The sequence below is a fragment of the Hypomesus transpacificus genome, unplaced genomic scaffold (genome assembly GCF_021917145.1).
Source record: "Hypomesus transpacificus isolate Combined female unplaced genomic scaffold, fHypTra1 scaffold_129, whole genome shotgun sequence".
Classification (NCBI taxonomy): Eukaryota; Metazoa; Chordata; class Actinopteri; order Osmeriformes; family Osmeridae; genus Hypomesus; species Hypomesus transpacificus.
In genome coordinates, this window is record NW_025813705.1 from 10,359 (window position 1) to 82,447 (window position 72,089).

At 46.6% G+C, this 72,089-nt stretch overlaps 2 protein-coding genes across 2 annotated transcripts in view; both read left to right on the forward strand.

Annotated features, from left to right (window-relative positions):
• The first annotated feature begins 26,589 nt into the window (after positions 1-26,589).
• spon1b (spondin 1b) lies at positions 26,590-59,360 on the forward strand. The gene is made up of 16 exons (XM_047050814.1): positions 26,590-27,211; positions 27,867-27,973; positions 32,403-32,536; positions 35,460-35,533; positions 35,850-35,972; positions 36,684-36,832; positions 48,981-49,045; positions 50,369-50,570; positions 51,942-52,082; positions 52,384-52,459; positions 53,284-53,466; positions 55,750-55,920; positions 56,270-56,437; positions 56,893-57,051; positions 57,193-57,528; positions 57,665-59,360. Exons 1-16 carry the CDS (start codon positions 26,983-26,985, stop codon positions 57,826-57,828), a joined length of 2,481 nt encoding a protein of 826 aa, XP_046906770.1. The 5' UTR covers positions 26,590-26,982; the 3' UTR covers positions 57,829-59,360.
• Positions 59,361-67,817: 8,457 nt separating this feature from the next.
• Positions 67,818-72,089, forward strand: part of syt9b (synaptotagmin IXb) — a 20,677-nt gene continuing 16,405 nt past the window's right edge. Inside the window, exon 1 of the mRNA XM_047050838.1 lies at positions 67,818-68,364. Coding sequence (XP_046906794.1) covers positions 68,217-68,364 — 148 coding nt within the window. The 5' untranslated portion in view covers positions 67,818-68,216. The remainder of the gene's footprint in view (positions 68,365-72,089) is intronic.

The following is a 72,089-nucleotide window of genomic DNA, read 5'->3' on the forward strand; positions in this document are numbered from 1 at the left end:
TTCAACCCTAGTCCTGACACATCTAGCCTAGCCTAGCCCAGAGACATCCAGCTTAATCCTGCCAGATGAGTCAGTGCTGAAGTCATTCACTGACAGTCCGCCTTGTTACACCCAAAACCCCTGTCGGAGACATAACTTTTATCTCAGAGAATGTGTGTGTGTGCATGTGTGTGTGTGTGGTTGCATCTGTATCTCTGTGTGTGTTTGTGTGCACGTGCATGTGTTTCTGCGTGAGTGTGTACTTGCGGGAGTGTGTGTCTGAATATGTGTGTGTGCAAGACTGTGTACGTGTGTGTGCATGTGTGCATGTGTGCGTGTGTGTGTGAGTGGGCTCAGCTCAAGATAATGAACAGGCAGTGGGTTGTCCTCTCCAGATCTGACAGCACCAGAGCGAACCACAGCTGGAGGAACAAGGATTAGAAGGATGAGAACATACACCACTCACTTCCTCTGTGGCGTGGGAGGTGGAGGAGATAGAGAGAGATGTGTGAGAGAGAAAGAGAGAGAGAGAGAGAGAGAGAGAGAGAGAGAGAGAGAGAAAGAGAGAGAAAGGGGGGAGGGAGAGAAAGAGAGAGGGAGAAATGTGAGAGGGAGAGAGAGACAGAGAGAGAAAGAGAGCAAAAGGGGAGAAGGAGGGAAAGAGAGAGAAAAAGAAACTAACAGGAAAGAGAGAAAGTGTGTGTGAGACAGAGAGACCTTGTTAGGCCTGAATTAAATAGGTTTGGCTTCTCCCAGAGGAGACATTATCCAAGCTTTGTCTGCTAATAGGAAACAGAGACAGACTGTACAGTAATTACATCTACCAGTACCTGAAACGAGAAAAGGAGAGAAGAGGAGGAGACAGAGAGGAGTGGAGAGGAGCGGAGAGGAGCGGAGAGGAGAAGAAAGGAGAGGAGAGCAGAGGAGAGATGTAGGGTGAGAGAGTGGGAGGTAGAAGCATAATACATGGCTTATCTCAACCACATCTGTTGAGTAGCTCTATGTGCAACTGTATCAGATGGCAGAACTCGGGCTTTGCGCTAGGAGTTATGTTAATGAACCCGGTTAAGAAACAGCTTAATCCTGCCCTTCAGATCAGATAGCTGGTACAAAATCAGTCCAGTGAAAGGCTCTCTCTGTCAGCATATCTCTCTTTGCCTTGTTCTCCCTCTCTCTTTCTCTCTCCGCCTTTCTCTCTCTCCCTATTCCTCTCTCTGCCTCCCTCCCTTCTCCGCCTGCTTGCCGACAGCTTGAGCACCTCAACTTCTGTCATGCTGTTTGGATTGACACGCCTCCTGCAATGGTCGAGCCAGTCTTGCGAGTCTGTTGCTGGAGATACTGATGAGGAGCAAGCTCTGTGGGTGTAGTTCAAGATAGGCTTCAAACTGAAACTTCTTCTTTTTGTTTCATTCAACGAAGATTCTCTCCCGACACTATCGATTTTCAGCTACAGCGTTTTCTACTGCAAAAATCTCTTCTTCTAGGGACACTCTTCCTGCTGTTCACCTTCCTGTGTCTTCCTCGCTCCTGTTGCCTCCCCTCCCCCAGTTTTGTCTCCCTCTTCCCCCCGCTATCTCCTGCTGCCTCTCCCGCTGTCGACCAAGTGGGGGCTGCTGGGAGTCGGAGTTCTGACAGAAGCGACGTCATGGTACATAGCAGCACACAAAACACCTCAACGACCTTTTTCCGACCACCCTTTAGCACCTCCACGCCCGCGCCCGGGACGTGGAGGCTGGATGTGATACCTCGTCCGCCCAGCAGATGGCGCTGCGTGTTCTGCAGTGCGAAGCGGAGCAGATGGAGACATCATGTTCCATCTCGGCTGCTTGCAGACGTTGCTATCTCCACACCTCGCTGTGCCTCTTAATGAAAACACAGATAGCCATCTTGGCGTGTGTGGGCTTGGGGACAGGCTGGTGTCTGCGTCTGGTTTGCCGGGTGCGCCTTGGGATCACAGAAATAGTCTCGTCCTGGCCGTCATCCCACCCTGACAATACTTTGAATAGTTTGTGAGGGAAAAAAAATGATTCGGTAAGGTCAGTACCCTGTTTGCTTGAAGCAGTGTGATTATTCTCGGAGCTTATGGACATACGGTGGAATTGGATTTACCTTCATGATTTGAGCCATCTGGAAATAAATACATCAAAACTGAGGGAGAGAGAGAGAGAGACAGAGAGACAGAGAGAGAGAGAATAATGAAATAGGGAGAGATAAAGAGAAAGGGAGAACGAGGAGAGGGAGCCAGAGAGCGAGGGTGAGAGAGAGTGGCCCTGCATAAAACTCTTCGATGTTCACAGACATTATCACTCATCCGTCACTCTGTTTTCCCGCCTCTCCATCCTCCGCTCCCTCCCATCTATTGATAGACCCTCTGCAGAGCTGCGTCTGACTGATGGTGTGGGTCACGCCTCTCTTGCACCTAAAGACGAGACCACCTGCTTCTCTTCACGCACGCACGCGTGCACACACTCACGACCCCAGCTTCACTGCGATCCGGCACCATTAACACCGATGCCCATGGCCGTTCCGATCTGTCTCATCGATCTCGGTCTTGAACACCCCTCTCTCTCTCTTTCTCCCTTTGTCTTTATCTTTCCCTTTGTCTTTCTTTTCTCACTTTCGTTGACAACTTTTCCCCCTCCGTCGCCACTTTTCTCTTCCTGTCCTCACCTGTCCCGAGCCGGTCTATCTCTCCATTTCGCTCCTCTTCCACCCTTTATCTCTCCTCAACTCATTATCCGTCCGTCTCTACGCCCCTCTGTCTCCTTCCCACCTCCCTCCTTTTCTCTGCCTCCGCTCTTTTACGTAACGACCCTCACCTCCACCCTCGACTTCACGATAACAGGATGGAGGTGACACCCTCGCGCTCAGCCAGCGGTGAGGTGAGGTCCTGCTGCTCTCTCCCGGCCAGTCTAACAAGACGGTTTCACATTACGACATCCATCCTCCCTCCTCTCCGAGGTTGTTCATTTGTCATTCGCACTCCTCCGTTCTTCTCCTTCTCTTGGGAGGAGAGAGAGAGAGAGAGGGAGAGAGAGAAAGCGAGAGATCAACTTCATTTGTGAAAGAGCACAAGAGACGGGGAGCCATAAACGGAGGGAGGTCAAGTGGGAGAGACAGAGAGACAAACATGAGATAAAGAGATAGAGTGGGAGAGAGAGGGTGAGAGAGATAGAGAGAGGGAAAGAGTGAGAGAGGGAGAGATAGAGATAGACAGAGAGAGAAAGAGAGAAAGAGAGAGAGATAGAGAGAAAGAGAAAGAGAGAGGGAGAGAGAGAGAGAGAGGTGATGAATTTCATGCTAAGCTAATAACGCGGCGCAAGTAAACAAGTTGAACTGCTAGAATATTGTGGAGGAGAAAAACAACTTGCCATGATAATGAGGGATTTATGACGGAGGAGAGTGGCTTTATGGCCCAGAGAAACAACAAACCAGCATTCAGATCTGTGCAGAGGAAACAAGCCTCTGTTATTGCAGGAAAAGGAGGAAGGCCGAGGAAGGTAAACAAATTACCCCACGGGAACCAGTTTATCACATCAAAGCACCATTCTCTGTCCCCAGTTACCCACCAAGCCAGCACTCTCCCCTGATTACAGTACATCCAACTCTCTCTCTCTCTCTCTCTCTCTCTCTCTTTCTCTCTCTCTCTCTCTCTCTCTCTCTCTCTCTCTCTCTCTCTCTCTCTGTCTCTCTCTCTTTTTCTGCTTCCCCCTCTTTTGTTAGTTTGTTTGTAGTTTTTAACCACTAAATAAAGTACTACAACTAACTTAGTAGTCCTAGTCAACGTCGTTAGTCGTAACGTAACTACTTTGTGTGTGTTATTTTTTTACTTTCTTTCTCTGTCTCCCCCCTCTCTCTCTCCCCATCTCTCTTCCTCTCGTTCTCTCTCATCTCCAACTTCACACCCTGCGTCAATGTCAGCAGAATCAAGTGCGCCCCCCTCGTCTCTCCAGTCTGGCGGTTATGAAACATTCAGAACATCTGACTAACACAGTGAGCCGCCGCCGTCGTCGTTTCTCCACAACGCCTCGTCTCCCCGTGCCAGGAGAGCACACTGTGGTCCCATCAGACAGCTCCACACAAGCACCAAGAAGCAGACACATCTATCGAGTCCACCACCAATGCCCCAGAAAGACACATTTTCCCCCTCCCGACAGTGCCTCGTGAGCCGAGCCCACTCCTGTAAAGGTACTGTCACTGATCTGGAGCCGTGAGTCGTGGGAGCGTCTGGCTGGTGTGCTGGAGGAGTGTGGAGTTGTGGAGCTGTTCGAGTTGTTATTCATGGTGGTGGAGGTGTTATCGGTGTAGTACAGCTGCGAGGCTCCACTGATATAGATCCAAACAGACTGCTCCGTAACAGGGAGGACAGACACGATAAAACACAAAACAAAATCATTTTTATCCGTATATGCGTGTGCGCACTCGGGTTTGGGTGCCAAGTTGCGTGTGTTTATCTGTGTGCCTTTGTGTGGGTCTGGGCATGTCTAAATATGCATACCGGTGTCTGTATGCGTGTGTGTGTGTGTGTACCTGTGAACGGTGTGTTGTGTACCTGTGTGTGCACATCTGTGTGTGGGTGCAATTGTATACCTTTGTGTGTGCATGTTTGTGATTGTGTAGGACTGCATATTGTATCTGTGAGTGAGTGCCTACCTGTGCATGTGTGTGACTGCATCTCCCATATCAGATGAGAGATGATGATCAGAATGTTCCAGAGAGCTGGGCCCATCATGCAACAGTTGTTTACACAAACACTGGGCTGATGAATGGAGAGCCTGGTATTTCCCTGTCCAATCTGGTTCATCCCTGCTGTGAATTTATTATAGAACCCCCGTGACTGCAGACTGCACCCGAATCTGCCAGAACGTGCGACTGTCTCTCTGTCATTTTCTTTCCATCCTCTTCCTGCCTCTCACGTCAAGTCTCTTTCTTACAGCGCCATTTTCTCCCTCTACCATTACTCCATATTTTGTTTTCTCCCTCATTTGTCTTTAATTTTTCCATTAGTCTCCCAGCTGTAAGTGCAGCTAGGGCTTTTCGTGCTGTTGTTTTGGTCCTGGTAAAAGGACAATTCTAACTACACTACATCTATCCTTGACAAGGTCCAACATTACTCTCTGATTGGGTAATTGCCTGGCCAGGAGCAGAACGTCCTACTGTAATGGGATGGAATTGCTGTCATTCACAAGTTCCATTTCGTCCCCCGGTAATCGAAGGAAAGGACACATAATAGGAGGGGTAACAGTGCAAGACAGGAGCGGAGAAGAGGAGGAAAGGGGGAGGAGGGAAGAAAGCAAGACATGAGAGAAGATGCGGAGCGACGTGGTGGAGGAAAGTGGGGAGAGGGTCCATGGGGGAGTGGAGGAGTGGAGGAGAGAGCGAGGAGAGCGAGAGGGCGAGGGGAAGGGAGGAGGGGAGGGAAGGAACAAGGAAAAACAGGGGAGTAATGCAAGAATGTAAAAGATGAGGTGAGATGTGAGATGGGGAGGGTAAGAGGACATTTTTTTTTTCTTTCTTTTAAGTAAACTTGAGTACTCTCCGGTCTGAATAAACTCTGGGATGAGTCTTTAATAAAGAAAAATAGCTCCAGCTCAAGTCATATCGATCTTTGCGCGCATCCTCAAGTTACAAGTAACACAACAGAAGATTATTGCTGTTCTATGATCACCTCCCACAGGTCGATGCGACATAAGCAAGCCAGATACAAAGAAGAGTCGTAAGATTTGAGAATGGCTGCATGAGAGGCCTGAAAGTCCTTTGCACCCTGAACACGACAGCAAACACGTCGTTGCTCACTGAGCATTGGGCAGCTGAACGTGTGATTAAGCTTGGGCTGGGATGCTTATTCATGGTGTGAAATGAGGGATGGTCAGCGGGGGAGGTGGACTGTAAATGGGAATAATAACCCCAGAAAGAGCCTGGACTTGGGTTCATTCATCACTATGAGCCTGGAGATGACATCCTTTATCCACAGACACACACATTCATTCTCACACACACACTCAAAAGGTAATGATACCCACAGGAGTACAACACACATTTACAGTCCACAGCAAAGCTCTAAGGACCTGTTAAATTTACAACCGTACCCCCGTCCCCCCCATCGCCTGTGTGTGTGTTTTGTGTATGTGTGTGTTTTGTGTACGTTTGTGTGTGTTTTGTGTATTTCAGTGTGTGTGTTTTGTGTACGTGTGTGTGTGTTTTGCTGCAGGCTGATGTACATGTCCCTGTATATTATTCACGAGCTCCACCTCATCCAGTATGTTTATTGGCCGGTTCCTACAAGCCTCCAGAGTTTAGTCCCCTTTTGAGCTCTTAACTCTTCACTGTGATTAGTCATTAATGGACCACCTGACTGACCGGGGGGGAAAGTGCTCTGTCATTGGCTAATTAGCTGAGAGGCGTGCAGCTCTGTCAGAGTGGTTCTTGGTTAAGAGGTACAGGTGGTTATTCATCTGCAGACTCATTGAGATCAAGTGGATGACAAGTGACAGCATGATCAAGGCCATAATGAAGATCCCACACAGAACATCATGATGCACAAAATATTGTGCTACATTAATAAAATGGGATTGATTTATCAATAAATGTATCGATTCATTCCTTGATAGACTTGTTTCAGTTATTACGTGTCCGCAGGTTACAGAATATACGAAACTGGATCTTCTCAGACTTATTCAACAACATAGGCCGACATAGTATGTACAAGAAAATCTTTTTCATTTAACATTGTCTCCTTTGGTAACACTTTAGATGCAGGTGCTTGTAATAAGCCAACAATTTGATGTGTAAGTCATCATCACGAAAGCATGTAGCCAATTTCCAGCACAAAGACAATTTCCCCCAGTCTAGAAACACTATTAAGTCTGTTTGACACATTTCTCAGGTCCATTCACACTTCTTTGCAAATGTCTAAACACAACTCTCACTTTGAGACACATTTGTCACCATGTTGTCATTCGGAAAACACATTTCAAAAAGTTATCTCAAACCAGCACAATTTAAACACCCTTAACAACCAATTGTCCATAAGCACTGACAACCAATAATATTCAACAAGCAATCAGGAGATTGGAATGAATAAAAAGGGTAACGGGTAAGCTTGCTTGTGTTTCGAAATCATGGATGCAAACATCAGAGGATGAGGTGGAGGAATGGTGAGAATGAAAAAGGAAAATATAGCCTGTGATGTTTCTATGGCCTGACCCTGGTCAGAGCCCTAATTCAAATATATTTTAGCAACACTTTCATTGCGTTAACAGTTAACACACAATAATGTTAATACTCATCTTACTATATAAGGCCTGTATTACCTGTTTACTAATTATTACTTCGGCACGTGGATGTCAGCTTGCTGGGGCTGGTCGCGCCAGGCCGTAGCTGTCGGTGTGATCGTGAGTCTGGGAAGTTCTGCAGGCCAAACACAATGACCCTGTCATCTCTGGGGGACCAGAAAGGAGCGAAAAATAACTTTGCATTTATTCTCCTGAATGTGCGGGCTCGAAGCAGCGGGACAGACGCACGATAAGAGGCTGCCGATGGGCGATAAGACATTTTGCTCACCTCCGATTAGACGCGTCGTATCTGAAATCACTGTCGCTGAAGGTTTGTAAAGGTCAGCCATTCAATCTAAAAGAAATGCCGATCAATTTTCTCCCCCATCACAGATAACATTTAATGTGTGACAGAAACCGTTGTGTCACAGGGAGCTGGAGTAGGCAGCATTGATTGGAGCCTTGCTAAGACCTCAACCCAAGGGATTGGTCTGTGGGATGGAATTCAATCAAATCTGGTGGTATTTACACAGTTGCTTAAAAAAAGGCATAATAGCTTCTATCAATGCAAACACTAACAAATAGTACAAGAATGCAATGAACTATACAACTAGAAATTTTGTATTAAATAAAATGTGTATACAGTACAGGATGCCGTGGGTTTACACAGGTACACAATGTATATATAGGGAATCAGGTGGCTGTGCGGTTAGGGAATCGGGCTAGTAATGTGAAGGTCGCCAGTTCGATGCCCGGCCGTGCCAAATGACATTGTGTCCTTGGGCAAGGCACTTCACCCTACGTGCCTCGGGGAAATGTCCCTGTACTTACTGTAAGTCGCTCTGGATAAGAGCGTCTGCTAAATGTAAATGTAATGTGAATATTACTGTTGTTGCATGTACAATATACAATGTGTTTAGGTATACCAAGCAAAACCGCTCTTCTCCCTCTCCCTCTCTCTCTCTCCCTCTCTAACTCTCCCCCTCTCTTACCTGGCCAGTATGAGTACACTACAGCTTGGTGACTGCATGCATCTTGGTGGCTCATCTTCAGGCCTACTCAGCTGTGTCCCTGGGGACTCTGGGGAGTTGCATTCCAACGCCGGCCGTGTACGGACACCGTTTCTGGCTGCAGTGTTTGCTCTGTTGATTCTGAGCGTAACAAAGAATGATTATTGTTCTGCCTTCTGTGCACTGTGAGGCCCCTGAACTGTGGAGAAACACAATGAAGGCATATTTATTTATGGCTCGCGTCGCTCTTTCGTAAGAGACAGACACACAAGGAGAGAAGGGAAAGGGGTGGGGGGGGGCTGGCAGTGAGGTGGAGCAAAAGAAGAGACCTAGAAGAGTTCCAGTGAATAGAGAGAAATGTTGAGCAGTGAGAGTAAGTTTAGAGAGAGAGAGAGATAGAGAATGAGAGAACAATATGGAGATAAGGAGAGAGAAAGATGATTCCAGAAGGATGGAGTTTGTGTGAGAGAATGATATATACAGTGCAGAGAGAGGGAGAGAGATAAATAGATACATATATACATATACATATGCATAGATACATAGATGAAAGAAAGAGAGAGAGGGAGAAAGAGCATTATGAGAAAGAGGATGAGTGGTTAAAAAAAGCACTGAAAGTAGATCCCTGGCATCAGTCTTCCTCCCCGTTCCTCTGCTTCCTCCCACCCCCTCATCTGTCAGCCGTCCTTGACAGCCACAACAACCGTCTTCCCAACATCCCCCATGTCTCTTCGCACCGCTGACGATGAAAACAGGAAGGGTCATGTCATAGAAATAACCTTCAAGGTACTTAACGAGGCAAATGTAATGCTGCTTAATCTCCTTCCGTGTGACAGCGGTTGTTTTAAATGCTGTTGTTAGGTATGTTTTCCATAAACACCTACAGTATTTTCCGCCCAGCTCGTAACTACTATAACACTGATAAGCCCCACAAAATGGTGCGTGTAGCCATAACAGATGACAAAGCTCACTTCCACATCATTCAAGGTGTTTCTCTCCTGCACTCAATATTGACTAGTCAAACACAGGATGTGGCTAAAGACAGCAGATCCGGATCAGAGACTATGACCTCCCATGGGTCAGGGTTGGTTAGCGTGCAAGCTAGCTTGCAAATGACAGTCAGTCCCACTAAACTCCACCTGCCTGACAACAAGCTACTGAAAAAGCAGAGCTCTGCGACGTTGGTGCTGTTTGTGAAGTGTTTGACAAGTGAGGCACAGTCTCGTGAGACCAAGAAAGCCTTCTCCGGCCCCTGTCAGGCTAGGATTGACAGGTCTAATTTGTCTCCCAGCTCTGTGTGTTGCCACAGCTGGCCCAATGATAGGTTAACCTCCACCCCAGCTGGAACCAGTCCCTGATGGTTGCCATGACGATTAAACATACACAGCTGTGGTGAATCAGAACCAGGGTTGACCCCTGGCCACATGAACCAAGCTCCCCCCTCAACCAATCACTGCCTTGGGTAAACAAAGCAGGGATCCCTCCTGACCAATGAGAGGAGGGTGTGTCATGTGTATCCAGGCGAGTGTGAACGAAACAAGGGTTTGCTTTGCTTTGGTAAAGGCCCTGACGTCTTATTCAACTCACAGTTCAGAGTTCAACGTGGCTTCAACAAGGCTTCAATGAACTTTTGATGATTGAGGAGCTGCGAGGCTGTCTTGGGAGCAACACCAGGTTTGTTAGACAGACATGGTTCCATGACCTTGACTTGTTTTTGCCGGACATCACGGCTTCAGCTCCCCGGGCTACAGCGGTGTCACGGTGAACCATCGGCAGAGTCACCGTGACACATCAGTGGCGTGGCTGTGCGGTTCAGAAGCATCCGCTTGTTGTGGCAGTCCCTGGTGCTGCTCAGTCTGTCCATGCGGAGGAGGAGAGGCGCAGACGAACTTTATCAGTTCCGTGAGCCGTTTGAATTCCAATCCGGCTTCCTCGTACTCCCTCTCACTTTGAACACCGGAACCAGCTCTTTCTGTTGCCGTGCTAGCGCCACAGCAGGCGTGACGTGTCTGAGAAGCTGTTATGTGTTTGTGAATGTGCGTGTGTGAGCGTGTGCGTGTGTGTGGCACCGACGCTGGGACAGGGGATTGCTGATGCTCACGATAATCATCTCCTTCCGTCTCATCGCTGGACGCTCGTCCGCAGCGCCTCTCCCAGACCCCCACAGAGGTCTGCGGGATGAAGACAGCAGTCCGGATGCCCTCCTCTCCCACACTCCCTGCCCACTTCTTCTGCCGAGATGGAGGGGGACAACCAAACGAAATCAAACAGGGCGGGAGAGGGGGGGACCATCCTGCTCGCTTGTTTGTTTGTTTGTTTGCTGACGGGGAGTGCCGTTTGCTTTTCACGCCTTGGCAACCGTTGCTAAGGAACGGGACGTTCTCTGCTGCTTGTCGGAAGTGTGCGAGCTTTGAAACTCGCCCTCGACAACGGGCGCACGCGCACACGCAAGTACATGCACACGCACACACATGCACATGCTCTTCCACACACACAGACATATACACACACACGAACCCCAGGCGTTGAATAACTCCCAAGAGAAAGGGTTTTACCATTCTACAGGGTCAGCCTGTAGCTGGGTTTTTCATTATGTTTATACAATATTGATCTTACACTACACCTGAGAGCCCACCTAGAGCCACACACCTGTGTGAGAATAAGCATTTTTTCTTTCATTAGGAACTCTCCTTAGAGAGAGAGAGCTTCAATAACACCCTGAACAAGACTGCTGCCAGCCCTGCATGGCATGGAGCAATCATTTCAGTATTGATCTTTACTGTGCACCGATAGAGATGGGGACTGCAATGAAGAGGACGGCGTTTGAAAAATTGGCGCCTCATGAATTTTTCTAAAGTTACAGTAAAAGGGGATTGAATCAAGCAAGATGAGCGCCACCTTCTGAAGGTGGAACTCAGTGAAACTCTGCCGGGCGGACAGACAGATAAACATACGGGCAGACAGACAGATGGGCAAGCAGACAGAGAGACAGGCAGCCAGATGGTCAGACAGGCAGTCAGACCAACAGATCAATGGACAGAGTTTTGGAGGAAGTCTATGTCCAGTGACTTTGGGCAAAGTACTGGACACTTTCAACGCTCTGAATGTTTCCTTTGTCATATTGAAACGTTTTGCAGCATTGACACGGTCAAGGCTTGACTCCTCATTAGGCTGACAGGTTTCCTATTAGCACTACACAGCTCTGAAATATTCATTTTCTTCATTAGAGCAACGACAGACTATACATTTGAAAACATTTATCATGAGAATACCATACGATTAGATTATGCAAATATCAACACGTTCCGTGGGTGGGGGAGGGCGGGGTGGAAGCGATTAATCATTAATTTTCTCGACAATTTTTTATTTTCCAATTTTCTCTGTCGACCCGCTGTTTGACACAACAGTCTTTTGAAGTTACCGGAAAACCTGACAAGGATAAATGGGATGAAAAACTGAGATTTTAAACAAATGTCAAAGAATCCAAAGGGAGAAAAATCCTGTTACAATTGATTACAGCTTTTCATGAATAACTCTCTTTCTCTTTTTCGGTGACTGTATGGCAATTTACCGCACTTTGAAGATCAACTTTGAATATTTCAAAGCAGCATTAAAAGCTAGCATATTGCTCAGATATCTGGAAATACAGTTCAACAGTATGTGTCAGAACAATGGCTTTGTCCTTTGAAGGGTATAATGTTTGAATGGCCAGGGTATATGAGGGGAAAGGTATTTAATTGCATTCCTCAGGTATGAAAATGCCTCTTTAATGCCAGAGAGACAAGCATGTTCAACTCTTGAATTCTTTTTTTTTCTCTAAACCTCAATACATCTCTTACTTTCAGAAACTCAACCTTCTACCGTCCTCAGTGTTTTGTAGTTTGTTTGTTGATAAACAGAACCTCTACAGGTGGTTAAATGCACACCAGCTTCTTTGAAAATGCAAGCTGTTTCGCTTAACCTGTCCTTTAGGAAAAGCAAGAGGAAACCTTTAAATCCAGGAGCTTGTTATATGTGTTAGCTAATGAGTAATGAGTGATTATTAACCCTAACGTGTGATTACTAGGCCCTTATTACCTATTAACTAACTCTTTTAATAAGCACCAGTATATGAAGTGTTACCATGTGATATTTACACGTGTGTACACATTTACATGTGTTTGCACATGACGTCAGCAGCAGTCATTTCGATTCTTCTTGAGCCTTTCACACAAGTATCAACACACCAGATGCAGTCACCCATACCACTGGCAACAGCTGTACTGTAGCAACACTGCACATGTGATGGATCCCCAGCTTTATGATAGCATTTGACTGATGACCTCGAGGTCCAAGGTTCAAATCCCCCTTTGTCCGTCGTTTTGGATTTAAGCATCTATAAAATGAATACATTGTTATTAATATTATTATAACTCGTCTTCTCTGGGCATGGAATGCGACAGTGGGCAGCTACAGTACAGTAGTAGAGACCAGTGGCTTTATGGCAGCGAGGAGAGTCTGAATTCATGACATTTGCCGTGCCTGTAAATACAGTTCCTGTCCGCCCAGAGACCGGGGACTGACGTCAGGCGCAGAGCAGGAAATCAGCTTTTAACATTCCCCCCACAGATTCCTGGTAACTATACCATGAGAATTTAATTAGGCTGTTGAAAAAAGAAAAACGATTAGACGCAACATTCCGCTCGGTAATTTGTATTGATTCGCTGCAAAAAGGCTTATACCCTCTCCCCAAATTGCTTTTTCCCAGAGTTGTGTGGCTTGCTTGGGGAACAGGGGGCTGGCTCCGGCAATACATCGCCCCCCCCTTCCCCCTCCCCCCCACATAGCCCCTCTATTAGTTAGTGTTAGTGCTTGTGGTCTCCCACCCCTGAACAAACAAAGCTTCACCTGGGTATTTTACAGTAAACATTAGCCTTGTTTTCCTCAGTGTTTGCTGCATGACCTATCCTGCTTCAACCTTGATACTGTTATTCTTACTAAAATGCAATGATTGGATTCATTTTGCAGATGCTTTTAATTTAAAGCGACGTACATGGGGAGATTTGAACCTGTGACCTCTTGATTTGTAGTCAACCGCTCAAACCGATCCCCTCAAAACTGCGTCACACAGTCGTCAGACTTGGACTTGAGACAGGTACCTCATCTTGTACTGGAGATATGCTATCTCACCTGTCCTTTGGTTCTGAGGTCCTTGAAGGCATCTGGCTCTAATACTGTAACCATGGGGGATTCCCTCACTGCTGAAGATAGCTCTCAGGGTTAAAGCCTCCACACCAACCTTCCGGTTACATAGTTTATTTTTCTAATTTTGTTCTCTCCCCCCTTTCCTCCTTTTGTTCTTTGAAACAGAGTGCTTTTTGGCTCAGGAGCATCGGTTTTGGTTTATGCTAATTTGAAGTTTTCTCATTCATTCTGGGGTTGCTTGCTGCAATTTGCTAGATGGCTAATGGGGGGCTTTTAAGGGTCAACAGTACATCAAGCATGTACCATTGCTCACTAGCGGAGACAGAAGATGAAGCAACTTGCTGCATGCCATGGACATTAATGTAAGAGTAATGTAACAGCTACTGTATTCATTAATGCTTCCGACTGGCCTTGAGCCTCCCCCAGCACTTAATGCTGCTGGGGAAATCACATGAGACAACGGAAAACAGACTCGTGTTTAATTATTTATGTAGCCTTTAACCTGTATTCAGGCAAACCATCTGTGGGAATATATATAGACATGGTGGGCTTGTAAGACGGTAAGTTTGTGCAGCAGAAGAGGTTTTATGAGCAGATGGAACTATCTTCAACAATTCAATCCCTAAGAATACTTTTTCCATCAGTTGGATATCACTGACTTACACCTAGTCTAAGACCAGATCATATCTCAGTGCATTCAACTTTCTTAAATCATGTCACACTGATATAAACATGAGTAATTTGTTTAAAATGATGAAAGGATGATCGTGTGTGCTAGCTTGAAACATCAAGTAGTAAGTAACTAAAATGGCATCATGAATCAATGTATTCCAGGAAGGTATGCAGAAAAGACAGACGCCCTGTTTACAAGCAATGTCACAAAGAGCTTCACATATGTCCATAGAACTGCATCTAAGATTCATCAACCTGTTGGACTGGACCAGCAGGGTGCAAGTGGGGGCAGAGCACCACCCTACTGGGGCCACTAGAGCTGAAGCATCGGAGCACCAACGACATGCAGGTCACATGGGTCTGTAAGGAAGCCGTGGAGCTGACGACCAGAATCAATTGATTGTGGTGTCGATCACGAACACGATGATTGATGATAACAATAATGATGGTGATTACATGGATGATTACGAACACCGTGATGAGGATAATGACAGGGGTAACAGTTATTACGTTTTTGACAGTCACGAGGACGATGAGGAAGATGCCGTTGATGATGATTATGATGGAGAAGACACTGGAGATTCTAAAGGATCACTTTCGGAACTTTTTCCCACGTTGTGATGTTGATGCAAACCCTTGGAGATATGATTGGCAGGCTGATGAGGTGCCAACAGCACAACGTCTGCCAGCTTGACCGTGTGCCAGCATAAGGCAGAGGGATGGAGGGCTAGAGGCGTGGGGGGGGGGGGGGGGGGGGGGGGGGGGTGGGAGAGATGGCTGGGATTAATCTGTGGATCCATTTCTGTTCTGTGTACTATGGATTAATGCCATTAAACTCCTTTTTGATTTTTAAACGGTTTTAAAAAGCATACAATAATGTATGTATGATAAAACATATGTATATATTTTACTTCTTTGCAACCTCCACCATGACCTAAACCTTTACAGCAACTGATAGTCTGCTGCACAACTTTCATACATTTTTCTTTGCAGTTTTTTGTATGCTGTATGGCACGTTACAAATCTTCAGCAGTACAAGTAGTGTGTGTAGAATTTTTTCTCTGTGACTGCAGTATGCCTGAAAGTCCTTGAGTTCAGTCCTCCACAATGGATCTATTCATCTATCTTCATCTACCTGGATCTCCTTACTTGTCTCTCTGTGTCTCTTAAGTGTGTTTTATAGGACACTTCTAGCACAGTCAGACTGCCAAGTCTAGTGGTAGGTGCTCTGTGCTCTCTCGAATGTATTCAGCCTTTTGTGCTGGCGATAAAATGAATATTACATACAAGACCTTGGCTCTTCAAATGCATACAGCCTTGTCACAAAACAACTGGAACCATGTCTGTTTCGTGGACTACTTAGACTCATACAAACAATGCATTTGAGGATGCGTGTTTTCCACTGTGCACCACGCCTGATACGAAGTTCGTTATATTCAATTCAAAATTGCTGATGTACATAGCCTTACATCTTCATCAAATGTCACAAGTTTTGTTTCGAGAACATAATGTGGACGTTGGAAAGACCTTTCATGACTGAGGCATCAACACATTCCTCTCCTTAAGCAGTTGATTTGTGTAAAAATAATCAACTAACTCAGAATACTTTGAGAAAAGACTTTGTACCCTGTTAGTGATTTAGAATGGCATAGACCCAGGTTTGGCTAATGACATCTGGTTTCATTAGATGGCCGTGGTGTAATTACGTTTTTATTTCCAGACGTGCGGTGCGAGAGTATGTGACAACGTGTGCGGAGGCGAGTGGGGTATTACAAAAGAGTTTAGGAGTTTAGAATGTAAGCTCACGAACATGTGTGTGTGTGTACATCTGGTGTGTGTGTGTGTGTGTACATCTGGTGTGTGTGTGTGTGTGTTTGTGTCCATGCCCGTAATACATAAGGGACTAGTCCTACTTGTTTTCAGTCGTGAAGATTTCTCATGTCTTAGCCAATGTCATACTAAGTATTCAGGAAACCCTTTCGAGCAATACACTGTGAAGATACAGAGCTCTACTACAACACACAAGTTACCTGGTTGTGGCATGAGAATGAATACTAATGAACCAAAACAATTGGACCAGTCACAGGTGAAGTGAATAACACAGATCACATCCAAACGAGGGAACATGGCAAGGTCTGGGAAGGTCAGACGGTCAGGGAACAACCACATCTCAACGTGCTGGATGCAGGAGGAGTGGACAGGAGTTAGAACCTGCGAGACTTTGACGAGAGCCAAACCGTTGGCCGGCCAGATGGCTGGGTCAGAGTGTGAAGCTGGTGGGGGTGCTCCCTGTCAGCGGGGGTGAGGCCCTACCGACAGCGGTTTGAGAAGGGATACACCACAAACCGACAACCAGACTCAGCGATGCGCAAAGGCAACAAAAGGCAATCCCGTGTGGTACCAACTCGCAGAAAGTCACCGAAGGTTTTCATGATGGTTACCGGAGGAATGTGTCACGAGTTCACGACACACAATGCGTTGCACCCTGCGAGCACCCTGCTGTGTGTGGGCCTGCCTAGCCGTGGACCGGTCAGAGAGCCCGTGATAGGTGAGGACACAAAGGAGGCTTGACTTTTCACGGACAGACAATACGAGATCAGCATCTCCTGCGAGACGCTCTCCCAGACAGACTCGCAGCTCACTGGGGGACACAGCCGGTGATGGGGAGTGACAAGGAGGGGGAAAGGAGAGCCAGAGACGGAGAGAGAGAGAGAGAGAGAGAGAGAGAGAGAGAGAGAGAGAGAGAGAGAGAGAGAGAGAGAGTGACAGAGAGAGAGAGAGAGAGAGAGAGAGAGAGAGAGAGACAGACAGACAGAACGAGAGAGAGAGAGAGAGACACACAGAGAGACAGAACGAGAGAGAGAGAGAGAGAGAGACTTAGCTCGATAGAGACAGGCTGAAAGGTTGGGGGACAGAGCGAGGTAGTCTCCTACAGAACACTGGTTGCAGTCTGAAGCCTCTGTGTGCTGTATTAGCCGTGCTAATGAGATGTTTGTGTTTGCAGACGACACCGCCAGGCCTTGAGGAAATGACTCCGACGCCACCGAATCCGTTTAATTACTCTTCTCATTTCCTTTGTGACACGTGTTCTCTCACATCTGCTGTAGGCACGCAAGCATAAACACACACGCACACACAAAGTCAGTATACAATGGTAGAGAGCCCCAAGTAGACAAAAACATGGATTTCACCATTTCAATCTCAGAAATAAAGCCAGATCAGGGCAAAAAGAAAGTAGTGTAGTGTTTGGGCAGCTTGATTATTCATTTTTTTACCCATATTGCTGGCTCCATTTTTGATTCTTGCCATCAAATCACCCAAATCAAGATAATAATGCACGTGTGTCTATGCATGTGTGTGGGCACACGTATGCTTGTGAGTAAGTACAAGTGTGCCTGTGCAGGTGTCCCTACTGAGCCTTCCAATCTGTGTGTGCACGTGTGTGTCTGTATTATCCCTGTCTGAAAAATGCAGAAAAGTAATGAATGTGGTGTTACTAGCATGAACTTATGAACGATAAGCGGTCTGCAAGACCCTCCACACTGAAGAATGGACTGCGTTCCGTGGCCACGCATGATCATGTACTTTATATGCACATCACCATAACAACAATACAACACTCCTGCCTTTTATGATTTCATTATGTGGCACGAGGAAAATGGCTTCCTTTTCTGTGGATGACTGCATAATCCGTTGAAGATAAGGAATTCAATTACTGTGCTCTGATGAAAGGGCTAGGATTGTGTACATGTACACTGAAACCTGCAACACTAGGCACACACACACACAGTGATTAGAACTGAATGAGTAGGTAAAAGCATGGGAGAAAAAGAGAGAGAGAGAGATATTGGGGAGGGAGAGAAAGAGTGAAGATGGAGTAAGAGAAAAAGAAGGAAAGAAAAAGAGACGGAGTGAAAAGTCTAAATACCTGAGTCCATTTTGGCAGCATCCAATGCACTCACTAATCCCTGGGTTGGTTCTGATCATGCTTGGAGTTCCTGAAAGTAGGGATGGGATCTCACTTGGGCTCGTCTGGTCTCACCCAGCCTCTCTTAATTTCATCTGGCCTCAGCCAGCCTCTCCTAGAGTCCTCTGGCCTCACCCAGCTTCTTCTGGCCTCCTCTGGTCTCCCCTGGGCACAAATCTCCTGGCTCGCTCCCACACTCTTTATATAAGACTTATAGGATTGTCTGTAACTAAGTTGTTGGATGTAGTGGAATTCTCCTCTCTCTCTCTCTCTCTCTCTCTCTCTCTCTCTCTCCTCTCTCTCTCTCTCTCTCTCTCTCTCCTCTCTCTCTCTCTCTCTCTCCTCTCTCTCTCTCTCTCTCTCTCTCTCTCACACACACACACACACACATACACGTATGCAAGCATGCACACACCAGCCCTAATACATTTCCCTGCATCAGCACTTTTTAACAAGATAATATCCCTTTCTCAGAGAAAAACAGGGAAAATGAGGAAGTATTTTATAATGGATGAAATACTTAAGGCGTGAATATTTGTGGCTTTATCCTTGCTTTACTGAGCTGAACATTGCAATATAATGAGTTTTCTGCTGTTTCAGCATTCCTGCTGTATGTGAAGCTGTCAGAGCTGAATCAAGGTAATGGTCAGGCTAGCTTCTGGACAGTAGCTCAGACAGGGAGATGGGCTGGAGGCTGGAATGGGAGACAGACCTCATATCCAAATGAGGCTACAAGTATATACTGGAGTAAAAGTAATGCAGTACCAAAAGAAGAACCATCTGAAAAACTTTTTGCTATTGTGAGTTACCTTATGTACTTAATGCTGTGGAACCCACAAATGACTCTTCACAACCTGAAAATGATTCTATCCAGAACCTTACAAAACTGAAAATGGTTCGGTTTTATTTTTACATGGGTCAAGTGTGTGGTCACAAATGGTTCTAAATGGCTTATTGTCACAATCCTACAACTATTAGTTTCCCTGAGTCCCATACTTGCAACATCAATGTTGTGGGTTGAAGTCCTGGTTTATATTTACATTTAGTTGAAGTATAACATGAACTGCCAATAGATAATAAGCTGTCAGTATACTGCTTTGGGTGAACATGTTTAATGATGAACTCATATAATATCCAAGGACAACTTGTGTAAAAGAGGCCATGCTGTTTGGTCATCAATCTGTTTGACATGAAGTGATTACGCAATAACTGCTTCTCATTTCTCCTCCCACCAGAAACCCTAAATGCTAGGCAGAGCAAGTATGGCCCAATTCAAAATAATTGCAACCGTCTTGTGAAATTGCTAGCAGCTTGTATTGTTGCAATGCGGTAAAAAAAAAAAGAATCTAATTAAAAAAATTGCTCAAATAACAAGAGAGACACAATCTGTGGTGTTGCTGTATTCCGAGAGGCATTTAATTAAGATTGTTGACGAGGTTGATGTCAGTTTCCTGGTGTGGCTTTATTTGTGAGCTCACATGAACAAACACTCATTAACGTCTTTTTTAACAGCCTTTTCTGTTGCTTTTGTTCGAATAAAAATTATGGTTGTATGGTTCAACTTAAGGAGTTTAGGCTTTTATGTTTCCAAGTTAAAACGCACGTTCAGTCGTTTTCTAATAAAACGTCAATTTTTCTCCGGAGACAAGTTATTCAGTCAAAGAACAAGTAGAAAAGCTCCAAGCAATCAATGGCAGAGATACAATTCCTCCCAAAGGTAATAACTTTAGATTACGTGATTTCTATTTTCATTTTTAAAACATGAAATTCCCCTCCTGCATGGGTCAGGGTGAAAATGTATGCGAATCGCATGTCAACAATCTAATGTCAGGAGAGGAAGTTGCGTAAACTCTTTAAGCCAGAGGACAAACTTTGTCTCCTGTCGCTTTTATCATTGAACTAATTGGTGTGACCCTTATCTCCCACCCACATAGGTAAGGCCCATTTATCATAAATCTACTCTCTCTCCCTCTATCTTAATTAAAATCCCCCAGCCGACGAACGCCTAAGACAGTAGAACAGAGGAGAATGACACAGCACGCATCTTACTGGCTTTTTACATGAAAAGAGAACTTTTCTGAAACCCTGGTAATCTGAACATGGGAAGGTTTGTGTGTGTATGGGTTTGTGCATGAGTGCACAGGTGTGTGTGTGTTGATTGAACTACTGAACTGAGCAATGTCATATTTGCTGAATTCTAGCTAATTACTCTTTAATGTGTTCCACAGAATGACATGCCAGAAGAATACAAGTAAAACTAATTAAAGCTCTTCTCTGTCTCCCGCTTCAATCAGACAATCCTTAGGGTTGCAGCACGACCGCTCAGCACCACCCGCGTCTGAAACCACAGAGAAACAATCGACCAATTGAAAAGCTTCATACCTCTTCAGAGAAGTTTCTTTCTAAGAGAGAAAGAGATGCAGACATGGAAATACATGGAAAAGGAAATATGGTCAAAGAAGTAATCTGAAGGGTGTTAATCAAGAAGTCTTTCAAATAATGCTTGTTGCTGTGAGAAAAGGCTGACATAGACAGTTTATATATTAAAATATATTAATATATATTTTATATAAAAATAAAATAAAGATATTCATTACAGTTGTCATACCTTGATTATGAAAAGAGTGGAATTTGTTCAAGCCCCCAATTAACATCAGGTATACCACTATAAATCAGGCGTCAGTAATACCCCCACACACACACTCAAACTTTTTTCAGTGCCATCCTGTACTCCCTCCAAGGACTGTAGCGTGTGTGTACACACTTGTGTGTGTTTGTGTGTGTGTGTGGGGGGGGGGGGGGGTAGTTGGTAGTATAAACTTTAAGAAGAGAGGGACGAGAGACTGATTAAAGGGAGGAGAATCAAGATATTAGAGAAGGAAGACAGAGAACTCCTCTGTTCACCCTCTGTTTAGAATTTATTAATTTAGCTATCCCTCCCTCCCTCCTTCACTCATTTTCACCCCTCTCTCTCCCCTCCTCTCTTCCTCCATCCATCCTACTCTCCCACCCACCCACCCACCCACCCACCCACCCACCCTCCCTCCCCCTCCCTCCCTCCCTCCCTCCCTCCCTCCCTCCCTCCCTCCCTCCCTCCCTCCCTCCCTCCCTCCCTCCCTCCCTCAGTCTCTCTCTCCCTCTCTTCCACTCTCTCACCCTCTCTCCCTGTCCCTGCTAACCTCTCTCTCTTTCTGTCTGTCTCTCTCTCCCCTATCAGAAATTCACAATCAATGCTGGAAATGGCTCTCATTGTCAGAGCTCATTATGTCTCGATGGGGTTCTATGTGAATGAGAAGGTTCATGAAGAGCAGATAGATCTGGCTCAGGACTGACAACAGTTCAGAAGACCAGTCCTCTCCTATCAATTTAGATAGAGAGAGAGAGAGAGAGAGAGAGAGAGAGAGAGAGAGAGAGAGAGAGAGAGAGAGAGAGAGAGATAGAGAGAGAGACAGACAGACAGACAGATAGAACAGACAGACAGACAGACAGACAGACAGACAGACAGACAGACAGACAGACAGACAGACAGACAGACAGACAGACAGACAGACAGACAGACAAGCAGACAGGTAAGCAGCCAGGTAAGCAGACAGGTAAGCAGATATACAATACTTACAGAACCATGAGAGTTTGGCTGAGGACATAGAGCACCAAATGCTGAAGAATATTCTGGTCATTTCTTCACAGCCCCCCCCCTGTCACTTCCACTATTACAGTCTATCACAGTGTATTCGAGCTTTAACTAGAGCTTTAACTCAGTACAATTTGAGGCCTGAACTTGACAAGGGAAAATACACTCACAGTATCTGGGATCAAATTACTATCTAAGAGCCAATGATGGCAAGGAAATACAATCACGTTAGACTGCATTTTCAACATAACCTGATGACAATAACCATGACAGGATACAAATGTCTGTGCATGGTCAGCATCATGCAAAAACAGACTTTGTCAGATGTCACTCAGGTTGACAATTCATTCTCTTAACTACACACACACACGCACACACACACACACGCACACACGTACACACACATGCCTGGGGCAGTTAGCACAAAGAGTCGAGGAGAGACTCAATAAAATGCTGAGCAAGAAGACTGGCGTTGTCAGAGGAGTGAGTCTCAGTAGATGTGTGTGTTAGCCAAGACCCCGGGCTCCATGCAAAGTCAGGGCTCCAGTGCTGACACAGCAGGACATTAACATATATATGAGACAGGTTTCACACCTGAGACTCCAGAGGTGGAGTGTAAACGGGCTGAGGAGCGAGGCCATGCCGGAGTTCTACTGTAAATGAAGTGCTGGAGACCCTGGCATGTGCTTTCTGGGACACCTATAGAGTGTGGTGTGTGTGTTTGTGTGTGTGTGTGTTTGTGTGTGTGTGTGTGTGTGTGGGGGGGGGGGCAGAGAGGTGAGAGTAAGGAACAGATGGTGAAAGGAGAGAGAGAGAGAGAGAGAGAAAGAAAGAAAGAAAGAAAGAAAGAAAGAAAGAAAGAAAGAAAGAAAGAAAGAAAGAAAGAGAGACTGATATAGAGATTAGGAGGTCAAAGTCAGATCAATTATATGATAAATTCCGGAAATAACCGGGAAATAAAAGCTGCAATGCAGAAATATTATGTTGGTTTGTGTGTAGAAGCTGATTTAGGGATTTATATTTTTGCTCCCAGAAAACTGTTCAGCAGCATGTTTTTCCTTCGTTAGGTTATTTCATAATTGTTGGCTTTTTACATTTTTTGCTTATTCGCCTCCCTTGCATAGTGCTGTGACTGAACTATTGCTGCAGTTTTGAGTGGTGAGGCGTTTTACCTAAATGGGGCAGAAATTACTTCAAATCATCCAAACCTATGCTGTGCTGTGCAGTGCAAAAAAATCTTTACATGCATTCTTGCGGAAATACAGTATAGATTAGAAACGCATGACTTTGCAAAATGATCTAGTTTGGCATCCAGTGTTCTGTTGAAAGCCAGGACGCAAAAATGTAAATCAGAAGGTCCAAATGTTCCTGTGCCTCAGTTCTGCTGATGTCGAGTAATCCAGGTTTTTATGGACTCTGCGATGGCGCCATGAACTTCTCCTCTTGCTGGTCGTTCCAGCTACGCTCCAGGCTTGCTTCTGTGGACTCAGCACACCTCTTGGTTCCTGCGAAGGCTGAAGGGAGGGATAAATATAGTTGGGACTGAACTTTCCACAGACTGTTTCACCTTGTGTGCTTTTACAAAACTGCCACCTGGGTTCTTCTGTGCTCTTTCAAGCTTAAACGTTTTGGAAACAACAAAGTATCGTGTCATTTGAAGTTATTGTTTTTCTGCATTCACTTTTATATCAGTATACTCCTTTTTTGAGTAAGTAGCAACAATGGAGGCCTTGAACAGTAACAGAGGTGGGTTGGAATTTAGGTGGCTGAGCGGTTAGGGAATCGGGCTAGTAATTAGAAGGTTGCCGGTTTGATTCCTTGCTGATCAGAAGACGTTGTGTCCTTGTGCAAGGCACTTCACCCTACTTGCCTCAGGGGAATGTCCCTGTACTTACTGTCAGTCGTTCTGGATAAGAGCATCTGCTAAATGACTGAATGTTAATGGTTTGTGACAACACTTTTACAGTGAGGCGGTCATTTATGAGTCATCTTCTTGGACTAACGATTGCTGCTGAGGACTTGCAAATTTCTCAACCTGCATTGAAACCACAGCTTGATGAACACTGTCAGACACTGGTAATATTGTCTGGTTTATGGTGTAGTACATTTACAATTCTCCTCTTCCCTCTCTGTAGCTTGTCGTATTGATTGACAGATTAGGATAGTCATGGAGAGTGAAGCGGAATTGAGTGTAGGAGAACTCTGCAGTGGTCTGTGTATAATATAAAATACACATGACATATGTTAAATAATTGCTCAGTAAAAAGATACTACCTCAGTAAATTTGAAACTCTAGGTCATTAATCCAAGATATGAATGCACATTCACGTTTCATCAAGCTCATGTTTGATAAATGCTTAACTGTACAGACAGTCAAGTGTTTCTGTCATTAGTCAACAAGCCCAGGGTTGCAGCGGCATGAACTGTTTGTGAGGACAGACGAGATTTATTTGTAGATGTATGCTTTTTACTCAAGTAGGACAGAGGCCTTGGGAGCAGAAACATTCTTTCTTACTATGTGCGTGTCTGTCAGTGTGTGTGTGCCCGAGTTTTGTGTGTGGTCACACTTTGTGTCTCTGTGTGTATATATCTGCGTTCATGCATCTTGCATGCGTGTGTGTGTGTGTGTGCTGAGTGAGATGTTTTGTCACAGCTGATAAATTATTGTTTCCTAAAGGTTCTGCCTATTGCAGCGGCGGACTGTTTACACATACATTACACTGAGGAATGACAGAGCAGGAAGTCAGAAACTCCACTTCCTCTCCCTTCAGCTACTACACAGCACAACACAACATAGCGCAACACAATGCATTACCACAGCACAGCACAATACAAAAACAGCACGACACACCAGAGTACATTACACAACACAACACAGTGCAGTTAAGGACAGCATGGAGTTCTCCTGGTCCACCACAGCAGTAAAGGTGCTCCGCCCGACAGACGATAAGTTCACCAAAGAATATGTCAGATGTTAGCTGAGACTGCAGTTTAGCATGTCTACATCATCTTGGGATGCACATTAAGCCAAGGTTAAAAGTCAAGTCATGCACACCCTACATATCGGGGCAAAGCACACATACACATGTAGCTTGCTGATTGTGTGAGATGTGTATCCCTGATAGTTAAATGTCTTATCCTGTTCTCTTATCTACCTGCAGATAAGGACACAAGGGTGAGCCTGTGTGTTGGACACTGATGTCCTCACCAATGACACGATAACACAATCATGCGTTTCCAAAGGCAGAATGAAAAATATGGTCCTTCAGAAATCGTATTTTAATCATAGATCACCTACGGGAAAATAAAAGGCTTTTTTTTTTTACGTATGCTGTCTATCATTCTAGCTCATGTTGCAACAGAATGTAAACAACTGCCTCATTTTATGGTTTATCTAATAAGCTTTATTTGATACTGTTAGCTTTAAAGTGAGAGCAAGGATCTGTGCTCGGATCTGTTTTGTCTCAATGTTACTGGTTCCAAAAATGGGATGCCTTTGAGCCGTGTGTTTAACAAGGTCTCTGGACATGAATGACTGTATCAATACGACTTCCCCGGACTCTGAGAGAACTGGGGGTGAAGATAAACTAAACACTAAACAAACTGAGACAGAGAGAGGGCAGAGAAGATGACAGAGAGAGATAGAGAGAAGGAGGAAGTGAGCGAGAGGGAGAGTGGGAGAGGGGAGAGAAAAGAGAGAGAAAGGGTTGTGATCTCTTACTGTAATCTGCAGTCAAATGCTCCACCACTGAGCACCCCCTCAATAAGCTCTGCTCTTCCCAGCTCTGTAACCATGTCCAGCTGTACTGTTGAACTCCAGGCGAAAACAGTCCTAGGTAACTGCCCCAAGGTCTAGCGCACAGGTTCTGTTGCCCTACGGTCTACTGCCCAAGTTATGTTGCCTTAAGGTCTACTTCCCCAGGTTATGTTGCCCTCGGGTCTACTGACCAAGTTCTGCTGCTCCAGGCTCCCAGGACCCTGGGCCCCAGGCAAAAGCATTCCTCCCCCCTCAGTAACCATGTTCAGCTGTGTGAAGCCTCTGGGGACTGCGTGCCCCGAGGCCTGTTCCTCTGACACGTCACATTTCCCCCAAGGTAAACAGCCCCCTCGCCGGAGGCTCCTCTCCTGGGTAACTACCTCCAGCTGTACGCAGGGCTCAGAACTCTGACTCCACAGACATGGGACATGGGCTTGAGAGTTGAATGAGGGATTTGAGTCAAGCATAGTTTGCCGAAACAGGTCCTGTTATTTACGAATGACAGAAAAAACAACATCTGTGATCCATGCAACAACGTGTGTGTGTGTGTGTGTGTGTGTGTGTGTGTGTGTGTGTGTGTGAGGTATCGTTGAAACATTAGATGTTAAGGGACAGGGTGCTGGTGTGACATCTGCTGGTGAGCACCTTCCCAGTTTCTGCCCCGTTAATAAAAGGTTACTTCCATTCACCTACAGTCTCCTTGCCTACAGTCACCTAGCCTACACTCTCCTACCCACAATAAAACGGATCAGCTGAGTAGATGGGAGCCATGGGATCGAAAGGCGTCTTGGGATGAGATCCCTGTAGCATGTTTGTGGCTATGAACAGAACGGAAATGGAAATAAAACACCACACAGAAAGGACGACTGTAAATGCAGTCTGACTTTTTTTCATCTGTAGGCTAGTTTTGTATGATCATTCATGTAACCCCATCTTTAACTTTTTACATGCAAAATGTGTTCTCTTGCCAAACCCGAACAAAGGCTAATAAAACAGCTTAAGACAATTCAATCTGCGACTCCGTGATTTACTATGATAATCACGGTTACACAGACACTGGCTGGTAGCGCTCCCTTGCCTGCCCACAAGAATGTCAAAGTGATCCTGTCTCTCACAGCTCACCGACTATTGGTGGGATGTTTGGCTTGTGTTTAAAGTCCACTGCCTTCAGCATCACAAGCTTATTCTCTTCTTGTAAAGGGGGCTGTCGAGGATTCCCGTCACTGCGCCCCGCTTTTTACCAGTCTGAGAATTGCTCCCTACCGTAACTCATCATTCACGCCACGGAACACCGCTCTTCTCTCACAGTACGGAAACGGTGGAAGCTCCCTTTCAGTGGTAGCCTACTATAGAACTTCAAAACCCGTTCAGTACTAGAGATGACTTACGGTTTCCTTGTCCGTTTGCACTGACAGTTTCTAAATAGTTTCGTGGGATTCCCGGAGTTTGAGAGGGAACATTTATTCGTAGTTTCCCTTTGCTCTCTTTTATTTCAAGAGGTGGACGCAATGGGAATATATATCCATTTACTGCTTTTGCAGTACTTTGCCTCCAGTTTTGTTTGCAATGCCGTCGCGTTTATTGAGGAGCCCTCGGACAAGGCAGCGAAGTCGGACGGATATTGCGGCAGGATTTTACGGGCACAGACTCAGGGCACACGGAGGGAAGGTTATAATGAGTTTCGTCTCAGAATCGAAGGGGATCCTGAAAATTACCAGCCGGGGAGCAATTACAGAGGTATGCCAGAAAGCGTAAAATAATAAACAATAATGGATTGTAAAGCAAAACTTCGAAAAGCTTAGTCATCAGTCAAGTTTAAGATCAGTGCAACCGATGTTTAATTTATTGTGCCAAATCGATACAAAACAGGCCTGCTGAATGCAATTAGCCAATGTTTACAAATCAATATAAAACTTAACGACTTAATTGTTTTCCTTGCAGCTGTAAATTTGACTTGAAAATCCCTCACTCGTGTCAGGGAAATTCTTAAATGTGCCAGTCTTTTCTGGTTGCAATTTAACATCCCGTAGCCGATCATAGGAGTTTGTACCAAGTATAGGATAAAACTAGCATGGAACCTTATACATTTAAAATGTAACATTCACACAGCAGCAAACATTTTTTATCCTAATTTTAATCTTCCCCCAGCACACATACTACTCATACATGCAAACCCACCACTGTATATGGCCTCCTGTACTTTGGAATACTCTTCATTTGCTCACCTCAAAAAGAAAATTATATTCTCAAAATATTTTGGAGAAGACAAAAGTATGACTTGCAACATCCAGCCTCTTAGGTTTCTCTCGTTTGACCTATATTTCCTCACCTCTCCCCCTTCTCCCTCGCTTCAACCTCCCTCTCCTCCTTCTCCCTCTCTCCGTCCTCCCAGTGACCCTGTTGGCCTCCAGCCCAGCCTACTTCAGGGGCTTCACTCTCATCGCACTGAGGGAGGGCAGAGAGGGAACCACAGACGAGGACTTCGCTGGTCAGTTCCAGGTGAGATACATTTACATGTAGCACACGCTCTTATCCAGAGCGACTTACAGTAAGTACAGGGCCATTCCCCCCGAGGCAAGTAGGGTGAAGTGCCTTGGCCAAGGACACAACCTAATTTTGGCAAATCGATCCGGCAACCTTCTGATTACTAGCCCGACTCCCTCACCGCTCAGCCATCTGACTCCCCAGATACACACCCCATGGTCCCTCAGCAGAACCCAACAGTAGGGGAGCGCGTCTTATTCTGCGGGTCTGCCGTTAAATATGATATCTTCGACATATACCCAACTGTACGCTTCCTTTGCTAAAGTGATTTACAGCATGGTATTTACAACATGGTATTACATGTATTACATGACAGATTTTGATTGTCTTTGAAAATGAGGATTAGCCCTCGTTTAAGCCCTTGGATGAGTCAGTCTTGCTGAACAAATATGTTTAGCAGATACATAACCTGTCATGCGAGTCAGGCTGAATGTACAGAGAGTTTTCAGGACACCCTAACGGGGGGTTAGAACGCCCTTCTCCCGCCAGTCTCCCCCTCACCTAGCCTGTCCGCCCCCCCCCCCCCCCCCCCCCCCCCCCCCCCCCCCCCACACCACCACCACCTGATATAAGACTCCTGTCATCACGTCTATTTCAATATGGCAACCAAGAAAGTCTTTGTAGCTACATGTCATTTGTAGCCATGCATATTGGTTTTTCGGTCCTCCAGAGCAATGCTTCAGACAGAGTTGTATTGTTTTGTGGGTTTGACTGTAAGGAGGCTGGGACAGATGAGACAGATGCGTTCAGGTTGTCGTCGCTCCCCTGCTGCTCTTGGCTCCTCTCCTGGAATGCCACTGTCTATTTCCCGCCCCTCTCTCAAATGAAAGATGTATTGCCTCCAAGACCTTCTCAACCTTCATGTTTCAAGTCCCCAAAAAATAGTGATTGTTCTTTCATCTCCTCCACTGGTAGCGATCAAGGCCCCCGTTCCCCCCCCCCCCCACACACACAAGCAAACCGCCTTTGTTTACCTGTCTGGGATCGAACCGTGGGTCGTCCCGTTAGACCAAGAGGACAATCTTCAGGGGCAGGGCAGCCGTCTTTGGGAGCGGGCGGGCGTAGAAACCAAACCGTCTCAGCGACCGGCTGCTCGGTGTATCTAGGCCAGATTCAAGTGGCGACGCTGGGAGGAAAGCAGAACGTTGGTGGTGAGGGAGGAGATGTGAGGATTTGAGATGCGATCCGCTGTTCAGAGATAAGAGAGAGGCATCTCCATGGCGACGGGGTGGGTTTGAATGCTCCCCTCTGTCAGGTCAGAGGTCACAGTCATTACTGACTGAGGTCCACTTGAAGGTCCTCTTTAGTGTTTGAGATTCGTGGTCAAGGACGACCGGTATGAATTGGAGCCAGCCCTGAATTCAAAATGTACACATTCACAGTGTTCATAATATACCGTATGTGCAATAGAGGATATGAACTGCATATCTCTCTCACAGTCTGCCTATAGGAACATTGATAAAAGGAAGAAAGGAAGAAAAGTTTTTTCGCACAAAAAACAGTTTTTATGTCAGTGCTTCACCATTCAAAGTGTTCTCCAGTTGCAACGGCAGACGTGGCCTCTCATGTGCTGCTTTTCACGCCGACTTCACACCAAAGCTGAGAGTCCTAAAAGCAGGCGAGCAAGCAGCAGCATCTGTTCTGGAGAGCTTTCAGGAGAGAAAATGAGGAGCTCACTTTAATTGGTTTGATCACTTGACGTTTTTCGTCCGTGACTGAGTCAGCCCGCGACAGTTACGGACCAGCGTCCCTGAGCTGTGGTGGTGTGTCTTCTCTTCCCTGACGCCCTCACTGGCCCCTCGAAGAAAAGATGAAGACGCTAGGGGCCACGTTGCCTTCACTGGGAAGATAAAAGCGCAAACATTCATCCTTGTCGAGATGGTCAGACACACAGGCAGAGATGAGAGCTTAATGGCTGATTGAAGAATAGTGATGAGCTAAGAGGAATTATCATCACTTCTCCCGTTGATGTTTTTTGTTATTGAGTGCGGGAATTAGTTGGCCAGCTGTGAATGAATTGCAAATCTATACAGCGAGACATTATAATGGTGTGAGATATATGTCACATAATGGGATTTGATGCCAGTGAAAACCTCCTCGGAGATCCATGGTAATAAAACAGTTTGATTGATTAGGGGCCCAAGGCAAAGTATCGACGCTCCAGAGATTTGCTTTCACGAAAGGACGAATGAAATCCATCACTCCCCGGCCCGCCGCACGCGCGCTGTTGACGTGACATTTAAATCTCTCCGCACGCGTGTCACAAAGTTCCATCTGTGTTTCGAGTCCCTAAAGATTTCCCCTTATGTAGCAGCGTCTACGCTGCAAAACAGATCTTGTTCTCCTCCGTGTTGATATTCCCTTGGGGAGCGTAGGGCCTGGGCCCAGGCTCTGACTGGGCCTGCATGAGTCCTACCCATCTGTGTCTCCTGGAGAAAGGAACGTTTACTTAGAGTTTTGCTCAGCATCTGTGTTTGCTGTGGCACAGGGGACAGAGGGACTAAGAAAACAGAGGCCTTCAGCTGCTCCTCAACCAAGTCCAGAGCTGGCTGGGCACGCACGCACGTGCACGCAGACACACACACACAGACACACACATACAGAGACACAAACACACACGCCCTCTGCCACCCCCTCCTCGGGCACCGTGGAGTGCTGCAGAGAGGGAGGGAGCGGAGAGACTCTCAGCCAGAAGCCGCAATTAAAACAAACGCTCCCCTCTCCCTGGCTGCTCTCCTTCCTCCCGTTTGCTTTTCTCGTTTCTCTCTCTTTCTCTGCTCTCTGTCTCTTCTCTCTTTCTCTGCTCTCTGTCTCTGCTCTCTTTCTTTCTCTTCCTCTCTGTCTTTTTCTGGAGCTTTCTTGCACCATCCCGGCTCGCTTTTCCGTTTCTCTTTCTCCCCTCTCTCGCTCTTTGTCTTTCTCTCCCTCTCCCCAGGCTGGTCGTAGGCCGCCTCAGATATGACAGCCACTTAGAGGCAGTTTGGAGGTAAAACAGTCTGCGGCGCTCCCATGGGACGGATCTGTTTAGCCTAGTTACAGCACAATGGACTCCACCCCCTCCCTTCTACTGTCCTAGTGCTGCTCTCCCCCCTCCCATCTCAAAGCCTCCGTACTGCTCTATACACCCTCGCGGAGACCTATTTGGAGGGTATATGTTGGGGGGAAACACACATCCTAACGGGGGGGGTGAAGAGGGTTTTTTTGCCCTTCAGTTGATCCATTTGCTTCCTCCCTCGGTCAAACCCACGTTCTGTGTCTTTTCGTTGCTCTCTTTCGGTGCGTGTCTCTCTTTTCCATCCTCCTCTCTCTCTCTCTTTTTCTGTGCCAGTTGTTAGAGGGCTGTCTATGACTGACAGGATCTGGTTCCTGACAAGACACAGAAATAAACTTCATTGGTTGTTAGCAGAGACCTTGGGAATCCGCTGGCACACTCACACACACACACATGCACACACATATCCTGGCAGCTGTGAGCCTGGGTGAGGCAGCAGCGTGTCAATAATGGAGAAAGTAGTTCATTGGGGCGCAGAAGTAAACAGCCCAGAACATTCCAGGAAGCACAGTATAAACCTCCTCCTGGTCTGTAAACAGGACTGATGGAAACAACCTGTGCACACGGGCTCATGAGTCACAGAGCAGGAGAGACAGGAAGCAGTAGGAACACAAGACTCAGGGTATTCTGCGGTTTATTACTGCCCTCTTTCTTTCTTCCTTTCAGGCTTTCCTTCTTTCCTCCTCGCTTGCTTCACTTCTTTCCGTCTTTCTAGCTGCTTCCGCCCCTTTGTCGCGCGGCCACCAGCCCTCCGTCTCCATTAAGCCCTCGAACAGTTTTTAATTAAAAGCAGAAATGGTTCGATCGCAGAGGAACCTCCGGGAGGGACTCCCTCAGGGCTGCAGTCTCAGCCCCGGCAGCAGCCCTGAGCAGGGAGCTGGGACCTGCCACTGTTGTACTGTATAAGATCTTATTGATCCCCATCCAAGGGAGTCTCTGGCGTCTGAGCACGCGTCATCTCCTGGCTCTGGCTCTGCACAGAGTCAAAAAAGGGGAAAAAGTAAACGAAAAGAGAACCAGCTGTGTGTGTGGATCAGCTGTCCTGTCTCTCTCCTAGAATATTGATATCAGCTATCCTGTCTCTCTCCTAGATTATTGAGATCAGCTGTCCTGTCTCTCTCCTAGAATATTGATATCAGCTATCCTGTCTCTCTCCTAGAATATTGATATCAGCTATACTATGTCTCTCCTAGATTATTGATATCAACTGTCCTGTCTCTCTCCTAGATTATTGAGATCAGATATCCTGGCTGTCTCTCTCCTAGATTATCGATATCAGCTATACTGTCTCTCGATAGATAACTGATATCAGCTATCCTGTCTCTCTCCTAGATCATTGATGAGGACGACACCCAGTTCCTGACCAACTGCCCCCCCGCCGTGACAGAGAGCACCCCCCGCAGGCGCACCAGGATCCAGGTGTACTGGACAGCGCCCCCTGCTGGCAGCGGCTGCGTCATCCTCAAGTAGGCGGCCTCACTAAAGTGTTCCTAGAACCCCGTTTGTCTCATACTGAAACACATATGACACACACGTGCACACACACACACACACACGCACGCACACACACACACTCATCAGATCATTTGCATTGGGAGAGAATGGGGGTTCGACCCTTATTAACTGTGATAGAGGATGGAAGTAAGGTGTTAAAATGCAATTACCATATCTCATCCAGTCACCTGAACACTAATCAGACATAATACCCTGTTTCAGTGCTAATGTTCAGAGGTGTGAAATTGAGGTGAGATTGAATTGGAACAAGAACAATTGAAGTAGCTCTAGTTTGAAACTATATACAGTTAATGTCCTCAGATTACCTAACCTCCCTGCACATAGACAGACCAGAAGAGACAGGCTACTTCTCCTGCAGCTTGATTCAAAGCTTCTACTTGTAGACCAATTGGAAAGCTATTCCTCCTCTTCTCCTCCTCGTCCTGCTCTTCCTCCTCCTAGCCTGGTTCCTCGTCTTCCTCCTCCGCTTCCTCTTCACTCCACTTTGCTCTGCTCACTTTCCTGAGATGCCTGGATTTAAACCCTCTTGCTCTGAAGAAGAATCTGGTTACATATAATGTATCTTCCCACTCCATTTCCCAGATGGCTTATTGCTGCTCTGGTATTATTCCAATTAATGTTGCGGTGCAAAACATCTGCAAATCATACCTTGTATTGCTGTCATTTAGTGTGTGCCTGTCAGGGTAGAGACACAGTGTTCCAACCGCCTGCTCCAGCCTCAACTCCAGCTCCTAGACCCCCACCTCCAACCCCAACCCCAGCCCTAGCCCCTAGCCCCTAGCCCCTAGCCCCTAGCCCCTGGCCCCTAGCCCCTAGCCCCTAGCCCATAGCCCATAGCCCCTAGCCCCTAGCCCCCCACATCCAGCCCCAGCCTCAGCCCTACCCCCCAGTCATCCTCAGTGCAGTAGCTCCAGGGCTGGGCTGGTAGCCAATAGAAGACTGGTGTGAGGCAGAGCAGCCGTCACCCTCCATCCGACATCAAATAAAACCCAATTCCGTGTCCCGTCCCCAGACATCTCCCCAGAAAGTGTGGAGTGAAAACCAAACCCACAGCTCTTCACCTGCACAAAGATAGAAAGACACCAAGGGAAAAGGAGGAGGGAACAGATCAGTAGCTCAATAGAGCCACGTCCTGTGGGGTTTTACAGTCTATTAGAGGTAGCTCTTCTCCCCAACAACACACACAGACAGACACACAGACACACACAGACACACACATAGACACACACATAGACACACACATTCCACCAAGACAAGCTCCCAGAATGGTTGAACTTCTGTAGTACCATACTGATAGTCATTTCAGTTACTGTAAAAGAAAAAGGGCTGTTGGTGCTGCTAACGCCAGAGGATGAGTGTGTGTCCAGAGCGATTGGTCCACAGAGGAGATCTCTTCTGGTTGTGAAGGTCTGGCTTATTGGGACCAGAAGCATGGACCCACAGTGAGACCACTGAAGCCTGCATTTCCTTCTCTGTATGGCCTCATGTGTCTGTGTGTGTATGTCTTTATGTGTGTGTCGGTGTGTATTTGGGTGTATGCATGTCTGTGTGTCAGTGTCTCGTTGAGTGCGGGTGTGTGGTAGCATGCGTGTGTCTGTGTCTCTTTGTGTGTTTGCATTTATGTGTGTGTGTGTTTGTTGGTGTGTGTGTGTGTGTCTTTGTTCGTGTGTGTGTGAAGAAAGATTTAAAGGGCTTTGTGAAAACCGTGGGCGACCGAAAGAGGACACACACCCGGAAGCGGTGTGTGTTTTTCTAAACATGGGCAGTAGTTGTTGTCGAGGACAGTTTTGGCTTTGGCATTCCCTGTTGTGAAGGAAGTGTCGTGCCCCCTGACCTCTCGGGTCAGATGTAGAGCAGCTGTTAAGACTTCTGACCTGTGACCTCTCCTGGACAGTGTCTGTCTGGAAATACTCCCCCCTGGGAGCTTAGAGGGATGGAAAGAGAACGGGTGGGAGGGATAGAGAGAGGAAGGAAGGAATACAGAACGGAAGAGTGGGGTGAGTGAGATTTTTGCAGTATATATGTATTTGTGAAAGTCCGTAATATGAAACTGAAAACTAGGCAGGGCTGTGAAGCCTGGCTGTCTGAAGAAGCAGTCTGCATGCTTCCTCCTCTCAGCTCAAAGGGAAGATTTGCCTTCTTCGAGGACCCTTGGTGGCCAGGACACACACTCACACACACTCACACACTCCGTTCGATCTGTTCACTGTTCAGGCTGTGAGGTAAATATTGAACTGGGCCACACATCTGGATTGGTTATTCCACAATGTGATTGGTAAAATAATCTGTCTCGTTGGTTGTACTCAGTTTAGGTTGTGGTGGTGATATTGGTCTGCAGTGTTAGAATAACATTCTCAAGCATCTGCTTCTGTACTCTGCGATGTCATGAGGAGCATGAAGCACGAGGAGCCAAAGGAAACATCTAGTTTCTATCTGTTTACAGAATACAGTTGATCTGTTTACAGGATACAGCTTGTTTATTTGTTAACAGCTTAAAGCTCATTTATCTGTTTACAGGATAAAGCTAGTTTAACTGTTTACAGGATACAGCTAGTTTATCTGTTTACAGGATACAGCTAGTTTCTCTCTGTTCAAAGGAAATAGCTAGTTTATCTATTTACAGGATACAGCTCGTTCATGTCTTTAAGGATACAGCTAGTTTCTATGAGACAGGATACAGGTAGCTTCTCTGTTTACAGGAAACAGTTAGCTTCTCTGTTCACAGGATACAGGTATCTTCTCGGTTTACAGGATACAAGTAGCTTCTCTTAGCAATATGCATTTGTTTTTTTTGTTAGGTTTTACAATCCAACATAATGACCACACAGGCCATACAGTGTGTGTGTCATGGTGTGTGTTTGCTCCTGTCCTCAGGGCCAGCATTGTGCAGAAGAAGGTCATCTATTTCCAGGATGAAGGCTCGCTTACCATCAGGCTGTGTGAGAAAGGTACCTGAACTTCCTCTCAGACGGCTGTTCTACAGACGCCATCACGACACGCTACTCCAACGCCAACGAATGTTGATCACGCCGTTCTCGTTCCACTTAGTATATAATGTGGTCCCTCCCTCCCTCTCCCTCTCTCTCCCTCTCTCTCTCTTTGTTATTTCTCTCTCCCTCCCTCCTTCTCTATATCCCTCCCTCCCTTTCCATCCATCTCTCTCCCTCTCTCCCTCCCTCCTTCTTTGTCTCTCTCTCCTTTTTACCTGTTTCTCTTTCTCTTGTCTTTCGCGCTCTCTGTGTGTGTGTGTTTTCACCCTTGCAGAGGCAGTGTTTGGAGCCGCTACAGAGAAGCCTGGTTTGGAATGCTGTGCTTGTGGAACTGCCAAGTACAGACTTACCTTCCATGGGAACTGGTCAGAGAAAGTTCACCCCAAAGATTACCCCAGTGAGTCTTGCAGATGCCCACACATTTGCACACGCATTGCACTCTTACACACACACACACACATTCAAGAAAAAAATATACATACACATGCTCAGAACCCACCCATGTACGCACACACACACACACGTTCACATAAGCAAGAACCTGCGTACACGCGCTCAAAACACTCGCCAAAACGCACCAACGCTATAATGATATCAAGTCAGCCTATTATAGTAAAGTGATATCATTACTGAGCAGCTGTTAAGTGTGGCCCAGCCACACACTCGCAACATGGCTCCTGCAGTCTGCCTAATGGGTTAGCAGCTTAGGAAAGGAATCTCCTTACATAACTGAGGATGGAAAACGTCTTTTCGGGCAGAAAAGAAGAAAACAAGTAGGGGAACATTGAAGAACATCAGAGGGCTGAACCCACGTTCTGCTTGACTTAAACAGGTTAGCCAGATAGGTTGTCTGTTTCTTTTCCTAGGAGCTCTCTAGGCAATCTGTCACACAAAGAGAGAGCGTGTGTGCGCCTGTGTGTACGAGAGAGACAGAGAGACAGATCGAGAAGGCGAGAGAGAGAAAGAGAAACGTCGAGAGAGAGAGCGAGACAGCACGTCTACCTGTGTGTGCGTCTATGTGCCGACGCATCTGTGTACGTCTGGTTGTGTGTGTGTGTCTGTGTGTGTATGCACCCATGTGTGCGTGTTCTCTCTCCCCCCCCCCCAGGACGAGCCAACCACTGGTCTGCTCTGATCGGGGCGTCCCACACGCAGGACTATGTGCTGTGGGAGTACGGCGGCTACGCCAGCGAGGGCGTCAGGCAGGTGGCCGAGCTGGGCTCGCCCGTCAAGATGGAGGAGGAGATACGGCAGAAGGTAGGGATGATCCTGCTCACAGGGGAAGAGGAGGGGAGTGACGCGGAGAGGGGAGAAAGGGAGGAAGAAGGAGAGGACCATAGAACGCAAGGGAGACAGAAAATGAGAGAGAGAGAGAGACAGAGAGAGAGAGAGAGAGACACAGTGAGAGACAGAGAGACAGAGAGAGAAAGAGAGAGAGAGAGAGAAACAAAAGAAAGAAAGAGGAACAGAAAGAGAGAAAAAGCAAGAGAGAAAGAGAATGTTAAATGTCTTGTAGGATTGGATTCCTCCACCCCAGCACATTTGTCTTTCCCATAATGCATCGGGGGCTAGTGATAATGTGTCAGACATCACAGCTTTAGGTTGATCACTCTATCTTGTAAATGGAATAGTCTCCCTGTTGTCAGGCATCATCATCTGGACCGGGTGTGTGCGCAGCGCTCTTATCTCCCCCCCCCCCCGTGTGAACAATCGCGGTCGGACTAGATAGTAGTCAGGACAGAGAGACAAACAAAGGGAATAACAAACTAATAGAATGAAGACGGAAAAAAGAAAACTTTGTGCATGAATGTGTGTGTGTCTCTGTGTCTATTTACGCCTCTCTCTTTGTGTGTGTGTGTGTCTGGGGCCTGGTATCTGTGGGCAGAGTAGAACACTGACCCTGCCTCTAGAGGGGTGAGGTCTGCCTCTAAAAGGGCTCTGCCTCTAGAGGGGTCAGGTCTGCCCTTAAAGGGGCTCTGCCTCTCGAGTTGTCAGGTCTGCCTCTAAAGGGGCTCTGCCTCTCGAGGGGTCAGGTCTGCCTCTAAAGGGGCTCTGCCTCTCGAGTTGTCAGGTCTGCCTCTAAAGGTGCTCTGCCTCTCGAGGGGTCAGGTCTGCCTCTAAAGGGCTCTGCCTCTAGAGGGGTCAGGTCTGCCCTTAAAGGGGCTCTGCCTCTAAAAGGGTCAGGTCTGCCTCTAAAGGGGCTCTGCCTCTCGAGTTGTCAGGTCTGCCTCTAAAGGGGCTCTGCCTCTCGAGGGGTCAGGTCTGCCTCTAAAGGGGCTCTGCCTCTCGAGTTGTCAGGTCTGCCTCTAAAGGTGCTCTGCCTCTCGAGGGGTCAGGTCTGCCTCTAAAGGGCTCTGCCTCTAGAGGGGTCAGGTCTGCCCTTAAAGGGGCTCTGCCTCTAAAAGGGTCAGGTCTGCCTCTAAAGGGGCTCTGCCTCTCGAGGGGTCAGGTCTGCCTCTGGACGGGCCTTGCTCCAGGGACCGCCTCTCCGTGTTCTGTGAGCCTCACACATGCCAAGCTCACACCCCCTACTTCATTCTATTAGTTTGTTATCCTTTTTGTCTGTCTCTCTGTTCTGACTGCTGTATGTAATCCAACCGTATTCCTGTTGTTACTGGAATACATCGATTTGGACACAGGTTTCACTGGCATTATCACACCTTGTTCATTTAGCAGATGATCAAGCATCTGAAGAGGAGAGTGTACTCAACAACAGTATTTCCGTGGTCCGAGTCAAGAAATGTATTTTTACCAGGCTCAGAGTAGTAACCATCTCGATTCACATCCCCAAACCCTCTCTACCGTAGCCCTGTCACTTCGGCTCCCGACCAGAAATGGTTCCCAGATTGCAGGGAATATAACCACATCACAGTGAAGAGAGTGAGGTGGGAAATGGAGCCAGGCCAGATAATGCCACCCTGGAGACTTCAGTGTATCATTAAGGCCGTGGTCTCCTCTGACACTGTGGGAAGGTAATTAGGAGTGCGCTAAGAAGGCATGGCTGCTTATTTCCTGCAACACGATGCTGTGAAATTTCTATTTCGTAGAACAGTATGGGGCTTAGCTATTAGCATAGAATAGATATACTTGGCATTGTGACTCCAATCGGTGTGTGATTGAGATGGGGGGGAGGGAGGGTGTGTGTGCGTGTGTGTGGAGATCCTCCTGCTGTCTTCCAGGTGGGGTCAGCTCAGTTGAGTTTGTGTGTGTAGCTGGTGGAGGTGTGTGTGTGTGTGGGGGGGTGTGTGTTTAGCTGGTTGGGGTATGTGTGTGTGGGGGGGGGGGGTGTGTAGCTGGTTGGGGTATATGTGTGTGTGGGGGGGGGGTGTGTAGCTGGTTGGGGTGTGTGTGGGGGGTGTAGCTGGTTGGGGTGTGTGTGTGTGTGGGGGGGTGTAGATGGTTGGGGTCTGTGTGGGGGTGTGTGTGTGTAGCTGGTTGGGGCGTGTGTGTGTGTGGGGGTGTGTGTGTGTAGCTGGTTGGGGCGTGTGTGTGTGTGGGGAGTGTGTGTGTAGCTGGTTGGGGCGTGTGTGTGTGTGGGGAGTGTGTGTGTAGCTGGTTGGGGCGTGTGTGTGTGGGGGTGTGTGTGTGTAGCTGGTTGGGGCGTGTGTGTGTGTGGGGAGTGTGTGTGTAGCTGGTTGGGGCGTGTGTGTGTGTGGGGAGTGTGTGTGTAGCTGGTTGGGGCGTGTGTGTGTGTGGGGAGTGTGTGTGTAGCTGGTTGGGGCGTGTGTGTGTGTGGGGGTGTGTGTGTGTAGCTGGTTGGGGCGTGTGTGTGTGTGGGGGTGTGTGTGTGTAGCTGGTTGGGGCGTGTGTGTGTGTGGGGTGTGTGTGTGTAGCTGGTTGGGGCGTGTGTGTGTGTGGGGTGTGTGTGTGTAGCTGGTTGGGGCGTGTGTGTGTGTGTGCTGCTGACAGGCTGCTCTGTGGGGGCAGAGTGGTGTTTGGTCTGGCTGTCTGCTCCTGTCTCTCTGGCCACAGGGGAAACCGAGGCCAGCCAAGGGCTATACAGACACCCCCAAAAACCTGATTAATAAACACTCTCACTCTCCCCCCCCCCAAAATGTCTTCCTCTCTCTCTCTCTCTCTCTCTCTCTCTCTCTCTCTCACTCTCTCTCTCTCTCTCTCTCTCTCTTTCTCGCTCCCTCTCACTTTTTCGATCTCTCCCTGCCCATCTCTCCTTATTTGTCTATCTCTCCTCCTCTTTCTCCCTCTCTTTGTCTCCCCCCCACTCTCCCCCTTGCTCTGTCTTTCCAACTCTCTCTGTCTTTCTTTCTCTAAATCTACCTCTCTCTCTCCCTCCATCTCTCTGTTTCTCTGTATTTCTCTCTACTTCTCTCTCTCTCTATTTCACAGCATGCAACTGACAAACAACATATCCACACTTTGAAACCTCCTACTATTCTCTAGGCAGGCCCAGCTTAGTTTAGTGTGTGTGTGTGTGGTGTGTAGTGTCTGTGTAGCTGGTTGAGTGTGTATGTAGCTGGTTGGGGTGTGTGTGTAGCTGGTTGGGGTGTGGAGGTGGTTGCTGTATGTGTGTGTGGACAAACACTCTGCCCAGAAAAACAGACCTAAACAAACCCTGATTATGAAGCACTTTCACACCTTCGAAAACGGTCACTGAATCCTGCATCTCTCTTCAAAATTAGACACACATTCATCTGGAAACACTGAAGTTAGACTTTTCAGCGGGGCGAACATGCAGTATCAACACAGCTTCGAGTGTTGGGAACGAGCTGCCAGTTGTCGGTTGTTTGGAAGTGGGCCACAGAATTCCTCCCCGAGTGCGTGGATCATCTTCTGGCTGGTCCTTTGTTCCGCGAGTCTCACACACACTGCTTCCTTGCGCTGTGTTGAAAAGGTGCAAGCAGACGTTTATCCAAGAGCAATTGTCTAATTTCAGTGGACTGGCAGTTTTGGGCTTGGCTGTCAGCTTGGGTTTGCCTGGTGGCAGCCTGACAGCCTTGTTCCCCTCTGCTGCCTGCCAAAACAGGATGTTACAATACGCTCCTGGCTCTCCGCACTGAAAACTACGTCCATTCTTCTCTCCTGAAATGTCTCGAAAGTAGGGAAATTGAAATGTCTTTTTTCATTTCAAATCCTCCGTCTCCGGGGACGAGACTAGAAGAACAGTAGTGTCTTGGTAGTGTATGCCGTGGGTTTATGTGAGGATGTTTGAAGGCGACGTTTGGGTTGGGGTCTGAATGTGTTAAGGTGTCCATCTGTGTGTGTGTGTGTGTGTGTGTGTGTACATAGGAATCTAACCCATTCTCCGAGGACTCCACTGTGATGATAGGAAGACAAAGGCCGCAATTTCTTATGTCTCTCTAATCCCACAAACCAGCTCCCTTAATCCCATACACCTCCATGTTAATCCAGGAACCGGGAGACAGGGATGGGGGGGGGGGGGTCTACATTTGTCTGCGTACGCAAGTGTAATAAACACACTCACTCCATAGATTTACATTTAGTCATTTAGCAGACACTCTCATCCAGAGCGACTTACAGTAAGTACAGGGACATTCTCCCCGAGGACACAACCTCATTTTGCACGGCCGGGAATCGAATCGAACCGGCAACCTTCTGATTAATAGCCCAACCTCCTAACCGGACCCAGCCATCTGACCCCCAGATTTCAAAGCCCTAAAATGACGATGGCTTCTCTGTTTTACTGTACAGTGCTCTAGAAATCACTTGCTGTTGAAGAGGAAGTTATTGCCTCCATTTTGATTGTCTGTTGGCAGAGCTATTCTGAACCTTCCCTTTCCTCTCCCCCTTCCTCTCGGAAGACTGACTTCCTGTTGCCAGTTCACTCCTCCCCATCTGACAAATTGCAGGCACCCGTCTTTCTGTTTCCTTTTTCATTTTCAAGATTTTCACGGGAGGTATGGAGGAGAGGGAGACAGGAGAGATGGAGGGATGAAGGGGGTGGGAGAACTGTCCTTCACTTTCATCTGAAAACTCAGAGGAATTTGCAGCGGGCCCCTTAGATGTCTTCACAGATCCACAGAACGAAAAGCAGACAGACAGGCTGACAGACAGACAGATAGGCAGGCAAACAGACAAACAAAAAGCAGCACAAGTACACAGGAAACCTCTTATACAGACAGGCAGACAGACAGAGAGGCAGGGAGACAAGCAGTGAGTGTGAGAGAGAGAGAGAGAGAGACAGAGAGAAAGGGAGAGAGAGAGTCTTTATTGCCTCCCACGTAGCTCTCTGTCAGTAGAAGGAGGAAGGGAGTTTTTTCAGCCTGCATCTGACAGCCCTCTTCACTCTCTCACACACACACACACACACACACATCCTAATACCCCCCCCCCCCCCCCCACACACACACACACACACCCTGCAGCCTCCAGGCTGCTAAGTAAGGCTCCCTCACAGTAAACCACAGGCTCCAGAAGTGCCGTCACCTGCTGACATTGTTTCTGTTCCTGTAATGAAAATGTGAAACTTTGTTTGCAATAAGCAGGCATATACTTTTAAATTATGTGTGTGTGTGCATGCATGTGTGTGTTGGAGTGTGGAAAATAGAGCACAGATATACAAACTGAATGCAGTCAAAGTACTGGTTTCTCGTGAGAGCGCGAGTGAAGCACTGAAAAAGGCCTTCTCGGTAGATGTCCCCTATTTTCTGGAAACATTTTGTACAAAATTGTCCATGGCTTGTTCTTTAGGGTGTGTGTGTATGCGTGTGTGTGTGGTTTTATGTGTGCAATATGACCAAACCCAACAGACTTTCATAAACCTCAAGCACACAGTTAATACAATAGTATCACATTGTGCTCCCATAGTGACCCATAAGCATAAACACACACACACACACATATACAGTGCTTCTTTAATTCATGAAGGCCCCCTCATACATCATAACAGCATTCTGTCTGTTTTCAGACCTGTGGTCTGTGATAGGCTCTGTGTAAATGAGCTCCACAGGAGAGCCTGACTGTAATCTGTCCATGATTTACCCTGTGGGTCCAAACACACAGAAGGGGCTGGAGGGGACCGTGCTACACACACACACTCGCATATGCATGCACACACACACAGACAGCAGTTTGACTGAGAGCGCCGTCTCTATACTAAAAACACTGCTGCTCCAAGGTTGTTATTGTTTCCTGGTTGTAAGAGATCGGGAAGGACCTCTCTGTCTCTCCCTCTTCCTCTTCCTCTCACTCTCTCTCTCTCTCTCTCCCTCTCACTCTCTCTCTCTCTCTCTCTCTCTCTCTCTCTCTCTCTCTCTCTCTCTCTCTCTCTCTCTCTCTCTCTCTCTCTCTCTCTCTATATATATATATATATATATATATATATATATATTACATTTCTGTCTCCCTCTCTCCCTCTCTGTCTTTCCATCCCCATCTCTCTCTTCCAGGCTGTGAAGGACCGTCTCTAGGGACCTTCAAGGTCTCCTCTTCTCTACTGCTCAGTCCACCACGTCTCTTCATCCAATTGAATTATTTACTAACTCACACTTTTAATTTTACAAATGTTCTACCACGGGTGATGGACAAAAGACCAGTTGTATACTGTTGGCCGTAAGGATTTAAAATGCGTGGGAGGACAATGTTCATATTCACACCTGCCAGTGTGTGGTTGAGGGGGGGGGGGGGGGGGGGGGGGGGGGGGGGGCTTCTGGCTTCAAATTCTCAAGGCTGATCCTAATTGGTTCAGCGCAGATCGGAAGCAATACAGTAAGAGGAGGATGTGATACTGCCGTGGTTGGTGGACACATTTGGAGTGTGTGCTTGTGTGTGTCTGTGTGTGAGTGTGAATCTGTGTGCATGTGAGTGTGTGTGAGTGTGTGTTTATCTGTGTGTGAGGCTGTGTTTGTGTGTGTGTGAATCTGTGTGCATGTAAGTGTGTGTTTGTGTGTGTCTGTGTGTTCATGACCAAAAAAAATAATCGCCTTTGATGGAACACATTGTAGTGGGATTCAATTTGAGATCAAAGCAAAGCTACATTTTAGAGTGTCTCCATGGCTGTAGTCCTCAGCGGCCGGCTTCTTTGTCATGGCAACACCAGACCCCAGGATGTGTTCATCCCTCCTGGCCCAGCCTTCTGTACTCCTCCCTCCTCCGGCAGTGCATGGAGGCACGCTGTTCTCCTGGAGAAGGTTCCATCACAGCGGCTCCTTGTCATTTCTGCCGGTTGCTTGGTGCTGTTCTCAACCCCTGATGGAAGGATAGAACAACCCTATGAGGAATACCAAGACATGATCGTGTGGATGTATGAGTTTGCATTTAAAGAACGTGTGTGTGTGTGTGTGTGCAGGGTGTTTGTGTGTGCAGTGGTGTGATGTGGAGGGTGGTGTAGATGACAGATCAGATTTAAGCAGTCACTTCAAAAGCAGGGATAGTGTCTCATACGGTATTCATCTTATGAATGTGTATTGCAGAAAAAGCCTGGGCTATTAGCATAAATGTTCTAGTTAAAGCATTTATAATGATAACCTTTTCCCAAATGATAAGACCTGCTGTGCTTTGTGTTGTGTGTGTGCGTTTGCGTTTGCGTTTGCGTGACCACACAGCAGACCAGAGTGATCTCACCAGCAGGACTGTGGGTGAACCTCATCCTTAATCACCAGCAGGGCTGTGAGCGTCATCCATAATCACCAGCAGGGCTGTGAACCTCATCCATAATTACTAGCAGGGCTGTGAACCTCATCCTTAATCACCAGCAGGGCTGTGAACCTCATCCTTAATCACCAGCAGGGCTGTGAGCCTCATCTATAATCACTAGCAGGGCTGTGAACCTCATCCTTAATCACCAGCAGGGCTGTGAACCTCATCCATATTAACCAGCAGCTCATGACTCGGCAGTCCCTGACATTTACTAACAAAAGGACCAGAAACCGATGCTGTTCATGTATTTCTTGACAAATTGATTGTTTGCTCTTTATCTTACTATTGACGTCCTCACATCATGGTGGAGTTTTGATACAAATGTATTTAGTTTGCTTGTGGTCCGGATTTGATAACTCGGGGCTCCAGAAAAGGTGAACTGCAGTTTGGATAATTAAGAACAGTCTACTCTGACATGACAGAGTAGAAACAAAACAGAACAACAATAACAGCAATAGACAGTTTTGGATTTAGACATTTGGTCTGTTCAAAGTTAATAATTAGTTATGTGGAAGTGAGGTCTGAGAGACTAATTCTACTTTGGATTGTATTCAGTGAAAATAAATGAGAGTTGATTCTGGAGAAAGTGAAAACACCGGTGGTGATTCTTACAACCCTTCCATCTAGGGTTCTCTGATCAAAGTAACCCTCTTCCTACAAGTCCGGTGACAGGGATATTATATTTCATCTTAGCCAAAATTAGTTATGCTGGATGGTACATCTGAAATCAATGTATCTGCTTCTCTCTTAAAGTTAACCAGATTTCAGGTGATAGAGTAACTAGTTTGGCTAGTAAGTGTTGTTGCTAGCTTATTAGCTCACCTTCCTGAGTTAGGTGAATGGTTAGCGAACCCACAGCTGGAAGGCGCTTACTCCCAGCTAGGGACGTGAAGCGTATGCTGTGAAAAGTCCCTTTTTCATGCTCCATGCTCTGTCGCGCTCCATTTTGGTCCAACGACCGCTATTATGCACTGCAACCAGTCTGGAGATCGACAGTATTCTTCCGTTTTGTGTTCCATGTTATTGCTAATCACCAGGCTGATGTTGATGAGGAGAACTCTCGAAAGGTCAGGGGTCATGGCCTCCGCAAAAAGAAAATTCAGTGGGAGGAGAGCGTGACACGAGCTCTCATCTCTCTTCATTGTATCTGCTTGAGTCTCTTATCGTCGCTGTCGCTCAGCATTAACGGAGTTCAAGGTAGCAATCAGGAGATGACAAGATAATTACAGTTGTGGAGTGGGGTTGGGTCTGTTCTGATCCTGACGGGGTGATGTGACATCCCTGTAGAGAGCTAGGCTGTCGAAGAACGCACTACACACTGCAATGAAAATAGAATACATTTTCCAATAGAAAAAGAATGAGCCAAAGACACTAAATCGAAAATATTTATGAAATATTGATATGATTCCGATGAACTAATTGCCTGAACACAAACAGTGGTGCTGTAGTCAGAGCTTGTTCTCATTCAGGGTGATCTCCTTGACACAGTGGTTCTCATTCAAAAAGCCAAACCCAGTCTGCGGAGTCAACAACACACTTCCTATGTGCTCCCTGGACAGACCAAGGGGCCAGAAACTCATTACTGCACCCCAGGCTGAGTCAAGTACAACTTTACTGAAGGTCAAACCAATTACCAACCTCTCCATCCCTTCCCAAATCTCTTGCTCCACCCTATGAGCCCCCCCATGAGCCCCCCTCCTCCCCTTCTGCTTCTGCAGTGTCTCATCCCTCCCCTTTTTGTAAATCTCCTTCCCTTCCCTCCTTTCCTCCCCTCGTGCCCCTCCGGCTCTCCCTTCTCCTCACAAGCAATCTTCCTCCCTCTCTATCTCTCCTCATCTTTGTCTCAGTCTTCCATAGTCCTCCTCCCCTCATCTGTCACTCCTCCCCTCCATCCTCTCTTTTCCTCCCACTCATCTCCTGAAGATCTGTGTTGGAGGCTATCGCTAGTCGTTGGCTGGATTTCCAAGTTCTCACCTTTTCAGCTCTTTTAAAACGACAAGTATTGTTTTAGTTTGTTTAAGTTTTACTCAAACACAATTCCGAGATATTTTGCACTTCAAAATAGCACACTTCAGAGCCGACAGTTTTCCGTTCTCCGTTTTCAGTTCAGAGCCAGCAGGAACTGCTTATTTTTACTGGCCACATTGCAAAGTAACCACATCTCTGCTACCGGGCATGGTGAACAGTTGTAATTTGATGATGCGAGAGTTTGATCTGTGTTGGCTGAACATAACATCTAATCACCAGGGAGGGTTGCATTACCCCCAGGGGAGAGAGAGAGACACAGCTGTGTGATTGGTCAGGTTGTTTCCTGTTTCCTGTTTCATGTCACTGAGGGTTGATTAATTATTCAATGCTGGCGAGGTCTGTGTGTAAGTTGTTTACTGTAAATAAACAGTATCTACATTGTGTGTGTGTGTATACCGACTTATAATGATTGTAACTAGACTAAGCCAAAACTAAGTACAGTAACTATAACAGCTGTGTGTGTATGTGTGTCTTAGATGCAAGGCAGCATGCTGTTTGTGTGTGTGTGTGTGTGTGTGTGTGTGTCTGCGCGTGTGTGTGTGTATGTGTGTGTGTGAGTCAGATGCAAGGCGGAAGACATACTGTGTGTGTGTGTGTGCCAGATACAAGGCATCAGGCTGTGTGTGTGTCAGATACAAGGCATCAGGCTGTGTGTGTGTGTGTGTCAGATGCAGCATACTGAAGAGCAGTCAGCATTGTGTTTCTCAGCTTCTCTCGGGCTGCCTCGTGAAAAGCAGCAACAAAAGAAATCAAATCTTATGTAACACCCCCACTTTCCTCTTCTAGAAATAGCAAAGTACAAAATTCATGAAAAGAAAATGCAGGCAAGCACACCCATATATTATCGAGCAATTGTTTGTCCTGCTGAAATTACAGTTATTCACTCTATACCACACGGTACATACACAGGTACTCTGATAAATGCAGAAATAATGTATTGTATTGCTGTATATATTGGCAGTACGTTACATTCATTTATTATCGCTTTTGCAACATTTATGTACACAACCTTACTGTAAGATGCAGGAATCGAAATGAAGACTTTGAATATGACACTGCTGTCCAGCAGTCCAGAATTAGTCATCAGTTCATCTAGAGAAGTTTCCCTTGTTACATAAAGACATTAAAGATAGTCAACATGGCTAGTTAAAGTAATAAATCATATCTCTGATACACTTATCGACCTTAGTCAGGTTCTCACAAAGCCACACACTGATGGAAGAGTGTGTGTTTGTGTGTGTCCCTGGCACTTTGAAGCTCTGGGATATTGGAATATTAAATGTTGCAACCTTTTCAGCAGGCTGGTTTTACTGTTCTGAGGCTGACCGTGTCTCTCTGAGCCTGAGGCCATGTCCCTGACCCTCTGCCCTGCTTTTCATCCTGTCCCCACCTCCCTCCCTCCCTCTCTCCCCTCATCCCTCCCCTTATCCCTCTGTCTGTCTGAGCGTGGAAGGGGTTGTGGTGGAGGGCAGCCGTGTGATCTGTAAAACATGCCACTTTGTGCAGCAGGCTCTGCCTCTGACAGGCGTTTCATCTCCCCTTCTCACTTTCTCTGTCACACACGCATACATGCTTTCCAGGTGTGGACTGGGACTGAAAAACGGCCCGGGACTTTGAAACGCAGACCGGCCCACGGCCGTGTATTATTATTATATATATATTTTTTGCATTATGCCGCGGCCATTTCACCGGCCGTTCGGGAAATCTCCCGACTCTCCCGACAGCCAGTCCGACCATGATGTCTCTCTCTCTGTCTCTCTCTCTCTCTCTCTCTCTCTCTCTCTCTCTCTCTCTCTCTCTCTGTCTCTCTCTCTCTCTTTCTCTCTCTTTCTCTCTGTCTCTCTCGGTCACTGTCGGTCTCTCTTGGTCTTTCTCTCTGTCTTGCTCACTCTCACTCTCGCTCTCTCTGACGCTCTCTCTTTCTTACTTTCTTTCTTTCAGTCTGTCTGTCATTCCTTTCAGCAAGTCACTTAATGTACATGATATCAGTTCAGGAAGGGCCAGTTTGTAGCTGTGGGCTGAAGCACAATAATTCAACTGTAAGAGCCATACTTGGAGGCACTCAGGTGGCCGCTGCAGGGCCCAGGTAGCACCATCAGTCAGTCGTGAACACTGGGATCTGAGGTTGGCCAGCGGGCCAGGATCCTGACAGCTGATTGGTTCTGCTGCCTTCACACTAGGGGACAGCGTGTGTGTGTGTCTGTGTGTGTGTGTGTGTGTGTGTGCGAGAGAGAAAGAGAGAGAGAGAGAGAGAGAGAGAGAGAGAGAGAGAGAGAGAGAGAAAAAGGGAGAGAGAGAGAAAAAGGGAGAGAGAGAGAAAAAGGGAGAGAGACAGAGAGAGAGAGGGGGGGGGGGGGGACAACAGAGAGATGCAAGGGGCCAGTCCAGGTGAAGTGCTCTGTGTGTGATTCTAGATTGATGCCAGTCCCCTTGAGGGCCGACAGCCATTAGAAAACAATTCAGACACACTTTTATCCCCCATACTTCGGCAGAATTCAGCTCTTAACCTTTACAGAGAGGTGCGCCCTTCAAGGCTTTCTCAATGTTGTCTGATGGCAATTGATTTTTACTGACATTTTCTTTCCTCTCACTCTCTCTCTCTCACTCTCTCTCGCACTCTTTCTCTCTCGCTCTCTCTCTCACTCTCTCTCACTCTTTCTCTCTCTCGGTTTCTCTATCACACACACGCTCGCTCTTTCTCTCTGTTGATCTCCAACACACACTCTCTCCGTCTGTCTGTCTGCTTATTTGCCCCTCACAGGGTGATGAAGTCCTGACCGTTATAAAGACCAAACCCCAGTGGCCCGCCTGGCAGCCCCTCAACATGTGAGTCAACTGAGACAGTTCAACTTTGAACTTCCTTCAACTTGATCAACTTCCCACAGGAGGCAATGGGTTATGCCACCACAGTGAAAAACCAAGACATGGACCTACATAGAGTACAACACATAATAATCACTCAAGGACTCGGTCTTTATGTGTTTTTACTGTGAAGAATGTCTGCAGTATGTGGGGGCTTAACTCTCTCATCACTTTAGTTTCGAACTGTGTCTGTATTTCTTGAGATGTTTGGTTTGCTACTGAGGTGGTGTGTGTGTGTGTGTGTGTGGGGGGGGGGGGGGCTGGGGGGTAGAAAGAGATTGATAGATGGAGAGAGTGAGGAGGACGGAGAGAGAGAGGAAGGAAGGTTCTGGGATGTTTCAGGCAGGAAAGGAATGACAGAAGGATGGAACTATTCTCAATCCGATAGTTCAGCTACATTGTCTTGTAATACTGTTGAAGGGAAATGTGTCGACCACATTACAGTTAGTTTCAGTTGACAACGGCTCTCACACAATATTTATATTATTAATAATATCCAGAATGTTCTTAAAATTCATCAATGCAGAACTAAGTATTTGTGTCCTTTGGTGTTAATTGAGAATAAATATGTCCCTAATCTCATGAGACACACCACAACACCCAGCCTTCTAGCCCTGGGAATCTTCAATAAAACATCTGTGTAGTGACCCAAACCCCTGGAGCTGTTTATAAAACTCTATTATTTTCACTAATTAGGTATAATGAGAAACCAATCAGTCTCTGGTTCACACAGTAATACAGAAGCCTTGCTAACGAGATGCTTTGACAATTATGTAGTTTAACTAGTTTGTAGAGAAGATATGTATTAAGAAGTAACAGATATCACCTCAGCTTGAACTCTCTAGACACGGAGAACGCATACTGTCAGAAGCATGCTTTAGAATTTGTGGGAAATCAAGGTCATATTAAAAGTGATATCATTATTAGTTTAGAACTCTTTCAATTGAATTCCTCAATGTCACATAGCTTAACGACTTAATTGACCAGTATTTCTGTCTGTCTGTTTGTCTCTTTCATTGTGTCTGTATTAATGCCTGCCTGTATGTAACAATCCCTCTTTCTTCCATCCATCCATCTATCCATCTTTCTCTTGCTCCCTCTCGTTCTCTTCCTCCCTCCCTCCTCTCTCTCTTCCCATTCCTCCCTCCATCTCCCTCCACCGCTCCATCATCCTCTCTGACTCTTTTCTTCCCTTCTTTCTCTTCCTCCCTCTCTCTCTCCCTCCCTCGCCTTCTATCCCTCTGTCCCCTCACTTTCCCTCCCTCCCTCCCTCTCTCCTCCCTCCAGACGCGCCGCCCCGTCCGCAGAGTTCTCCGTGGACCACGTGCGTCACCTCATGTCCTTCCTGACCATGCTGGGTCCCAGTCCGGACTGGAACGTGGGTCTGTCTAAGGAGGACCTGTGCACCAAGGATTGTGGCTGGGTCCAGAGGCTGGTCCAGGACCTCATCCCCTGGGACGCAGGCACCGACAGCGGGGTCACCTATGAGGTAGGTGCCCCCTGAGAGAGACGCCTGGATCTCACGCTCCTCCCCAGCTCCCGCCATGCACATCTCGCCAAGCACAGCTTCGTGCATTTTCAATTCAAACGTTAGATATCAATATTGACACGTTTCCATAACAACGCTGTGCGTGTGCATTGTGTGGCTGTGCTTACATCCATAGTTTTGTCTCATGAATGTGGCGTTCCGAAACATTATAGATGAATACAATTCAACCTTACAAACACAGCAAACCAGCCCGTTGCACAATCATGTTTATTGTGCCATCTGTATTCATCCAGATGGCTTCTTCTCTCTTACTGTCCTAGTGTCTCTGGAAGGGACCCAAGCATGTTTAGTCTTCTATACACTAGCTAGTCTGAGGGATGCTAACAATCAGCTGACAAAATACTCCCAGAACAGTCCTCTCTTTCCCAGTCAGAGCTGGAGACACCACACAGTGGCTGCTGGGACCAGGCGGTAAATTAGCCATCAGGCAGGTAGTGAGTATGGAGATTCACTACGAACGCACTGCCATCTACAGGGCAGAAGGCACACTACAGGTAGCGCAGGCCGTAGCTGGGATGGTCTTGCAGTCAGTCCTTGAATTGTGTGTGTGTTTGTGTGTGCTCGTCTGTGTGTGTGTGTGTGTGTGTGTTGTGGAGCGGCTCTGTTCCAGACAGTTCCCTCAGACAGCAGGCTGCTCGCAGTGCTGTCATAAATCACTCATTAAAGTTGTATTACACATGGTATAAATGATGCACTGAAAGATCAAACAACCAACCACCCCCCCCTTCACACACACACACACAATCACTCCCTCTCTCTGTCTTTCTCTCTGACACACACACAATCACTCCCTCTCTCTCTCTCTCTCTCTCTCCTCTCTCTCTCTCTCTCTCTCTCTCTCTCTCTCTCTCTCTCTCTCTCTCCCTCACGCTCTCTCTCTCTCCCTCTCACACACACATACAAACACTCCCTCTCTGTCACACACACACTCATACTACAACAACAACAGATGGCGTCAGTGAAGGATGAAGTGTTCATTCTCATCTCCAGTCTGTCTTCCCTCCTGACTTCTCTATCTTGTCTGTCAGAGTTCCAAAATAGTCAGTGCCTACTTCGACTCTCCTGTTCTGTGCCCTCCAGAGTAAATATGTAGCTACTTACTAACGGGAGAGTGTACTTACCTGTACTATACTTACCGTACATTTTTATCATGATTACTGCTTTTAATAATGATGATAATTATAATATATTCATTCATAACTGTGTTCGTGCAGATGTAGTAGGTTGTTTTCTTATGACGAATAACTGAAAAATACATCCGAATATATTGCTCAGCACTTTGTCTCACCCCCATGTGCTCTACTGTTCCAGTCTCCTAACAAGCCCAGCATTCCCCCAGAGAGAATCCGCCCCCTCACAAGCCTCGACCAACCACAGAGCCCCTTCTACGACCCTGAGGGCGGGCCAATCACTGCCTTGGCCAGGGTGGTGGTGGAGAGGATCGCCAGGAAGGTGTGTGTGTGTGTATGTGTGTGTTCTTGCCTGTTTGTCTATCTGCCCATTTATTTTTCTGTCCTATCCTTCTGGGAATTGTTCATAAAATAAACGTATTCACCTCAGCAACAGAAATCAATCTAATTTACACAAACCGAAACCTGGGCTTCGCCTCAGGAAAGTATTTCCCTAAGAAGAGTTATGTCTCCCTGTCCTCTGTTGCCAGCAGTCCAGACTAGAATCAATTGTTGACCAAAGGGGGTGTTTTCTGTGTTTATGTGGCTGAAAGAGGTTGTTTTCTCCCATGTCCTGTCCACAGGGTGAACAGTGCAACACGGTCCCAGATACAGTGGACGATATCGTGGCAGACATTGGTCAGGAGGAAAGGGGGGAAGGTTCGTGCTCCTGCCTCTTATCTCACATCTCGAGTCTCCACATCTTCCGCCTGTTTGGGAGGTTTATTTCGTTGGTTCTCCTGCTGGCTGACAGTTTAATGACACGCCGCATTGTGACTGGGGAAGCGGATGAAAAAAAGACACAGGAAATGGGTTCGGTGGAGGCCCACCCTCCTGGGTTTTGACCGTAAACAGGAGAGTTGGAAAACAGACGAGCTGATGGGGACTGAGGTCTGGGTGAGCTGGGCCTCAGGAGGAGCTGAAATAACGCGGACACAGTGTCAACGTGTTACAGAGTGTCCACTGTGCCCAATGAGTGTTTAGAGAAGTCCACTCTCATGAGATAGGGTTCAATTTAACACGTTGAAATTCCCTTTGCTGTGTGGCTTTCTTTTCCTCCTACTAAAATAGGACAACAAGAGTGGCATTGAACAATGTACTGTTGGCCTTGACAGAGCTTGGGGGTATAGAATGACAATGTACTGTATATTTAAGTAAGTTAGCTTAGCTCACAATGAGCGTGCACTACATTACACTTAATGACTTCTGACCTCTTCATACCTACAGAACACAGGGCATCAATGATGCACCTGCATCCCTTATTAGTGATTTGAGTACCATAAATGGCATTGTCTTTGAGTATTAATTTGAGTGAGAGACTATATTGTAACCAGCCTCCTCCTCCCCTCTCCTCCTCTTCCTTCTCCCCCCTCCTTCACCTCCCCCTTCTTCCTCCCTCCTTCCCCCTCATCCCACCTCCTCCCTGCTTCCACCTCACCTCACCCCACCTCCCTCCTCCTCCCTCATCCCCCCTCATCCTCCAGACGACACACCAGAGACGTGTATCTACTCCAGCTGGTCTCCCTGGTCGGCCTGCAGCTCTGCCACCTGTGACAAGGGCCGTCGGATGAGGCAGCGCATGCTGAAGGCCCAGTTGGACCTCAGTGTTACCTGCCCCCACACCCAGGACTTCCAGCCCTGCATGGGGCCAGGATGCAGCCAGGAGGGTGAGGAAACTCAAGGTTTTTACTGGTTGGATCAGCTCTGAGGAAGCTTGGCAGACATGTTTGTTGGGATGCAGTGGAGCCTACAGGAAGGTCTATGTACCTTCTGAGGGAGAGAGAGCCAGGTCGGAGACAGGAGCTGGTGAGATGAGAGAGGATGGGGTTTGGTGACCACAGATGACATGCTCTTCCAGCATTCAAGGATGCTGACTCATAGAACATTCCAGAAACTTCAGTTAGTCAATCAAACTGTATTTAAATAACACATAAAACCACAAAATAAAGGCAATTTGGAATAATAAAAAATGTTCAAACAAGTTCAAACATGAAAGGAATTATGATATATTTAAATATACCATAAAACTAATATTAAACTAATATATGAAAAACGAACATTAACAGTGCAACTTGAAATTAACACATACTAGCCACACTGAGGTGTGTTTTCAATTTTCTTTGAAAGATATTCAGATATCCAGACTGTTCCCCTAACGTTCTCTCCCTCCCTCCATCTCAGTACCTGACAGGGTGTGCCAAGGCATCGCAGGGCAGCATCCTAGAAACAGCCAGGTTGGAACTTGCAGACAACATCAAAAGGCTACGACATTAGTCTTTCCCTGCTTCCCGCTTTACTCAGCACAGCAGGCACCCCCCCCACACAGTTTGTTCAGAGCTGTTTGACGACAAAAGAGCAAATCGGAGGCTTTGCAGGCTAATCAACACTAGCAGGGTTGAGATCAGAAGACATACATATCATTATTCAGCCGCGTCTCCGCTATAAACAAGGTCTGATCTGAAGACTGCTCCGCTCATCCAGATAGGCTGGATTCACCATCCTCCCCCCCCCCTCTCTCTCTCTCTCTCTCTCCCTCACTCTATGTATTTCTCTCTTTCTCTCTTAGGCACGCTCTCCCTTTTTAGCTCTCTGTTTTTCCCTCTCTTTTCCCCTGGCACATCTCCTTTGTCCAATTGACATCAGTTGTCAGTTGGACAGGTTTTGCTGAAAGGGAAATGTTCAGTCAAGCAGTCTTTCTCTTTGTCATCTTCATCACACCAACCGTCTCTCAATCCTACTTTCTCTCCCTTTCTTTTTCTTATCAGAGTCTAATGAGGGATGTTGAACTGTTCAAGGCTAACACTACTCACAGCTGCCCACCATTAATTATTCATCCTACCATGGCCCGCTTTTTCATGTTACACAGTGTTAGTGTTCTGGGTTTGATTGGTATTCCTGTGGATGCCTGGGGGACAGATTTGAGGCTCATCACAAAGACGTTTTTAAACTTTTTTCTACTTAGGAATGATTTATTAACTGGTCATTACTAATCAAACGATTCATCAAAGTCTACTGTGTGAAGCAGACATATTTTGAGAAACAGTGCGTGTGTACGTGATTGTGTACGTGTCCACAAAGGAAAGTGAAATCCATGAAAGGTTTCGGCAGAGTTCATCCACCCTGTCTGAGAAGCCATTTCCGTGAGTGCAGCTTCCACATATCTGGAGCAGGTGCACCGAGACGGAGTGATGCAGAATTACTCACCCAGGGTCCTGGCTGACAGAAACTATAGGATGCTAACGGTGATGCTAAGAAAAACAGGAGCAAAAAAGAAACGTGCCAAAATATCGGAACAGCAATACAAAAAAATCTGCCCAAAATCCTGCAATGAAAACAAAGCTAGCTGGGGGCCAAGTGGGCTGACACCTCGTTCATGTGACAGACAGCAGACGTCCTACTGGGAGAGTTGTGCATCGGAAAACTGCACTGCAGTTTCCATCTCTTCGTTTCAATGGGTCCATGTCTCAATGCGCAGTGTATTTGTATGTTGCTTTGGATGAAAGCCTCTGATAAATGACTCAAAGCATACTGAATACCGTCAATCAACCTAGTACAATGCACACGCACAACCATAAAGGGCCGGGTTTCCCAGATTCGTTAAGAAGCTCTTAACACTAAGAGCGTGTTAAGAACGTTCTTAGGGCGCTCCAGAACGCTCGTAGAACGTTCTTAAGAAGATCTTAGCGTTAAGAGCTTCTTAACGAATCTGGGAAACCCAGCCAAGGCCTGTGCACCCTGGGTGTGTATTCCCGTATACTGCAAAACGTGTGTACTAAAAGTGTACTTGTTTACTACATGTGTACTTTGTAAGCTACACGTGTACCACATCATTGTGGGTCACTTTGGATAAAGCCATCTGCTACATACAATCAAAACAGTCATGGAAAATGTACACAAACAAAACCGTCATGGAAAATCTACACCTGTCTACCTGTGTCGGTCTGTCCCAGAATCCTCCACCTGTATGATGTCAGAGTGGATCAGTTGGTCTCCGTGCAGCGCGTCATGCGGCATGGGCATGAGGTCACGGGAGCGCTACGTCAAGCAGTTCCCCGAGGACGGCTCCCTCTGCGCCCTGCCCACCGACGACAGCCAGAAGTGTGTGGTCAACGAAGACTGCTGTGAGTCCACACGCACCACATACACTCACACACATTCACACTCACACACAAAACATCCACTCAAACGCAGAGCAAACGGCACCACACACAGGCACACACTTCCACACAAAACAAACACTTCCACATGTAACACCACACACACACACTTACGCACATTACACACACGCACACAACCACACACAAACTAGTTTATGTGGATTTGCGATCTGCTCTGACATAACGTGATATGACAGGATGCTGCATTAGTGAGATGAGATGTCGAATGATATATGATAAATAGTACAATATGATATTGTATTGCCCCTCCATGCCCCTCCCATGCCCCCCCCCCCACCTCCCCCCCACCCAGCGGCCAGCAGCTGTGTGGTGACAGAGTGGGGGGAGTGGGACCCCTGCAGCGCCACCTGTGGGCTGGGCATGAGGCGGCGTGAGCGCATGGTGAAGATGCCTCCGCTGGACGGCTCCGTGTGCAGGGCAGACGTGGAGGAGGTGGAGAAGTGCATGATGCCAGACTGCCGTGAGTCGCCCCGACAACTTAACTCTCAAAGGCTGGGGAGACGAAACGCTTCAGCACTTTGACTCTTCAAAACCTCCGACACGTCAACACATCGACGCCAAAATGCTCAAGCACTTCCACTCTTCAACTCTTCAACACTTCAAAACAAACACTTCAGCCTTTAAACCCTTAAATGCTTGGTTGCTAGAATATTCAAGCACTGTCTCTTTCACTAACCTGTATATGTAATCTATTCTTCGAGGGACACACCAGTACTAGCACTCTTGATCTTGCAATACTCTGGCTAACAAGGACAGCCTAGATGTGCTTTGGAATTAAGACAAAAAAGATGGTGGTGATTATTAGAACTAGTTGAATACATGTTTTATCAAACTACCATGCAGTGAAAAGCAAGAATGTCGTTGTGTAACTGCACATCTATGCACGTGTGTGTGTGCGTGCATGTGCGTGTGCAGACTCCATCCCGTGTATGCTGTCTCCGTGGTCGGACTGGAGCGCGTGCAGTTTGACGTGTGGGCGGGGCCTGAGGACTCGGCAGCGCATGCTGAAGTCGGAGGAGGGCGGCTGCAACGAGGAGCTGGAGCAGAGCGAGAGATGCATGCTGCCTGAATGTCGTAAGGCGCTCAGAGGGAACCGCAAACAGGCGGTCTCATATCAATAAGTGCAGTAAGATCCCCAACCAAATATTTACAGTGGGTCGTGTTCGTGACTCTCATTCCTCCCTCCCCTCCTCTTTCTGCTGTCCATCCTTCCAGCCACTGACTGCATGGTGTCCGAGTGGTCCGAGTGGTCTGAGTGTAACAAGTCGTGTGGGCGTGGCCACGCCCTGCGGACCCGCATGGTGAAGCTGGAGCCCCAGTTCGGGGGCCGGCCCTGCCCCGAGGCCGTGCAGAGGAGGAAGTGCAAGATGAGGAAGTGCAGCCGCGGCGACGACAAGAGGAACACCGGCGGGGCGGAGAGGAGGAGGGGGGAGGGAGGGGCGGAGAGGAGGAGGGGTGAGGGCATAACTGATAGGAAGAGGGCGGATGGCGTTGCGGAGAGGAGGCGGGCGGGCAAGCAGGGGAGAGATGCCGCTGTGGAGGAGCAGCCAGGTCAGTCTGCTGTGATTGGATGATTCAGTTAGGGTTGCCATGTTGTTACGTAATGCCCAGGTTTGGGCCACTGCCAGTATTGCCTTGTCAGATTATGTTGCTCCCCCCCCCCCTCCCCCATGGTTTGTTCCTCCAGGCTGCAGATCCAGGCCCTGGTCCAACTGGGCGGACTGTTCCAAGCCCTGTGGCGGGGGAATCCAGGAGCGCTTCATGTCTGCGAAGAAACGAGCCAAGAGCTCTCAGGTTGGCAGCTGCAAGGACAGAAAGGAGATCCGCGCCTGCAACGTTCACCCCTGCTAGAGGGCGCCGTGGAGAAGAGTCAGTACTGGAGGAATACAAACATGCCCTTCTGTGCCGGGTGTTCGAGGAGGAAGTGGAGAGTTAGTTTTAAGCTAGGGTGAGGAGAGGAGAGGTTTTCTGTAGCTGTTTAGCAGAAGACTGGGCTGTGACCAGTGGACCAGACCAGCCATAGTTAGTCTTCTAGCTGCCTCCCTCATCAGGCACACAGTATGTGTCGTGTAACTATGTAACTCACTCTATTTACCAACATCCCTCTCTCAACACGCACATGCATCCCTCACAATTTTGATATCTTTGCTGTCTTTATATAGGTCTTCTGCACTACATAACTAGCACTGAAACACAGTCTTCGTTTAGCACATTTAGCCAACGCTAAGCACAGAGGGGATTTGAACCTACAACCTCTTGCCCTTTCTAACCATTGAGCTACATCCATCTCCCTCTACTGATTGTTTATAACCAGCTAACTAACTTAGTTAGTCCCTTTCTGTACACGTGGTTCATCAAGTGATTATACTGTATGACTTGTTATTTAAATGTCAAATCAGAATCCCATGCAAGACATGTCTGAACCATCATAAAGGCAGAGTTTGAGCACAGAGGAGTCTTTGTACAATCAGCTGTCAGGATTTCTGCCATCTTTCCTGGATCTCTACCATGCACACATCTGCTGGGCGAGGTGTTCTACAAACCCACCTGCTATTGAACCGCAGTGCCAAGGCCCACCGGATTCCATAGTCACATAAAGTACATCCTTTTGTACAGCATAGAACAGTTAGACGAGGTAACGCATCACATTAAGGTTCCATTAACTACCATGTAGCTACATTTCAATACCTAGGGTAACAACATTGTAGTTACATAGGAACTGCTGTCAATTTAACCTTCTACAGGTTCAAGAGGTCAAAGATGGAGGGCTCTCCAGTGGATGTTAAAAGTGATCTTTGACTGCCCATTTGCAGCGTCCCATCACCCCTTCCACCCTAACCCCCCCCCCCCCCCACACTTTGACTTGTTTTACTGGGCAGACTGACAGAGTACCTTTATCCCTTGACACCAACTTCTACCTACCAATAACTGTTACTGGAGATGTTGCTGTGTAAATGCATGGTAGTTCATGTAACCTTAATGTATAAAGTGTTGCCCATCTCGTGAGGACAAGTGTTGATTGTACAGACCTGTCACTGAATGGAAAGGTCCACCCAATAAGTCATTGAAAACGTGAACGTATCCCGTGGTTGCTCTTACTTCGGCAGATTATCTTTCTCGAGTAAACAGTTACGCTTTTATTCCGTTGTTCTATGTAGAGCCAGAAAACGCCAGCTGTAGATGTCAGAGATTTTTGTGCAAGATATTCCGTTAATTTTGTGTATTTTGATACAAACGAACGGGGTCCTATTTACAATTCCTGTTTCGATGATCATTTTCTCACCCCTCCTTCTCTTTCTCATTTTACTTTTTTCGCCTGTGCACCATATTGCTATTTTGGAATAAATCACCTTTACAATAAAGTGGAGAATTTTCAACTACAAGTGGTGAGCATGGTGCGGTTCTGTGCAGTTGTAGTTCTTGGCCACTAGGTGGAGGTAGAAGGATATAAATTGAGTGACGTGGAGCTTCAGAACAGGGTAGAAGGAACTAGTGCAAGTTTGGTCAACAGCAAAACAGCCCCTCAATTCCAAAAACAACCTTCCACTGAAGTACATCCTAATAGGACACATAACAAATAAAGGTCAGCTATGGATGGATGGATGGAGGGATTGATGTATGGATAGATGTCTAGACAGACCGATGGCTTACGAAACAAATGGACAAATGTGTGAATCGAGAAATGAACCAAGAAACAGAGGAAAAATTATCAACAAAAAATGTACAGCTGCATCTGCATCTGATTCTCAGCAGTGACAGACGTGAAATTGAAAATGACTTTCAAAAAACAACAACATCCCAACATCACCCAGCTAGGCTTTGTAGCCATGGTTACGAACACAGGCCTACATTGCACACTCATGAAACATTTACTATGGATTGAGGGAGAGACAGTTGCTGATATCGCCATGAAATATCCATGCAGAGATCACAACAAGGCACCTGACGAAACACTGTTAAATGGCAGAGCACAGTGGAAGCTGCAGTTTGTGTGTGTGTGTAGGTGTGTGTGTGTGTGTGCGTGTATATTTGTATGGAAGCAGGTGGCATTTCTCTTATATACACACACACACACACACACCCGCATACAACAAGCTCAGTCTGCTGACCTTTCCTGCCTGTCTTTCTCTGTGTGACAGAGCAGCGTTTTAAATGCCAGGACAAGCAGCAGGTAGCTGTCAGCCTTCCAGCTTCACCTCCACATCACATCTCTCTGTTTGGGCGCAGTCTGGAGCAGGACTGCCAAGTTCTCCCACTCTGAACGTACTAGCCCAGCACTGAGTGGTAAAACATGAATTAGTCTCACAACGTATGGGTGTGGAGGAGATGTTTTAAGGTAACTTAAACTCTGTCTGACAACTACAACCAGACCAGTGATACTGGACTCAAGCATACGTATGACATTTTGCAAGAACCTTATCATCAAGGATATTGTCATTGGTCAACAGTTGAATTAACCAAGCTTCAAGTTTACTTGCCATTTGTAACCGGTACAGGTGCATTGGAATTATTTGGTCCCGCTCCTCGTGACAGTTTCCTAGCAACCTGTCTAAACCTGCTATAAATCTAAACCCACGTCCTAACCTACAGTATTTAAGCTATACTTAACCATTGACCTGAGGTAATCCTACAGGCTGTTTGTGTCTGTGAGTTCTAGTCTCGACTCACTCAGCAGACTCAGACTCGGGTCTCCAAGGTCCGCTGATATAAAGGCTGTAAGGCCTTCCTTCCATACTTGTCCTCAGCCCTAACAGCAGAGCTGAAGAAGAAATCTCGCTTCCTCTCTTTCTTTCCCCCCTGCTTTTATCTCCACCTGCGTCTAGCTAAACCTTGACATTGCCCCTTCAACCCTCCTCTCACCCCCCTTTCTCTCTTTCTCTCTCCTCTCTCTCTCTTCCTCTCTCTATCTCCCTCCTTCTCTCTCTCTCTCCAATTTATGAAGGGACTAAGTCTCTTTGTCCATCTCTTTTTCTCTAATCTCTCTTTAATTTACTTCCCATTTCTTCTTCTCTCTCGTCCACTCAGTGACTCCCCTCATGCCTCTCCTGATGAGAAGGCTTGTGTGAACACCTTCCCAGTGGCACTCCACTCCCTCCTCAATGAGATGCAGATAGATTCTCCCTCTGACCTCGCGGTGTTGAAGTCTCTCACGCCAGAGACACGGTGGACTTGGTTGGTTGAACGTCGATGGCAACACTTCTTCTGAATGACGTGAGATGGGACACCAACACAACTCCAAACACCCCGTTTGTTGGTGTACACTGGATGATAAAGAGCCCATGATTCACTTCCTGCCTCAGGAACAAGCACACAGACCATTTCTGTTAGTTTGGATTTCACTGTAACGTTTGCTTGGCTGGAGTTATTTTGCAACGTGAGGCATTGTTCACCTAAAACCATTTGTATTCTTAGACTTATGAGAGATTAGGTAGAACACAGCAGGACAAAAATGTCCTACTTTAGTCATGGTCTCTGTTGGCAATTAATAGCCATACATTCTGATGCATGGGCACACAGACTCACACTCACACACACAATTTACCCATCACAAGCGCATGTATGTTCAGTCTGTATTTACTTTTTCTGTGTATACAATTCCTTACTAACCAGTTTAAAGAAAAAACTCTTGTTAATTGAGTTCAAATGAGTTGCACAAGGTAATCGTAACATACGATGTGTGTTTTTAGGAATAAGCTAAAATCCCCCCCCCACAACAATCTAACTTTTAGAAAAACAAAGTCCCTGCTCGACCTGCCAGCTGAACAGTTGTCTCCTTCTACAGTTCTCACAGAGAAAACTGGTCTGAGGGAATGAAGGCTAACATTTTTGACCAGCCATTTTGAAATAAACAAAGTTTGGACCCTGTATAGTGACTCAAAAGACACAACGTTTTCAATACAAAACTACATTCATTTTCTCCCTGTCTCTCAACTATAGTTTCATGTAGTCTGTTTTCCCCAGATGGAACAATGATCTCACTGGAGCTGGGAAGAGGAGGGTGGGGAGGGCAAAGAGCAGCTCAGCTCGATTAGAATGGACCAATCATCTATCAGGGATTAGGAGGTTTGATCTGTTGTCAAAGTTGTTCACCATGAAACGTGATGCAGGCACCTCAGAACACACCACAGGGAAACCCTTCTGAGGAATCTGACTCTTGCTTTGGCCTTGTGTACAGGAGTACTTGGTGTCATTTGGTTTCCTCATTGTTTGAATTTGAGGTAAGTTATATAATTTATGAGGACTGTACCTTACCTCGCCTTTATCCTTAACTCAACACTATGCACTTGAGTAGGCAGATGTGAAGACCCTGAAGTGTGAAGGTGTGGACTTCGAAGGTCCATCTCCACCAACCGTGTGTCTTCAGTTCAGGTTCCAGGGTTTAAACACATTTGTCCTTTGTTGAGTTTCGACACCATACATGCCTATGATTGGACTAGGTCAGGACCCCCCAACAGTATGATTGGACACAATGCACGCCTATGATGGGAACGCCAGAGTAGAATGTGACTGATTGCTGGTTGCTGTTGGGCCAATACCAGCAGGACACCCAGATTTGGAGTTTAGACGAGAGAAGACAGAACAGAAGGAAAGACAACAACACACTACAAACGAGACAGACACACATTTACGGACACACAATACAGAAGGGTATTTCTTTATACTGAAAGCAAACAATGGACTTCATGATATCGTATTTATCAGTAAAGATTGTACCAATTCAAACTTTACCGTGATGATTCACAGTGAACACACTGCCCACAGAATGTAGTCTTGGTATGGAAGAAATCATGCAATCTGTTTTAACAGTAATTGGCTTCATTATGTACAGTACATGAATGTATAAATAGCAACCTTGCACATGCACACACAGACACGCACACAAACGTACGACTCTGTTTCCATTGTTCAAGCCATCGCACACTCACATACACACACATACCCAGGCATTCAGGGCTCGGATTCTTGGATCTTTCGAGCCGGAGGCCTCTGAGCTGAGGGCTTCTACCAGCCAGTACAGTAGCTCTTCTGAAGGATGGGTCAAGTCAGCCAGAGCAGGCTACAGCCTGATTACTGAACACTAGGCTCTCAGTTCACACACATCCACACACACACGCACACTTGCACACACACAGACATTTACAAATGCACACACACACACACACATCCAATCACTCAGACACCCACCCCAAGAACCCACACACACACACACATCCAGAAATACACACATCCAACCACACTACCCCCCCCCCCCCCCCCCTCCAGACTAAAAGCCAGTTCACTGTCTTGGGGCTCTTAGTTATCCAAGTGCACACACAATCACGCTGTAGAAACAGGCAGCGTCTGCTTTGCTCATCCTCGATTGAAGAACTAGTTTCATATAATGAAATTGAACGTGTTAACGATGTCTGACTCTATCTCTGAAATGGGAATATATTCTTACCTGTATCCTCAAGCTCTGCACAGACAGTGACACAAGTCAGACGTAGATGAGAATGGCTTTACTGCTTGATCGGTACAGAAGCATACCTTTGACAAAATCATTTATAAAAACAGTTGCAGTCATATTAAACCAGGCACCGAGCAAAACCTGAGATTGTCTTAAATCTACGGGAGTAAGTCCGACTTTAAGAGGACTGTAAAGGGCATGGAGCCTACGTTCACAAACCCAGTGCACGGACCGTAATGTATATCTATCTAAGATGTGACTGCTTATTCAAATCAGCTTATCGTCGTCTTTCACTCAGTTGTAATAGAAACCAAATGTGACTTCTTTGGAAGACAAAGGAATGTGAACTGCATCCAAAATACCTGATGTGTAAGAGGACATGGTTGTGTATGGAGAACCTGAGTGATATGAAGACATGGTTCTCTATGGAGAACCTGAGTTATATAAAGACATTGGTTCTCTATGGAGAACCTGAGGTATATGAGGACATGGTTCTCTCTGTGGCACACTGTGTTAAGAAACAACAGTTTCCATGGGAATGAATGTAGTGTACAGGCGTACACTATAGTTTAGCCAATGAAGAGATAGAGTCCATGTTTACTGTGTCATGCATCACGGTGGGATGTACATCTATCCCCCTGGCCCAGGCCAGGTGAGGTGCTGACAGGACTGAGCTGACATTTCACACACACACACACACACACACACACACACACACACACACACACACACACACACACACACACACACACACACACACACAGATCATTTCTCTTGTCTTCTGCTAATAAGGATGGCTAATCCCCCAGCTGTTTACTGAGCTAGTTCATTAGAGTAGAAGACCAAACACAGTCCACCTCACATCTTAAAGCAGCCTGCCAGAACAGCCTTCTCTCAGCATTCCTGCTGAGACATGGTAGAACGCTCAGCACAACACAATACATGACAAGTCAAATGCTATGGAACACTGCATGGAGTAGAATTGAATCGAAAATCATTTAAATGAGGTATGTTCGGGCAATGTGCGACAGACAATCTGCTTTCATTCGGTAGAATTACAGTCTATTTGTTTGTGTATTTATTTATTGGACGACATTTTGTTAATCCACAAGTTTGAAATGTTTTCACTTGACTGTCTGCCAATCTGTTGAATGATCATGAGTTCGCAATGGAAATTTAGAGCAGCAAAAACGAACCAAAAAGAAGCAGTACATCACTTGTGGTGTTCGCTGCTGGGTCCTGGCTAGAGAAAGACACACATCAGGACTGCAGATCACCCTCACAACCCACTTCTGTCGGTGTTTCTGTGTGAGAAAAGCAGATATGTTCCTGAACAGATGGAATTCAATCATAGCCTACGAAATCACCAATTGTGTTAAATGCCATAAGAATGGATTGAAGACAGACAAGTAGCGTGAGGCTGGGATGAAGCCGAGGCCGTGACACGTGCGGTATATTACATTATACATTCTATCAAGCCCATAAAACAGTCGCTTTTGAGGTGAACTTTAGTAAATCCCTGGTAGAACAGAAAAGAGCGCTCCGCGTCTATCGGATCGACTGAGCGAGGTCACACATGCTGACGACCGCTATCAAAATACGTGACCTCTTATGAGCCTGACGGAGTAATCCTAAGACATTCTTTCAATGTGGCTTGGTAAAAGGAAAAAGTGACTTTGGGTCTACGTCTAATGTACAGCGCATTCCCATGAGGTGGTGAACTTGCTTTCAGAACTGAAGCCAAAGTACGCATTGATCTGTTTTGCTGTTGTTCTCATCAAAGACACCTGGGGGCTGGGGGATGATTAATGGTGTTAACAGGGATAAGCACTTATGGATGAGATCAAGGAAGGGCTCTGAAGTGGTTTCTTTCAGGGGAATGAGGAGGATGATGCAAACTTAAGTGTGTGTGTGTGTCTATTGTGTGAAAGGACTCGGTGAATGCACAACCAGCTACCCACCAATGTGCCAGTGAGATTCTGAGGATTGCTTTTTAACAGTGGTCCTCAGCATATACAGAGAAACACAAAGAGAGAGAGTGAGGGAAAGAGGTAACAAAAAAGACTCACAACCTCAGTCGAAGCGGGAAAATTGAAACCTAAGTGTTCTATATCCTACGACCCATGTTGCTGCCTGCCTTTGAAAGACCGTTGCCATCAACACGACGACACATGCAGACCAGAGCTAAGAAACGGCTTCATGTCAGTTGCCATAGACGACCGTCCGGGCAGTCTGCCGTGGGAAACGAACAGACAATGCAATAGTTCTCTTCCCCTGAGGAAGGTGCAGCAGCTGCTGCTGGTGGCTGATCCTGGGCTAACATGCACGTGTGCAAGTGCAAGTGAAGCACCAGGTTTATGCAGCTATGGAGTGAACGCTAAAAGCTCTCCACCAGAAGCCCAATCACAATTACACAAGGTGTGAGTAATCAATGGCACACAGGTGCTCCTTTCTCCACAACACTATGGTATATAATCCATCTTTTATTGCTGGCCCACAAACACACTTTTTTGCCAATTGTGTGTGCGCGTGTGTGTGTGTGTGTGCGTGTACGGGCGCGTCTGCGTGCGCGCGCGTGCTCAGCAGACAGAGGCGGATTGAGCGAAGGATAAGGCATCACTGAGACGACCCTCTCAGTATTCTAGCAGTAAACCAGCGAGGGTTTTCTCTAGTTTGCTCTCAAACGCATCCTGGCCTTAAATGTCGTCTCAAAGAGCCGTTTGTTTTGAAGTGAGATCCAGACTCTGGGCTCCTCTGTCCTGTGTGCAGCTCAGAGGCCTTCTGGGCAAACAAAGAGCCTCTGTGAGGAATTGACTCTATATCTCTTTATCTGCTATCTGCCGTGGTAATAGTTTTAATAACAACTATGGTTGGTGTGGTGGTAATAGTATGGTGGTAATGGTGGTAATAGTATGGTGGTAATGGTGGTAATAGTATGGTGGTAATGGTGGTAATGGATTTTTCGTTTCAAGTTAACAGGCTTGAGAACTGTTCGGACTTCTCTACTGTGTTTAACTTTGTGCTGCAACACAGAGACAGACTGACAGGCAGAAAGAGACAGACAGGCAAGCAGACAGACAGGCAGACAAAGAGATAGATAGATAGAGACAGATAGACAGACAGACAGACAGACAGGCTATCAGGCAGGCAGGCAGACAGGCTGGCAGGCGGACAGACCGTCAGATAGACAGACAGGAAGATAGACAGACAGGAAGATAGACAGACAGACAGACAGACAGACAGACAGACAGGTTAGTAAGCCGTAGGTAGCCATCTTCTCTACCTTGAGCTATAGCATACACGTGGACACTCCCACCTGCCTGAGACAACACAGCAGAGAACAACAACAATGAAAAAGATCATGATTCATGCTACCAGGGTGCTGATAGGCATAGATAGGTAGGTCGCTCAACGGCATTGTTCTTTACATGTGACTTAGTCATGGCCATAGACAGTAACTCCTACCTTTATTAGACACACAGACAGGACAAACACACACTTCACAAAGTCCTTTCTCTCTTCACAAGGTTTCCTGTGTGATTCAATTTCCCGCTACAAAGACAGTTCACTAATGGTTTCCAAACTATTACATTACAGTCCAGGGATAGGTGTTCTTTGTCAATGCAGTTACTTTTCAAGTACAATAGCCAGGCTAACTGACTGACACACTTTAAAATAAATAACTTTTGTTGCGACCAAACACTGCAACCTCAATCAAGTAAAGGTGTTGAACCAGTTCAAGGCATGGAGAACACCTGTCATAGCTTAACATACTGATTATAAACTGATTACAGACCTTGTTAAACGGTGAGCCTGCTGTTTAGGGTGGAGTATCCATAAAAAGAGAGAGAGAGAGAGAGGGGGGGGGGGGGGGAGGGGAGGGAGGGAGGGAGGGAGAGGGGGGGGGGGAGAGAGAGAGAGAGAGAGAGAGAGAGAGAGAGAGAGAGAGAGAGAGAGAGAGAGAGAGAGAGAGAGAATGAAAGTGAGAGTGAGAGTGAGAGTGAGAGTGAGAGTGAGAGTGAGAGTGAGAGTAAGTAAGAAAGACAAACAAAAATGTATACTTGTGGAATAATGACAACTAGGAAAATCAGACTAAGAGAAAAACCCTTTATATAGTGAAAGTCAAAGAGATTTGCACAATACAATAATTTTCTGGACAACGACATTCTTGTGGAATGGCAAGCAACAGCTACGTGTGGCGTAAAATAATAATAATACAATACATTGTACAATACAACAAATATGTTCAACACAAGTTTAAAATATCGAGTTTGTAGCTGTGCAGTGAACACAAGCGAGTTAGCGAGGAAGAGGGTGGGTGGGAAGAATTGGGTACTGCCAGGGCATTGAGAAATAATCGAGCAAAGTCTAAATTAATTCATTAAGACCTTGACGAGTGTGCAGAGCGCTGGGATTTCAGCACCACAGAGCAACGAACAGCGCACGGGACTGGATGAACTGGCCAGAGGGCTGCGCGCGTCCGGGTGGATGATTCAACCAGTGTCCTCGACTCCAAGCACCGATTTGAACGGCTAAAACCGGATTTCAAACTGCTTGTTATCCTCCTACGGACTCATTAGGAACAGCCTTGCGCTTCTAGCTCTCACTTTACGTGATGCTAACCGACGAGATATTTTAAGCGCGCTGGAACAGAGTCGGATCTATTAGTGGATAAGGGGCGTAAGGTGGTCGGTTAGAAGTGGTTCCGGGGATACCGGAGCGTCAGTGACCGGTCTAAGAGTGGTGGGTCGCCGCTAGAGAGCCCCCCCATTCAGAAGCATGCTGGTGGGAAATGCCTGGAGACAGAGAGGACGAGATCTGTCGAAAGGCACTGGAACTGCTCTCCGACCTGTGCTCTAAGGGTGAAGTGCAGAACGATAACTGTGTGGATTTTATCTATTATTTCCGTGATCTTGCCAGACCGAGGTATTCCGACTCAGGTAGGCATGTACAGTTTTAGTTCTTGGCTTTTTGTAAAAAGGTTTTAGTAAACTTCCTCAATACAGCACATGTTCAGTCGGCTCCTATAGCAGCCTGCAAAACAGAGGGTGCGAAGACCTGTTGAAAGAAGACTGTGGATTGGTACTGTACAATACATAAGATACAATTTCAGAAGTATTCACATTTATCTGTACGTTTAAACTAAGTGGTTTGTGCTTACGTGAGTATAAGAAAAACAGCAACTTATTATTAAATTATCAATACTAGTACCTAAATATAATGTTTAACTCTATGTTATTAGGACAAATATACACTCGTCTATTACATTTAATTAGCTGATATCCCCTGTTATTTAATTATAAAATCTGTCAGCTGTCAATCAAACCTCAAAATTCGATTTGCAAACCAGTGTTTTATTTGAAAGATCTTTAGCTGGATTCAAGGCTACCACCTGGCCTCGTGCGGCTAAACACGTTACAAATGCCATTAAAGATGCATGATCCAGCGGAAGTTCAGCTAACGGATCTTTTCCCAAAAGGCCGTGTGACCCATTTACTGCCGGTTGTTCCACATAAACCCGGTATTGTCGACGTAATGACGCCAATCACACCTTATTAGAAATCTGGTGGAACACCAATGACTTATCCCAATCGATTCCTTTCCTCGTCGTCCATCAATGCTGGGGTCCGCTAAACCGATGAGGTGCAATTTATGTTGACCATGCGCTGCTCATGTTGCATTCAACATTCCAGCCTTTTCACTTTATGAATGGGGTATCTGCAAAGGAAGTGCTGATAATATGGCTGGGGCAAGGGCTCAACACTCACACTCTCGAGTGGATTGACTAGGTCTTTCTGCTCTCCAGGAAAACAAGAACTTCACACGTTCTGAGAGCACTGCCAAATGTTAACAAACATTACTTAAACAGCTGACTGCTTAAACTACTCAGAGTAGGTTTGGTGGCAAAAGAGATGTAAAACCCATCCATGTTTTTGCTCTATCATCTTCGGTTTCAGCTTTGTAATTTTATTTTACCATGCTTTACCAAAAGTCAAGCAAAAATGTTTCTATAATGAAATGAAGACTAAACACAAACTTTCTCAAGATTTGCACTTTCTGCTGCACAAACACTGAAAATATTTCTGAAATATTTTAATGTAAAAACTATTTTGCACAGTAGCACTGTGCAAAATACCCAACTGTCTCATACTCAACCCAACTGTCTCATCTTTCCTTGAACTCTGACCCTTGGATGGCATCTTTTTCATTTCCTGTTTGAGACACGTGAGCCAGCAGTGTGTCATCGGAGGAAGGTTGGGAGAGGCATTACAGAGGCCTGGGCCTGGCCTTGGGAAAGGATGTGAACCTCCGCAACAAGCAGTCAATATCCAGAGTAAAGCCAGTCTTAATGGGCTTTAAAGGGTTTAGAGTCCAGACTCCTAGAGGGGTTTTATGGGGTGTAGATGGCTGTAATGAGACCTCTGGGGAATAATGTGTGTGCGTGTGTGTGTGTGTGTGTGTGTGTGTGTGTGTGTGTGTGTGTGTGTGTGTGTGTGCGTGTATGATCCACAGGTCACCCTTGAGAGACCAGCAACATCTCTATTCCTGTTCTGTCATGGTCACCATCCACAGACCTCCAGGCCTAGTACTACCCTGATAGACCCTCAGGACTAGTCCTACTCTGATAGACCCTCAGGCCTAGTCCTACTCTGATAGACCCCAGGACTAGTCCTACTCTGATAGACCCTCAGGACTAGTCCTACTCTGATAGACCCTCAGGCCTAGTCCTACTCTGATAGACCCCAGGACTAGTCCTACTCTGATAGACCTCCAGGACTAGTCCTACTCTGATAGACCTCCAGGACTAGTCCTACTCTGATAGACCCCAGGACTAGTCCTACTCTGATAGACCCCAGGACTAGTCCTACTCTGATAGACCTCCAGGACTAGTCCTACTCTGATAGACCTCCAGGACTAGTCCTACTCTGATAGACCCCAGGACTAGTCCTACCCTGATAGACCTCCAGGACTAGTCTTACTCTGATAGACCTCCAGGACTAGTCCTACTCTGATAGACCTCCAGGACTAGTCCTACTCTGACATACCCCAGGACCAGTCCTGATCTGACTTCCAGGACTAGCATGTTCAGTGTCCCAGAGACACACACATATGCAGAGTGAAAGAGAGAGGGCAGGAGCGTGTTACTGCTACTGAGTAGGGTCCTGTGGCGATGTGCCCTGTGGCGACGCACACACACACACACACACACACACACACACAAATCCTTCATGTAGGTTTGAAGCCTGTCTTCATGCCTGTAAAAAGATGAGACACCACAGTTCAAAGAGAGGGTATGTTCCACATGTATGTATGAGTTGGTGAGGGCCTGTTCCATGTGATTTGACATGCGGGCCACGTAGGAGCTCAGACGTGCTCTGATAAGGAAGATGTCACGCGAGCGAGAACGAACATGAAGATGGGTTGAGACCTTTCCCAGCGTACAGTCGTAGCAAGTCAGATCGTGAAGTCTTTTCATCTTGCAGTAATCGTGTCCTTCAGCTTACATTCTACTTTTTATCTCTCTCTCTCTCTGTCTCTGTCTCTCTTTGTCTCTCTCTCTCTCTGTGTCTTTCTCTCTCTCTCTCTCTCTCTCTCTCTCTCTCTCCCCTCTCTCTCTCTCTCTCTCTCTCTCTCTCTGGCTCTGTTTGAAGATCAATGCAAATCAAGTTCACAAAAGACTTGTTTGATCATGTGACAACCTTGGCCAAGATAACCATCCAGTTTGTTGTGTGGCTCATCTGCCTCATCAAAGCCCTTGTACACTGTCAATGCAACATTTACTGTGAAAATCCAGTACGGTGCTTTAGGGTGATTTCAAGTTGGGTTCACTTCAAAGATAAAGAGAACTTCTTTGCTTAGAGGAGATCCATTTGCAAAATATAGCTTTTGTTTTCTGGTGTTTGAAACGGAATGTTGTACACACACACACACCATCACTTCTCATTGGATGTGTTGTCTCTAGGTATTGCCCTGAACAAGTTTGAATGATTTCCAGAAGGTCCATCCCTCCCTGTTCTTAATAGCTGTTTTCACAAATTGAACAACTAAACCTCACAGCCCAATGCAACAGGCTGTAATTATGAGAGAGATTCAGCTGCTGTGCTCTCAGAGACCCAGGGTTTCTCATGCTCTGCTGTTACATTAAGATGATTAGACAGAGCAAAACCACACAGCTGTTTCTTTTGACACATACAGTACATTACTTTATGTAAACATAATCATTTCATCACAGTTGTATACATTGCTAACTTTGGTGTGTGTGTTTGTGTGAGAAAGAGAGGGTTAGTGAGGGTGGGGGGGCAAGGGAGACTGAGACTGACAGTGCCTGCTGTTGATAGACAATTAAAATAATCAAGCCAAAGCCAATTAAACAAGTTGCTTTCAAGAAAGTCTAAACGTCTGTGTCCTGTTGGCTACTGATTAAGCACAGAGTATTACAGTAAATTAAACAGCCAAAACTCGATTAAAAATGGCAGATTCAAAGCTTGTTTCCTTGATTACAGCCTGGCTGCTGAGGAATGGTTTTAGACTTCCAACCCTGAGCTACAATCTCTTTAGTTTAGTAACTCACAAAGACTCATACGTCATTCCGTAAATGAGAAGCAACTATTTGTAGCATGATTTCACATCACAGTCAATATTGACATGTTTTTCAAATGTAAAG

Coding starts and splice junctions, on each gene's coding strand:
- spon1b (XM_047050814.1), top strand. CDS start 26,983: ATGGGAATATATATCCATTTACTGCTTTTGCAGTACTTTGCCTCCAGT. Junction 35,534..35,849: donor CATCAGGCTGTGTGAGAAAG/GTACCTGAACTT, acceptor TCACCCTTGCAG/AGGCAGTGTTTGGAGCCGCT. Junction 36,833..48,980: donor AGGAGGAGATACGGCAGAAG/GTAGGGATGATC, acceptor TGCCCCTCACAG/GGTGATGAAGTCCTGACCGT.